General features: G+C 32.6%; 4 protein-coding genes and 1 long non-coding RNA gene across 8 annotated transcripts in view; 3 read left to right on the plus strand and 2 right to left on the minus strand.

The window, feature by feature from the left end:
* Positions 1 to 11,078: 11,078 nt before the first annotated feature.
* LOC124909715 (11S globulin seed storage protein 1-like) lies at positions 11,079 to 12,610 on the plus strand. The gene is made up of 3 exons (XM_047450365.1): positions 11,079 to 11,627; positions 11,705 to 12,145; positions 12,218 to 12,610. Exons 1-3 carry the CDS (start codon positions 11,079 to 11,081, stop codon positions 12,608 to 12,610), a joined length of 1,383 nt encoding a protein of 460 aa, XP_047306321.1.
* Positions 12,611 to 17,171: 4,561 nt separating this feature from the next.
* Positions 17,172 to 17,630, plus strand: LOC124909716 (oleosin L-like). The gene has a single exon (XM_047450366.1). The coding sequence runs from the start codon at positions 17,172 to 17,174 to the stop codon at positions 17,628 to 17,630; it is 459 nt and encodes a 152-aa protein (XP_047306322.1).
* Positions 17,631 to 40,275: 22,645 nt separating this feature from the next.
* LOC124945714 (polyadenylate-binding protein 2-like) lies at positions 40,276 to 47,846 on the plus strand. The gene is made up of 6 exons (XM_047486193.1): positions 40,276 to 40,508; positions 40,617 to 40,719; positions 45,519 to 45,586; positions 46,142 to 46,333; positions 46,416 to 46,543; positions 47,472 to 47,846. The coding sequence occupies exons 1-6, from the start codon at positions 40,398 to 40,400 to the stop codon at positions 47,515 to 47,517; spliced, it is 648 nt and encodes a 215-aa protein (XP_047342149.1). The 5' UTR covers positions 40,276 to 40,397; the 3' UTR covers positions 47,518 to 47,846.
* Positions 47,847 to 56,788: 8,942 nt separating this feature from the next.
* LOC124909717 (mavicyanin-like) lies at positions 56,789 to 57,813 on the minus strand. The gene is made up of 2 exons (XM_047450367.1): positions 57,645 to 57,813; positions 56,789 to 57,186 (listed from the first exon to the last, which is right to left on the minus strand). The coding sequence occupies exons 1-2, from the start codon at positions 57,811 to 57,813 to the stop codon at positions 56,789 to 56,791; spliced, it is 567 nt and encodes a 188-aa protein (XP_047306323.1).
* Positions 57,814 to 69,713: 11,900 nt separating this feature from the next.
* The window catches only part of LOC124910433, a 3,623-nt gene continuing 1,247 nt past the window's right edge, over positions 69,714 to 72,089 (minus strand). The window contains exons 2-6 of one of the 4 annotated variants that reach the window (XR_007096416.1): positions 71,954 to 72,030; positions 70,954 to 71,750; positions 70,728 to 70,809; positions 70,309 to 70,388; positions 69,714 to 69,920 (exon numbers count right to left, since the gene is read on the minus strand). This is a non-coding gene — a long non-coding RNA (uncharacterized LOC124910433). Of the gene's footprint in view, positions 69,921 to 70,308; positions 70,389 to 70,723; positions 70,810 to 70,953; positions 71,751 to 71,953; positions 72,031 to 72,089 lie in introns of all 4 variants that reach the window. The other 3 variants (XR_007096417.1, XR_007096419.1, XR_007096418.1) reach the window with 3 other exon arrangements.

Consider the following 72,089-nt stretch of genomic DNA (forward strand, 5'->3'; position numbering starts at 1 on the left):
AGACCCGCACGTCTAACTACGTATCACGTCTAATTAGCCTGCTTAGACCACGTCTAACTTAGCCAAATCTGACACACCTGCATAGAAACAATTAGACGGCTTAGCTTCATTCATATCTAAACATCATCAAAGCTTTATTGATTAACATTTAGTTTTTTCTGTTAATTAACTTTTTATTTAGTTTTTCAAACAATTTCTTCTAAATTAATTAACTTTTAATTTTTCCCAACAATATATATATATATAATGTGAATTTGTGATGAAATTTACTCATGCTTTTGGGTTGTAGTAATATTTTGACAATTTTGTCCACAAAATTAGAGACGAAATTAATAAACGTCACAAAAATCAATTATAGAATGAAAAAACATAGAAAAAATTAAAGAAATTTAGCACTTTTATATTTATCGCTATTATAGGAAGTAAACCCATGTTATAAAATTCGCATGAATTTTTCGACGATTATTCCCATAAAATTTGAGACTAAATTTATAAACTAAAAAATAATTAATAAAACAAGATAAAAACGTAAAAAAAAAGTGATTAAGAAAATTTAGCGACATTTTTTTATAGAAAGTAAAGATAGGTCAAAAAATCCGCAGATATTTTCCTACGGATTTTCCACGGATTTTATGATTTTCAAATTTCTGGAAATAAAAATTGACGAAATTTGAATTAATTTTGTGTTATTTCATACTGTCATTAATTTAATTGTATAAGCATATATATAATCGAGATGGTTCATCTACTATTACATCTCTATAACATTAAGATTTCGTATGCCAACCATTTCAAATTCAGCTTAAGGATTGTTAGTGTTTGACAAAACTAGGTATATCGTTGCTGAATTTGAGCATTGACCATTTGATCTGTTATGGATTCGAAGGACAGAAGGAGCGATGACGGCTATTCGACGGACGATGAAAAAGATTTATATTTAAGAGCGTCGTTAACTAATGATGTTATTTTGTCATTTCATTTAGGGAAATTCGCTGAATGTGTCGATGTGTTGAAGCAACTTTTGCTGAAGAAAGAAGAATTAACTTATTTGTTATTCATTTTTGCTGTTGTTTATAGTTTTTTTTGACATTGTTAAAAATATGTAATATATTAGTTATATTTATTAGTCGGTTCATAGATAAACTCAATAGTTAAGAAGCTGAAAGGTTTGTGTCTAACGGCTAATTATTAATTGCCTATTAATAGTCTCTTTTGTGTAAATACAAGAGAACATCTTTTGCTACAATAATAACAAGATCTCTTTATATTCTCTTTTTACATGGTATCAAAGCACAGTTGATCCGGCTCAATCTAATCTATTGAAAATCTGACCTTAGATCTTATTTTTTCACCAAGCTCAAGTGGCTCTCTAGATCTTTTGTTTTCCTCTTTCTTCATCCGATTGAAGAAGAACTAGATCTTCTATTTTCACCAAGCCCAAGTGGCTCTCTAAATCTTTTGTTTTTCTCTTTCTTCATCGGATTGTAGAGGAACAATAATATAATCTCGCCTGGCTCTGATTCTCTTCATAACTGTCTATTATTCTCATATTATTTTTTCTATTTTCTCTAAGCCCAAGTGGCTATCTGAATCTTTTTTTTCTCTTTTTCATCGATTTCGAGAGGACCAGCAATGGCCACCGGAAAAGGTCAGAGAGGATTTCTCGCCAAAGGAAACAGAAAAGACAGTATAATGAGAAACTGGAATCTGATTGGGTCAAATGAAGAAATGGCTTCTAACGTTTTTAAGGTGGAAGAGAGTTTCTCATATTGGGCTCTCCCTTCAAACAAGCAGACCCAAGCTGAAGGGAATACTTCAAACCCTAATCATAATAAAATACATGGTGTGGATCCAGACAACTTAAAACTCTTTCTCAAATTCTCTAAATTCATGAAAACCCGACAAGAAAAGTCCACTAATCAAGTGGACCCAGGTATTTCTGCGCATTCTTCTAATTTCAATTCCGTTTCAAACTATTGGATTGTTGATTCCGGCGCCACAGATCACATGACTAAAAATAAAGAATTTTTTGAAAATTTAAATTTGGAAAAACTCAATCAAAATGTTAAAGTATCTAATAATTCTAGTATTCCCATTCATGGAATTGGATCAATTAAACTTTTCTCAAAATAACTTGATAATGTCTTGTATGTTCCTGAATTATCACCAAATTTAATCTCGGTTAGTAAAATCACATAGGACCTTAATTATTTAGTTATTTTTTCTGACGTTGATGTTGTTTTCAAGAAAGGTCGACCAGGATCACGATTGGTAGAGGAAGACTTGAAAATAACATTTACATTATTAAACTTTCTAGTTATGCTTTACAATCCAAGAATAATTCTGATTTTCTATGGCATCGTCGTTTAGGACATCCATTAAAGCATGTGCTTAGAAAATTATTTCAATCGAAGTTTGATTTTTTAGATTGCGATGTATGTCATTTTGCTAAACAAGCCAGACTTCCGTTTCACAATTCAAATAGTATATCTAAAGCTCCTTTTGAGTTAATTCATTTTGATGTTTGGGGTCCAGCACCTACTACTTCTTATAATAATTTTAAATATTATGTTTCATTCATAGATAACTTTTCAAGAGCCACCTGAAATTTTTTGCTAATCGATAAATCAGAAGTATTTTCAAAATTTTTAGAGTTCGTTTCTTTTATTGAAAACCAATTTCAAGCTTCAATAAAATTATTTAGAACTGACAATGGTACTGAATATATCAATAAAAAATTTCATCTTTTCTCAAAACAAAAGGTATAATACATCAAACCTCTTATGTCCATACCCCGGCCCAGAATGGTACGACGGAAAGGAAAAATTGTCATCTTCTTGAAGTTACTCGCTCTCTATTATTTCAATTTAATGTTCCAAAAAGATTTTGGTCTGATGCTTTACTTACTGCTACTCATCTCATTAATCGTATTCCTAGCAGCATTCTTAATAATTTGAGTCATTTAGAAAAATTAAAAAACAAGAAAAGTGACATTAATCATCTCCGCGTCTTCGGTTGTGTATGTTATGTGCATATAAACCATATTGATAAATTAAATCCTCAATCAGTTAAAGCTATTTTTCTTGGTTATTCGACTGCCCAAAAGGAATATAAATGTTATGATCATATTTCTAAAAAACTCTATATTTCTCGTAATGTTATCATTAATGAAGATGAATTTTATTACAAAAATAAGGAGGATAATAATGATGTTCTCAATGAGTTTGGTTGGCAAGATCATGTATTGCCCATGGATATGAATTGTTCTTGCAGTAATATATTTTCTGATAGTGATTCAAATACTTCTCAAAATAAAGAAGCAGAAAAAGGGACACCATGTGATATCCCACAAGAAGAAAGTCACAATGATTTGGTCACAAATAATGACTATGAAACTCAAAGTGACATTCCAGACACTACTCATGAGACACTTAGTACACCTTCAAGGGGAGAAGGTAACAATGGATCTATATCCGGAGACATTTCATAAACAACTACAAGGGATGAGAATGTTCGAAAGTCCTCAAGGGTTGTTCAACCAACGGAAAAGCTTAAAGATTATCATCTTTATTCGGTAAAGTAACCTATTCAAAAATACTTATCATATGAAAATGTATCTAATGAATATCATGCTTTTATCACATCTGTTGATAAAATAGAGTCAAAAACATTTCAAGAAGCCAAGTCTAGCCCTACTTGGTGTGTTGCCATGCATAACGAATTAGAGGCTCTTGAAAAGAATAATACATGGACACTTGTCTCTCTTCCTAAAGGTAAGAAAGTGGTTGGTTGTAAATGGATATACAAAATCAAGTATGATAGCTTAGGAAAAATTGAAAGATATAAAGCCCGACTTGTTGCCAAAGGATACACCAAAACTTATGGATTAGACTATGAGGAAACCTTTGCACCTGTAGCAAAAATGAACAATGTAAGGATATTATTATTTGTTGCTGCAAATCAAAATTGGGATTTACATCAAATGAATGTAAAAAATGTTTTTCTTCAAATCGATCTGCAAAAAGAAGTATATATGTCTATCCCACAAGGATATAAGGAAAATCTTAACTCAAAATCTGTTTGTAAGTTGAATAAAGTTATTTATGGACTCAAGCAATCTCCAAGGGCATGGTATTCTAAACTTAGTAACGCTCTTGTTCATCATAACTTTCGAAAAAGCTCTGTTGATTCTTCTCTTTTTATTGAAACTACTGTCAATACTACTACTATTGTACTTGTGTATGTGGATGATATTATAGTAACAGGTAATAACTCAAGTGATATCCTCAAGGTTAAAAAGTATCTATAGGAGCAGTTTGATATTAAAGATCTTGGCACTCTCAAGTATTTCCTTGGGATAGAAATTGCTCATTCTAAGAAAGGTTTGTTTCTTTCTCAAAGAAAATATGTCTTGGACTTATTAAAAGAAACTGGTAAGCTTGCTGCAAAACCCGCAAAGACTCCCATTGAAACAACTGTTAAATTAAATACTGAAGAAGGTACACCTCTTTATGACATTAGTATGTATCAAAGACTTGTAGGTAAACTTATTTACCTAACAGTTACTCGTCCCGATATAACTTTTGCAGTTAGAAATGTAAGTCAATTCATGCATGCTCCAAAAACTTCACACCTTTCTGTTGTTTATAGGATTTTACATTATCTTAAAGCTACTCCTGGAGTAGGCATATGGATGAAGCGAAACAACCGCATTGACGCCATTGGTTATACTGATGCTGATTGGGCAGGCAGCTTTGATAGAAAGTCCACTACCGGCTTTTGTACATTTGTTGGAGGAAATCTAGTGACGTGGAGAAGTAAGAAGCAAAATACTGTTTCCCGTTCAAGCGCCGAAGCTGAATATCGTGCTATGGCGGCTACTACTGGAGAACTCATTTGGATTAAATATATTCTCAAAGACTTGGGAGTTGAGCTCAAGACCATAAAAATGTATTGCGACAATAATGCTGCTAGATATATTGCATCAAATCCAGTATTTCATGAGCGCACCAAGCACATTGAATTTGATTGTCACTTTGTTCGTGAGAAAGTTCAATCTGGTGAAATTGAAACCCCCTTTGTACCTAGCAAAGATCAACTTGCTAATATTTTCACGAAGGCTCTAGATAAAAGAAACTTTGATAGCATCATCGACAAGTTAGGAGTAATTAATCTCTTTACTCCTGACTTGAGGGGGGAGTGTTAAAAATATGTAATATATTAGTTATATTTATTAGTCAGTTCATAGATAAACTCAATAGTTAAGAAGCTGAAAGGTTTGTGTCTAACGGCTAATTATTAATTGTCTATTAATAGTCTCTTTTGTGTATATACAAGAGAACATATTTTTCTACAATAATAACAAGATCTCTTTGTATTCTCTTTCTACACACATCAAATTTTTAGGTCTAATCTTCTCTTCAACAAAGTAATTTCTTTTTTTTGTGTGTATTGTCCAATACTCCTTTTGAACTATAGGTAAATTTTAAGAAGGGTATTTTAGTTGATGATTTGGATAATATGAGATAACATTTCATCAAATAAGGCCCACTAGATGGTTATGCTATTGCTTAATATTTACTTTTGAAAACAATAGTATAAATTATATAACTATCTATCATGTATTTTATTATCTATATTGTGAATCTATTATAGGTCTAAATTATTGGGAAAATCATATCCTACACCAATTATGCTATGTTGGATATGTGGTGTACCTTATTTCTAATTCAGCTCTGATATTAAGTATTAGTAACTTAGATGTTTATTTGTTGCATACTAGAAAATAAGTGAGGAACTTGGATGCGTATGTAAAGAACAAGTATAGGTTGTTAGCAATTTTGGAACTAATGGAGTTATATGATCAAGGCCACTAATTTACAAGTTGGTTCAGTGATGAGGTTAAATATAGTATGTTACTTTGGGCTTGGAATTATTTTGTTAAATTTCTTTCTAGTGAAAGCTTGCTTAAATCACTTCCATTATATTGAGATTTTTGGTTTGGTGGTTCTTGAAAACTTGAAAGGTTGTTGTCTTGTTTCATCTCCATAAATATGCTAAGGAATGCACCATTCTAGATACTTTATATAATAAAATTGAACCAGTTGACGAGGTAAGGCAATCATTACTAGGACTGAATTTTGGTAAAAGAACACTATTGTTGATAATTGTAAGATGTTATTTTTCCATCTCACTTTGGGCCATACGGATATATATGTCTCAAGTTGTAAGAGTATTAAACTAAGAGATCAATGTCTTATGTTTAACTTCAATTAGGAACACTTTGATTGAATTGGGTCATAAGAGTGGGATGTTATGCTAGCCTTGCTAGGGAAAAAATACCTAGTCTAAAAAAAATTAAGTTATTGATTATGGTTGTGTAATTACGTGTTAGTTCACTTTCTTATACCCTAAATTTTTCATTGTAGTCAACTCTAATTGTTATTTTCCTTCTATTCCTGGATATCTTACTTGCTTTGTCGGATTTATCAAAATTCATTGTAAGTTGTTACTGTTGTTTTTGGCACAATTAGAATCCCACATCGGAAGATGATGGGAGAAAAAGAAGTTTCTTAGTATATAAAAGAAACTATATTCACAATTAGAATAAATCAAACATCGGAAGATGATGGGAGTTGGAGAAGTTTCTTAGTGTATAAAAGAAACTCTTCCCTCTTTGGTTTATTTCACTCAATACTTATATCTCTTCTTCTTATTAATTGATAGCTTTAGTGCTTGGAGACGTAGGCAAAATTTTGGCCGAACTCCGTTATCAAATTATGTTAGTGTGTTCTTTCGTTTGTTTCTTCTTTTGTTTTTGTCAGGGTTTTTCCCAACAAGTGGTATCAGAGCCGAATGTTCGTCCTTGGCATGGAGGTTGAGTCTTCCAAAGGGGCATCAACTCCTTTATCATCCTGGATGAGGACACCTATGTCGAATTTTAAGTTTGCGGTGGAAATCTTTGATAGAACTGGGATTTTCTGCATGTGGCAATGTGAGGTTTTTGATTGTCTTTTTCAGCAGGGTCTAGATGTTGCTATTGAGGTCGGAAAGCCATATGGTATAGAAGAAAAAGAATGGAGTATCATGAATTGGTTGGCATGTGGAACAATTCTATCATGCATGTCTAGAGAGGAAAAGTATGCCGTAAAAAATGAAACTTCTGCACAGAAACTATGGCAAGCATTGGAGGACAAATTTATGAAGAAAAGTGGTCAGAATAAGCTCCTAATGAAAAAACGGTTGTTTCGGTTTGATTATCAATCATGTACTAGTATGAATGAACATATTACTAAGTTTAATCAATTAGTAGCAGATCTGTTAAACTTTGATGTTAAGTTTGAGAATGAAGATCTGACTTTGATGTTACTTTCGTCCTTTCCTGATGAATTTGAACACTTAAAAACAACGTTACTTCATGGGAAGGGAAATGTTTCTCTTGATGATGTAAGTTCTTCTTTATATAGTCACGAATTAAGAAAACAAGACAAAAGGAAAAACAAATAGGTATAGCAGATTAAGCATTGATGGTCAGGGGTCGTCAGCAAAGCAAATCAAAAGGAAAAGGAGGAAGATCTGAAAGTAGAGTTGGCAAAGATGAATGTGCTTTCTGTCATGAGAAAAGACATTGGAAGATTAACTGCCCAAAGTTGAAAAAGAAAGAGAAAGATTCTGAAGATGCAAATGTTGCAGAAAACAAAGGTGACACAGTTTTAGAATACTCATTATCGATGTCACACGCAACATCACATCTTGACGCGTGGATATTGGACTCAGCCCGCACTTATCATATGACACCAGTTTGAAAGTGGTTCTTTGACTTTAAGAAACTAGATGGTGGAGTTATTTACATGGGAGATGTTAATACATGTAAAATAAAAGGGATAGGTTTAATCAAGTTGAGAAATGATGACGGATCCACTAGAATTATCAGAGATGTTCGGTACATACCGAATATGAAACAGAATCTAATTTCTTTGGGGGGCTTGGAGTCAAAAGGCCTACATGTAAAATTGGAAAATAGAATTATTAAGGTAATCTCTGGAGCACTAGTGATGTTGAAAGTTATCAGGAAAAGTAATAATTTATATTACTATCAAGGTAGTACAGTTAATGGGACAGCAGGTGTATCAACTTCCGGGAGCAGTAAGGAATTAGAGGCAACAAAGTTATGACATATGCGAGTGGGGCATGCTGGTAAAAAATTTATGCAAACTTTTGTCAAGCAAAGATTGCTGAAAGGTACAAAAGTTTGTAAATTAGATTTTTGTGAACATTGTATTATGGGAAAACAAAGACGAGTAAAATTTGGCACTACTATCCATAACACCAAGGTATTTTGGACTATGTGTACTCAGATGTCTGGGGATCTGCTAAGACCCCGTCTCTTGGAGGCATACATTATTTTGTTACTTTTGTTGATGATTTTTCCAGAAGAGTATGGGTGTTTACTATGAAGAATAAAGGTGAAGTGTTTGAGATTTTTATTAAATGGAAACTCAAGTTGAAGATGAGACAGGAAGGAAGATCAAAGTTCTTCGGACTAATAACGGTGGAGAATACAAGAATGATCCATTCCAGAAGTTATGCCAAGAGTGTGGCATAGTTTGACACTTCACAGTCAGAAAAACACCACAACATAATGGAGTATCGGAACGTATGAACATGACATTGATGGAGAAAGTTTGTTGTATGTTGTCTAATGTTGGATTAGACAAGAAATTTTGGGTAGAAATTGTGTCATACGCTCAACATTTAGTAATATCCCTACCATCATCTGTACTTGATGGCTAGACTCCATTAGAGTTATGGTGTGGAAAATTTGTATTTGATTGTGATTTTTTGTATATTTTTGGTTCTACAATATATTATCATCAAGTTGAATCAAATTTGGATCAACGAGGAAAGAAGCCTCTTTTTATGGGATTTACTACTAGAGTTAAAGGGTATCGCTTCTGGTGTTTGGATGCAAAGAAAAATATTATCATTAGAGATGTTACTTTTGACGATTATTCAATGTTGAATAAGGTAACATCACACAAGATTGATTATACTCCACAATAGGTGGAGTTTGAGTAGATAAAAATAAGTCCAACTATAAGTGACTCGCTAACGACAGACGAAGAGTTCAACGAGGAAGAGGTTCCGACCCAAGAACTTTCACAACAATGTGAATCAATTGTTGTGAAAAGATCAAGACGAGATATTCAAAAACCAGGTCGGTTTGTTGACATGACGGCCTTTGCACTTCTAGTTGTAGATGGTGTTCCATCCACTTTTTTAGATGTTAGTTGAAGTACTGAAAATGAAAAAAGGAAAGGTGTTATGGAAGATGAGATGCAATCTCTTCAGAAGAATGAGACACGCAAGTTGACGCATCTACCAAAAGGGAAGAAGGCTATTTGTTGTAAAATGGATCTTTTCTAAGAAAGAAAGATTTCCCGAAAAATTTGATGTTCGCTACAAGGCAAATTTGGTAGCTAAAAACTACGCTCAGAAGGAAGGAGTTGATTATAATGAGGTAATTTCTCATGTTGTTAACTACTCTTCCATTAGAATTTCGTTGGTCTTGGTAGCGTAGATGAATTTGGAGCTAGCTCAACTAGATGTGAAGACCGCAGACATACACGGTCATTTGAACAAGGAAATCTACATTTATCCACTAGAGAGATTCAAAGTTTCTGATAAAGAAAATTAGTTTGCAAGTTGAGAAAATCATTGTACGGGTCGAAGCAATCGTCGAGACAATGGTACAAGCGACTTGACAAATTTATGATGGAGCACAAGTACACAAGAAACTGATTCAATTCATGTGTGTATTTGCGCAAACTGCAAGATGAGTCTTATATCTATTTACTCTTGTACATTGATGATATGTTGATAGCATCAAAAATCCAATATGAAATTGATAAATTGAAGGCTCAATTGGGTAAAGAGTTGGAGATGAAAGACATGGGAAAAACCAAATCTAAACATTGTTTAGATTTGGTAAACATCTTCCGCGTTTGAGTCGGCGCTAAAAAGCGTCAATTGGAAGCACTTAAGAACTATTTTTTAATATTGAAGATTAAATAGGATATTGTGCCAAGATGGAGATTTGTTATTTTTGTCACAATTAAATCCCGCATCGGAAGATGGTGGGATTGAAAGAAGTTTCTTAGTATATAAAAGAAACTATATTCACAATTAGAATAATTCTCACATCGGAAGATGATGGGAGTTGGAGAAGTTTCTTAGTGTATAAAAGAAACTCTCCCCTCTTTGGTTTATTGCACCCAATACTTGTATCTCTTCTTCTTATTAATTGATAGCTTTAGTACTCGGAGACGTAGGCAATATTTTGGCCGAACTCCGTTATCAAATTTTGTTAGTGTGTTCTTTTGTTTGTTTCTTCTTTTGTTTCTGTGAGGATTTTTTCCAACAAAAATGTGAACTGAAAATGCATGATCTGTATGTAGCAAACGAATTATACAAATTTTTTCCCTGCTGTGTATGCTCATCAAATATATTCAACGCTAAAGTTGATATTAATTTCCTGTTGGATGAACATAATATTGATTTCTATATGGTTTAACTTAAATGCGGTTTCAATATAAAGAGCTAATTAAATTCTAATATCATTGATACATAAGACTACAATATTTGTTTTCGAGGGTACCACGATTCAAATTATCTAAATAAACATGAACCATGTCAATTCAATTGGAAAAGAGATTTGTTATTAAGAAAAAAATAAAGTATGAAAGGTTGTCTAAAAAAAAGAAAAGAAAAAGGGGTCTCACAAGAGAAGAGCTCCTTAGAAAAACAATACCATTAACATTTGCAATTGAAGCCCACAGTATAAGTAACTAGTATATATCCATTTCATGCAAAAAGAAACAAAAATGAAGAACGCGGCCACCTGCCGTTGCTCATCTCACTTAGCTGTAAGCCCACAAGCAATTCGAATATTCCATGTCCATGCAAACATGAAACGTGGCATTAAAACTGCATGCAATCATCTTCCAATACTCCCACCCTCCCCCTTATAAATTCCCCATCTCTCTTCCCTTAATTCTCATCCAATAATACTCAGAGCCATGAACACCTCCCTGCTCTCTGTCTCCTTCCTCCTCATCATCTTCTTGGGCACTGTCTCCGCCAGGAGCAGGGGTTTTAGCCAAGAAGACCAGGCACAATGCCAACTTCAGAGGCTCAATGCCCAAGAACCCAGCTTTAGAATTCAGGCTGAGGCCGGCGAGTCCGAGATCTGGGACTGGAAGGATGATCAGTTCCGCTGCGCCGGAGTTGTCGCCGCCAGGCATACTATTAACCCACGTGGACTCTTCTTGCCTTCTTACTCCAACGCCCCTCTCCTCATGTACATTCTCAAAGGTAACGGTATGTCTGGAGTTTTGATGCCTGGATGTCCTGAGACATTCCAATCATCTCAGGAATCCCAGGATGATGAGAAATCCACCAGGTTCCACGACCAGCACCAGAAGATCCGACGATTCCGACAAGGAGACGTCATTGCCATCGGCGCCGGCTGGACCCATTGGTGCTACAACGACGGTAACGAGGATGTCGTAGCCATAGTCGTTGAGGATACCGGCAATAACCTAAATCAGCTCGACCAAAACCCACGCGTAAGACAGACAACAGACAAAACATAATTTGTTCTAGATAAAACTGAAAATTAATTATCACGAATCAATGTATGCAGAAATTCTTCCTAGCTGGAAACCCACAACAAGGATTCCAAGGGGGGGCAGAACAACACCACCAGGCCCACCAGAAAGGCGAGAAGCAGAACGCCGGCAACGTCTTCCATGGAATCGAGGAGGAATTTCTGGTTCAGATTTTCGGAATCGACAGAGAGACAGCCAGGAAGCTTCGCGGAGAAGACGATAAGAGAGGTCACATTGTCCGCGTGGAACAGGGCTTTCAAGTCATCAGCCCACCCTCCAGGAAGGAGCAAGAAAGAAGATCCGAAAACGGCTTGGAAGAAACCCTTTGCTCTACCAAGTTGATCGAGAACATCAATTACCCTTCCCGCGCCGATATCTTCAACCCACAGGCCGGCAGGTTCAATACCCTAACCAGCTACGACCTACCCATTCTCAAATCCTTGAAATTAAGCGCAGAAAGAGGAGTTCTTTACAGGGTACGTAAGTATACTATTTATTTATTGAATAGTCAAAACTAAATGATAAATCTAACAATTTGACTACAACAGAACGCACTGGTGAGTCCTCACTATAAGCTAAACGCACACAGCATTCTATACTGTACGAGAGGAGACGCCAAGATTCAGATAAGTGACCAGAGCGGCAGCTGCGTGTTCGATGAGGTGGTTCGTGAAGGACAGATGGTGGTGGTCCCGCAGAACTTCGTGATTGTTAAAGAAGCCGGTGAACAGGGATTTGAATGGGTTGCCTTCAGGACCAATGACGTTGCCATGCAAGGAACCCTAGCTGGACGGACGTCGGCCCTTCGCGGCCTTCCCGCCGACGTGGTTGCGGCTTCTTACCGTGTTTCGAGGGAACAAGCCATGAGGTTGAAGACCAACCGGGAGCAGACTTTGATCTTTGAGTCTAGGTCCGGTTCGCCCAGAGTGGCTGCGGCTTAAATCCTACTTAAACTACCAAATAAATAATAATAAAAACAAATAGTAGTGGTTCAGTTTTTTCTTTTTTTTTTTGCACTAAGTTTGTTTGTGCTAAATTAAGAGATGTTATACACAATCAAGCTTATTTCGGTGCAATAAATAAATATTTCTCATGTCAAAGTGTTGTAGAGAATAAATATTGTATTATTGTATCCAAATCGTATCAAAATATTGATGATGTGAGTAGAAAACTCGAGACTAATCACAAAGAGATGTCCTTAATACCTCAAAAGTCAAAACCTTGGTTTTTAAATGGCCATCACATATGTTATGTACTTATGTCTTATATTACTACTTCAAATTATACTCGACTTTCTTTTTTATCTTTGTTAGAATAGAAGAGAAAAATCATATATTAGGATGTTATAATTGAGTTACCTAAGTTATGTATATTGTATGGACATTACAATATACTTATAAGAATTTTTTACTATTATATTATATGACAAAAATATAAAGTCCACTTTCCTTTTTTAATATGGAAAAGTTTTACCAGTGATGTACAATTTAATATATGATTTGGTGCATTGTCACCACTAGTCAATACTTCAATACTCTCTATTAATTAACTTATTTCTTATTCATTTATTGTTGTTGTTTATTCATTTATTGTTGTTGTTTATAGTTTTGATTTTGACATCAAACTTTTAAGCCCAAGCTTCTTTTCAACAAGGTAATTGTTTATTTTAGTGTTAGGATAAAAAAATTGAAGAATTTTAAGTGGTTAATGACTTAACTGTGTCTGGAAATTAATAGTTTGTACACAATGTGCTTCCTTCTATAAGTTTTTAAGGCATACTAGTCCAACTCTAAGTCTGAATATCATGTAAACAAGGCCTATATATATGTATTGATCATATACATTAAGTCTATAAATCATTTATGATGTTGACATTGTACTTTAAAGTTGCACACATTCCAACTTTTTTCCCTTTTAGTCTTGTATATTCTTAAGATTCTGATTTTTACAATCTCCACTCTCTCCGGGTTCTTCATAATCTTGCTATTGCAAAATACTTTCAAGAAGGTTGTTCAGATCCAAAGAAGTTACTAGTATGGCAACAATCTCTTGTATTATGTTGCCATACTAGAAGGTTGTTCCAAAGCAAGACTTTCTGTAGCCGATCTAGAAAAACAGTGATTGTATGGTATTTACAACCAGTTATTGGATGAAAAAAGATTTGTCTCATCACAGGTTATCTTTCTCTTGTGAATAATTTTTTCATGCATTTATTTTATAAACTAACAAACAAATAATTTGGTTGTTGTTAAAATCTTGAAGAAGGAGAAGTGGAAATGTAACCTGTATTATCGAAAGTTGTTTTCAAACAATTACATATCTCCCTTATATAGGAGTTCAATACTAACTACTTAACCAAACTAACTAATCAGTTACTAACTAATTAACGGTTTAATAAATCATTAGTTATTATTTTTACATCCTCCCCTCAAGGAGAAACGTAGTAAAAACAAAGTTTCACCTTCACGAAACAAGTCGATGAAACATCAAGCTACGATCATGCAACCATCGTCTTCAGTAAGCCCAATTCAGCAAATTTCAATTTTTTTTTAGCTATCCAATTTAGACAGCCGAGCAAACCCAATTCAGTAAGTTCCATTTTTTTTAGCTACCCAACATAGACAACCGAGCAAGCCTACTTTAGCAAGCTCCATTTTTTTCAGCTACCCAACATAGACAGCCGAGCAAGCCCAATTCAGCAAGCTCCAAATTTTCTTTCGAACTACCCGATTAGATAGCTCAATCTTTGTTAGTCCAATCCACAACAATCATCATGAATGGTCTTTTCTTCATTAGCCGCCAGCTTTTAACCTTTGCAGCTTTAGTTTTTTTTTTCTTCAAAGAAGCCAAGCCAATTTAGCATTTTCTTGGTTTTGTCGCTTTTTTTTCATTGCAGTTATCATCTTTGAGCAGTTAACCCTTATCTGGCCCATTAATGTAGTTAATACCCTGAGATTTGATAGCTTCATCATTGCTTGAACAAAGTCCCTCCTGAATAGGGATACATCAGAGTTAAGGCATATGCTCTTACTCAAGTCTCAGTTTAGTTTCTTCTCCTGCTGTTAGCTGCTTCCTTGCAAGAGCCTATGCTAATATTGTGTCCCAAATCTCATTTTATGGCTTTCGTATTCCATTGACATCATATGGATTATGCCTCCTGAGAGCTTTGGTTTAGATTTTTTTCTTTGGCGCTTTGCATCAACAGGTGTTGGAGTTAATTTTTTCGCCAGTTTCCTGAATTGGATATTGTAGAACATTTCAATGTATCTCATCTTTGCTAGTTTCTGTTCTTTATTTAATTGTCTCAAGAAGCCATAAATTGATCCCATTTTCAGCACCTTCCATGTATAGCATTCTTCAATTCTTAGTAATCCAACATTAGAAATCTTGCTCCAGTAACCCAAGTCGTCATTGCATTTCTGGAAGAAATCAGCGATCTTGTCTCCAGCTTGATCTTTTGTATCGGCGATGCATCGGTAAAGCTCTCCATTCCGGTGCCTTCCCGTCTGTGTCGCGATCCATCTTATCTTTCTCCATAGTTTGTATTTCTCGATCAATACATGCATTTTCTTGATCTCCACCGCTTCTTCTCTGTCCTTGGATTTCTCCGGATCAAAGAATCCGGCGACAACCACAAGATTGGTCGAGCTATTCAATCGTTTGGTCAACCCGGATACGTTCCTCACTATGTCCAATCTGGCCATGGAGAACAAAATAGGCTTTTCCCTTTCTTTCAAATAACCTATGTGTTGATCGTTCTCCACATTACCAAAGAGTAGTACAAGGGAAGTAGATGGATTGATTAGCTCCGAGAGAGACAATATTGAACTTTGGATCGAACACGTTTATGCCCGACAATACTCGATTAAGCCCACATTCATTTGTACAACCTTACAAACATACATTCCGCAACTAACATCGTTAGAGTAGACATTGATTATTCTTTCATCAAGATTTTGATCTTCAAATCGATTATGATCTTCACATTGAACTTGATTCGTTTCCTCGTCATCATTGTTCTTGATCTTTTTCGCTAATCTTGCGAACTTCTTTCTCCTCTATCTTTTTGTCACCATTCTTGATTGTATCATGACCCATATCTTCAACAATGAAAAATCTCCCAATTATGTGCATTCAACTAATTCATCTTTCATTTATTTCACTTCATCAATAGTAATAATAAAATAAAGCCCTCCGTCAATGGCTCCTTCGGCCACCGATAGAGGTAGCGGAAAACTCTCCAAGATCGTTAACCTTGAAGCTCTGATACCATGTTAAAATCTTGAAGAAGAAGTGGAAATATAATTTGTATTATCGAAAGTTGTTTTCAAACAATCACATATCTCCCTTATATAGGAGTTCAATACTAACTACTTAACTAAACTAACTAATCAATTACTAACTAATTAACGGTTTAATAAACCATTAGTTATTATTTTTACAGAGATTAGGGATGACAAGGTCAAAAGGCTACACCTGTTTGAGTTTAAAAAGATTAAAAGAGTGAAATCTCTTTGTTTATAAGTAATTTTTTTTCTTAGTAAATTTGAACAGAATACTTTTAAGAAACAATTAGTTGTTTGTTTTAATTCTTATTATTAAAATTTTAATTCATAAAATATAATCTTTTATTGATATTTGATTAGTTTGTTTCTAAATAATGCATTAGGAAAAATAATTAGGAAAAATACAATTTAAATATAAAATAAAATTTAAAAGAAATATATTAGTTTCTACGGATATTTTTATATAAAAACATTCAACGAATATTTCTACGGAAAATTTTCAATGAAATAATTTGTCGAAAATTTCACAACCGAATTAATACCGACGTAATACCGACGTTTATAATACAAATAAAAAATATTTCACTAATTCTATATTCAGTAGGGAATATATATTCTCTATATATATATATTAGATTAGTTTGGGTTGAATTCATTTTATATATATAATACAGGTATTTATTTTATATATATTATAAGAATAATGAGTACTTTCAAACCTTTAAAAATAATATCAATTAAATATAGTTTTTATGAATTATTTGTGTATATATTTATAAAGATAATTAGTTGTACGTTTTAAAATATTAGTATAAAGAAAAAAAAAAGTATAAGGTGTGTTAAATAGTTTTAATATTTTATTATTATGATTATTAAATATTTAATATATAGGTTCATTATTAAAAAAATATATTATATTGATTTAAAATATTAGTGTAATTATTGATTGTTTTATCATAAAATATAATATTTTTTTAAGTCAAACACTAATTTTTATTATAAAAAAAACAAACGTGTCACATTTGTAAGCCAAATAAATGAACAAAAAAAAGTTAAAGGAGGAATTCAACACAAACGGTGGCCCCTTTTTCTCTCTAATCTATAAGAAAGTTCCATTTAGATCGCATCATCGCCTGTCCTAAGTCCAACCCTAACCCCGCTTGGATCGCATCATAAAAAAAATCCCATCCATCATTCTTCTTCTTCGTCCTCAATAATGTCGCAACAGCAAAGGCAACAAGGTCAACAACAACAAGGAGGAGGAGGAGGCCAAATGATGAACAGGGATCGTCCAAGGTCCCAACAGATGATTCAGGTCGCTGCCGCCGTCGCAGCCGGCGGATCCCTTCTTGTACTCTCCGCCCTCATGTTAGCCGGAACCGTCGTCGCCCTAACACTTGCCACGCCACTGGTTGTAATATTCAGCCCTGTTCTTGTTCCTGCAACGATAACTGCCTTTTTAATCATGCTGGGATTCGTTGCATCTTGTGGATTCGGCATGGCGGCTTTGGCTGTTCTATCGTGGATGTATAAATACATCAATGGACAACATCCTCCAGGTGCGGATCAACTTGATAATGCTAGAATGAAGTTGGCTGGAAAGGCTAGGGAGATGAAGGAACGGGCGGAGCAGTTCAGGCAACAACATATTACCGGATCTCAACAGGTTTCGTAAAACTAATTCATTGATCATTTACCGGGAATTTAAGTAAGAAGAAAAATAATAAATCGATCATGTCGGAAAGAAACCTACCACCCATGTCGACGTGGTTTTTAGATTAACAATATCTTGTCTTTATTAGTAGAATAACGTTTCAAAAAACGTGTTTTTAATTTGTTTTTGTTTTTTTATTTTAATTTAATTTCTATTTCTATTTCTACATGCAATTTTTGCATGACAATACGTTACGTACATTGAGGAGATTGATCAATTTTGGTATAACTTGAAGCGGTTAAGTTGTTTCTTGTTGTTTATATATATATGTATATATATAATGCACAAAACTTCAAACTTTTGTATTTTTCAATTTTTTAAGAGGAAGAAGAATACTTCTTTTATTGGCTATGGGGCTGCTTTTACAAAAGACCAATTAATGGGGAAGGAGGAGGGAGCAACATCAAGTAGAGATTGAAGTTTTTTTTTTTAATTTAATTAAAAAAAATCTCACATTAAAAAATCATATATGAATATTCCATTTTCATTTGAGTTTCTTATTTTATCCATTTTCTTGGTTCACTATAATATTTTACTTTCCATATATATGAAAAACCCTAATGGGCTTGCAACATCTATGGAAAACTAACATTTTTGTTTGTGAAAAATGTTTTAAAACTTTTGAAAAATGAGATTATACTTCTAATACTAGATCCACTTTGATTATATTTTTATAAATGGGGTATATGTAAGAGAAATGATATATACAAATATTTCTTAAAAAAAATACAAGAAAGAGAAAAATATTTTCTTTTTTTTATCAAATGAGATAGGTATTGTATGAAGGTACCGTATAAGGGTGCTGGATATATTATTTCTCTATATGTAAATAATTACAAAAACAATAGAATATGTAATTTTTTTTTCTAAATTTATCACCTACTTATCTATTTCCTAGATTAACGTCAAAAAATAAATTAAAGAATTAGACGTTCATACACATGTTTTTGTATTTGTTAATTTGTATCGTCTATAATTATTGTCTTTAGAAATCATGATGTGATTAAGATGGTCTTTTATATGATTGATATTGGTCTGATTTGGACTTTAAGCTATTTTTTAGTTTAACTTTTTTAAAGGACTTTTGATATTGTTGCATAGCATATAGCTCTATTTGGATGTGAAATCTTCCATTTGAATATAAATATTTGATATTTTTTGGTTTAGAAAAGTTATTTTCATGTCCATTTGTTGGATATTTTGTAAGTTAAGTCAAATCTCATAACTAACAATGCTTTATATGTACAACCTTACATTTCATCTTATTTTTAGACTTCTTTATTGTATAGAATTGAATTTTGATTTATTTTGGGTTAGAACCATAAATTATTAATTAATTATAAACTTTTCAAAACATCTGCAACAAAAAGTCAATTTTGCAACTTAAAATTTTAGCTAATAACTATATAATACAAAATTTGAAAAAATAAACTTAAACTACAATATAAATATCAAATATTAGAAACATGGTACAATTTTTTTAATCAATAATTATTGACCGGAAATTCAAACCCTTTATACAAATCAATGATAACTGAAGTTTGAAAATTATTTTATTGCTTAATTTGGTGTAACATTTTATAAGAAATTAAATATTATAATTTATAAAACAACACTAATAAGAAGAAAATACAATGTCATTAATATTTTAAAATTGTATATAAAACTAAAATTGTATATATAATTTTGTAGTATATATATATTTAGCACAAATTACAAAAACAAATAAATAAAACTCTATTGTAAAACAAGTTATAAATACACTCGTACTAAACTAATTTTATTTTGATTTGTGAAAGTTAATTTTCAACTACATTAGAAAAAGTTAGTGCAAGATTCACTACAATAAAAAATAACTTTTACGGATACTGAAAATATTACTGACACTTAAAGTAAAGTAGAGTCGACAAAAGTATACACCGACACATAAATGCCAGTAAGAGAGGTGAATATGTTCCAAGACATTTACTGACACATAAACTTGTGCGCGCCGGTAATGACAACTATGTGACAATAAATATATTAACGACAGATAAATTTACGCTAGTAAAAACATAATTATGGGATGAGATACTGTATCATTCCTGTCCCATTTTGTGTACCACATATACAACATTTTTGTTTTGATTTAGTAAAAAAAAATTATGCATACTGTAAATCTAACTTCCATCATCACTCCATATCTTTCCTTCAGTAATCCTCACTCCATCCCTTCATTTATAATCCTTTCTTTTAAAAAATCAATCATATCTCACCGTCTGGATATTCTGCTACCCAATATCCTTACATCTCTGTTCCGGACCAATTAGAAAACATTATTATTAATATTTTATTATTATATTACATTCGGGTTAAAAAAAATAAAATACGAAAAGATAACTACTTTATTTCGGGTTTAAAATACAGGTGAAATGCGTTTTCAAGTGAAGTTCGTTTCACCTCCTATGTTTCTTGATTGTTAATCTTGAATTCTAATTGAAATCTTAGTTTTGTTCAGTACCTTGTTCTCTGAATATAAGACTTCTTCTATTATTTTATCCTTCTTGCAATGAGATTACATTCCCTGAACTAGGCATATAAAATATATTCTTTCCTTCTTCGCATAGAAAATCCTTTAGGCTGATAACCATCTAGATTGATATTTCTCATAAATGGATAATTAGAGTGCGAGAGGATATGAATTGTTTATGATAAAGTTGACAATTGTGTTACATTTTTTAATTGTTTATGGTCCTATAATTAAGTTTAATGAAAGGATTAGTACGCGCACAAAAAATATTTCATCGACTCTACTATATTGTGATTGGTATACTCAGAATTCATCTACAATGTTACCAATTCAGATCCTCTGCTAATGAATATGGTGTTCCCCTGTTGCAGACCAATCAAAATTCAGAAACATTATTATATTAATAAATCAAAGTTGGGTTGAAAGGAAGAAAGAGAGAACCCGGAACCCGGATTCCATTCCGGGTTCAGCACAAATGCCGTTAAACAGAATGTAGAGATACAGTATTGAGTGAAGCATACTTCTCTCCAGGCGCCATGTAAAAAGTGAAGCATATTTCGCTTCAATTAGTTTATATGTCTAGAGGTTCATGTAAAACCTCCAACACATCAATGTAAAGACATTTTAGCGTTCATGTAAAAACATTTATTCATTCATGTATGTAAACCCATTGGAGAATGTGGAGATGTTATTTTCAGTGAATCATACTTCACTCCAAGCGTCATGTAAAATGGAAGTGAAGCACACTTCACTTTAAGCGCCATGTAAAACAGAAATGAAGCATACTTCGCTCCAAGCGCCATGTAAAACGGAAGTGAAACATACTTCACTTCAAGCACCATGTAAAACAGAAGTGAAGCATACTTCGCTCTAAGCGCCATATAAAACGGAAGTGAAGCATACTTCACTTTAAGCATCATGTAAAACGGAAGTGAAACATACTTCACTTAAGCGACATGTAAAACAAAAGCGAAGCATACTTCGCTTCAAGCGCCATGTAAAACAGAAGTGAAACATACTTCACTTTAAGCGCCATGTAAAACGGAAGTAAATCATACTTCACTTTAAGCGCCATGTAAAACAGAAGTGAAACATACTTCGCTCCAAGCGCCATGTAAAACGGAAGTGAAACATACTTCACTTCAAGCGTCATGTAAAACGGAAGTGAAACATACTTCACTTCAAGCTCCATGTAAAACAGAAGTGAAACATGCTTCGCTCCAAGCGCCATTTAAAATAGACTGAAGAGATGCGCTTTTTAGTGAAGCTTACTTCACTTCAATTAGTTTATATGCCTAAAAGTTCATGTAAAATCTCCAACACATCCATGTAAAGAGATTTTAGCATTCTTGTAAAAATATTTATTCATTCATGTATTTAAACCCATTGGAGAATGTGGAGAGACTGTTTTCAGTGAAGCATACTTCACTCCAAGCGCTATGTAAAACGGAAGTGAAGCATACTTCGCTCCAAGCGCCATGTAACACAACGTCCTCGCTAGTTATTGTTGTAACATACCACCCCCACTAGAGGAACACAACGTCCTCGTTGGGGCCTGCACCAAACTCGTCTCGCCCAAGTACTTAAAAAATACTTCATCGGTCTTCCTAGCCAAAACCACTTTCAGCCTTGCCATCAGGACCGTGTACTTGGATAATCTATCCACTCCATGGATAGAGGTATTCTCTCTTGTATTTGGGAATTTCGCCATAGCCAAGTATTTGGAAAACACTTCCTCGGTCTTCTCTACTGAACCCACCTTTAGCACCCCCCATTAGGACCGTATCCTTGGCTGATTTATCCACTCCCGGGATAGAGTCTTCCCGCTTGCATTTGGGAATCTAAGAACGAAGCCATTTGAGAGATATCTCCTCGATCTCCCAGGAATATGTGACGGCTTCTGCAGCAAACCCACTTCCATCTTCTTCTCGGTTTTGTCCAGTTTACACCCTAGACAAGTCATCAACTTCGCCAGCAGCTAATGTTTGAGGTCCTACTTGGTTACCTTTCGAGCATCTTTCGAAAATCTGGACCCAATAAGCATCGGGACCTTAACATAGGCCGACTCTTATCCCTCTCTAGCATTCATCTCCACCGAAGTCGACGCATCCGCCTCTTCTTCCCACGCTCGGCTTTCAACTAGCTGAATGGATGCGAGGCGTCTCAATTTTCCCTTATTTGGAGAATCATAAGTTCTTGCTATGAATGAGGGTTTATTAGGATCACCAATGAAAATCCCTCCCAAGTGAGGCATCACCACCACTTTCGCTTGGACTAGAAACTCAATCCCTAGAATCACATCATACTCCTCTAAAGGTACAACCATCAACTCAACCTGAACCTACCAACTTCCCACCTGGAGGTCAGCATTAGCCATTCCTTTGTTTGGCTTGGCTTCAGAATTCACGGCCTTAAACCAGTCATTATGTTGGGACATCTCCAATCCCAGCTTCTGAATCATATAGTCTGCAGCAAAATTGTGTGAGACCCCCTGAATCGATCAATGCCATCACTTCTATTTAATTGATGCAGGTTTTGACAAACATCAATCTCTTTCCTGGAATTGATTTATTCGCATGCACAGCATTCAAGAGCTACATCAGATTCACTCTTGCAAGAGCTTCTTCGTTAGGCTCCTCTTCTTTTTCGGCCAATAGTGCCGCTACCCTTGAATGCATAGGGCAGTCTTTCATTTGGTGGTCTCCATCACAAATGAAGCACCCCTGGAGGGCAGGGTCACGGTAAACAAAGCTCAGTTTTTTTCTTTATGTTGTTGGATCCCTTAGACTTACTACCTCTATCTCATAAGATTTAGTCTTCCCCTTGTCCCTTTGAGTGTACTTCTTGGCATCGGGATTTTCACCCCGATTGCTTTAAAGTCCACTAAGCGATCAGCCACAGCAATAGCCGAGTGCAAGTTCTTCACATCTTGCCTTCTTAGTTCAGTTTGCGCCCACAATTGCAAACTAGATAAAAAAAGTTAAATAGTTTATCTTCTTCGGACGTGTCCTTCACATCCAACATTAAGGAGCTAAAATCCCTCACATAATCCCTGGTCGATCCAGAATGTTTCAAATTCCGAAGGTATTCTCTTGCCCTCCATGATGAGTTTCGAGGCAAAAATTGTTCCTTTAGTTCACGTTTTATGATCTCCCATGAATCGATCTTAGCTCGATTCACACTCGCATCATCTGATAAGCGCGCTCTATACCATAGTTTAGCATCCCCGCAAGATACATGCTTGTAATCGAGACACTTTCCTCTTTAGGGATCTTCGCTACTGTGAAATAAGTTTTCATATCCCATAGAAAATACTCTAACTCGTTGGCACTTCACGCCACCAAAGGGTTTCAGTTCAGGCACCTTGAACCGATTTGAAGAAATAGGTGTTGTTACCGTTCCCGAGACAAAAGCTTTCTTCAGAAGCTTGATCTCAATATCAAGTTGCTCCAGTCTTGACTTCAGGTCTTCCTCCATTGTAAGAACCTTTCGTCCAACAGTTTCTGACATATTAGCAACATTATCCCGCATGGACAACCATTCTGTATTCAGACTATCTATCTGAACGAATATAGAGTCACTCCAACGGAGTTTGGGGCACCAACCAAGTCTTCAAGGCGTCGCACCCTTACGTCCATCTCATGGACCAGACTTTTTGTTGTCTTAGCTTTAGCCATCTTTGGAAAATCTCCAGCAGTGTGTGGCTCTGATACCACTTGTTACAAGGGATAATAATTCAGAGGATTTTTCTTAACTCTTTCACCCCTTGCACGACTTGTTTTGCACACCAAAAAATCAGTCAACTCCCAAGGCTTATTTTTTGCACAGAAATAACCAACTAACTCACAATAATCAATAAGTATGTAGGAAAGAGAACACACACAATTACGGGTCGTGCCCAATTTTATACTTGTATTAAATCTCACTCAAGACAATAAAAAGGGCTCTAAATGCTCAAGGTTGCACACAAAATAGACACTCACTAGCTGGGTGGTATTTATCTACCAAAGTCCCTCCTAAACGTCTTGTGCAGCTCAAGAGTTATATTTATATCCAAAGAATAACAATCTACCTAAGAAAATAATGAAGTCATGGTGTAGGGAAAAACTACCAGGCAATTGTTGTTGAATCGTGGGTCTTAACTACCAGTACTAGTGGATCTTTAACTGCCCACTATTCCAGTCCCACATTCTTCCTCGGTCTAGCTACGCCTTAAGCTACTAGATGTGGGTATAACTGCAAGTAGTGGGCTGTAACCGTCCACTATACCCACGTTTTCCATCGGACCCAACTGTTGTTGACTTTTTTCGCCACATCTGCCCATTATGCCGACTTTTCTTGGTCCTCAACTCATCATGTCGACATTTCTGGGTCCCTCATCCGGTCGCCACTAGTCCTCATCTAACCGTCACTAGCCGGCTCCGTCTTTTCCCCACTCCACGTACGCATTCTCTCAATGCGCTAGACATTATCACTCTTATGCCCATGTCTCACGCATACGACTCCTCCTAGGCATTCCACTCGGTCCTGGAATTCTGCAATCATGCCACGACAAATGCTTGGCTCCAACCTTGTGTTTATGTCGCACGCACACGACCACTCTTTGGCACCCTTCTCTCGGTCCTGGCACTTTACAATCATGCCATGACAAAAGGCTGGTTGTTTCCGCACTTCTCATTTTCGGTGCCATGTCGCACACCCGCGACTGTTTTTAGGCACCTCTCAGTCCTGGACCTCCGCAATCAAGCCAAGACCAAGGCCAGTTAGTTATAGTTGTAACAATAGCCATGTATTTGGATTTTATATTTTAGTTTTTTCTTGGTTCTATTATATATTTTTTTCAAGAAATAACATATGTGACTATTGTTATAAGGAATTTTCTTTTTAGAGCATATTGATCTTTGTGGGACAACTATGGTCTCCAAAAAATGGTGGGCATTTAATGCTCATGAATATGTTATGTTTTAATTGTTTGCAATATATCTACATTCTTCAGAAATTTGGATAGATTAACTTTGGGCAAAGGACAACTAGGTGAAATATTTTTCCAAGCACTATTATTTATTATAGCCTTTTGTTTTTATGTAATAAATCGTTGCATCTCTTTGCGTAGAAATTTATTCTCTAGAAGCAAGAGAGCTTAACCACTTTAACACTTCAATGTCAGTGTTTGCAAGAAGTGGACCTTATCGATTGTGAATACCTAACAAACTCTATAACTCTATAAGTACAATTTTCAATAGTTGTTTATCTATTGGTTGAGTTGTTATATAAAGGCCAATGATATAGATTCAATAGTTCTAGTAGATACACTATTTTCTCAAGAAGTAAAGAAGTTTCAAACAGATTAGTTTAAATCGATAGAGTAGGTGACTATTGAACTATTTGAGCGTAATCATGCTTGTGTTGTTGGTAATTATCGTGTCCCAAAGAAGGTCAAAGTGGCTAATGCTGTGTAGCTTATCAACTATTTTTTAATAACTTTTTATGTTTAATGGAATCGATATTTGACCTTCTTTGATACTAATACTTTTTATTATTAGTTTTATTAATCTGAAGGAATACTATATTATGATTGATCCAAACTATTCTTATTTTATATTGATTATAACATAAGATTCATGTTTTGTTTAGAAACCAAACAAGTAGAAAACGCTAGTGGAATTGAGAACCCAAATAAAAAACGAAAGTATAAATGGTTTTACAAAAAAGTATAAATAATTTTACACTAATGTTAAATGGTTTTATATGAAAATTACATTCATATATTTCAATTTTCAAGGATTTCAAGTAGTATTTCGTGTATTTATTTCAGTTTTAAAACATTAAAAATCTTATTTGAACATTAAACCAAGTATTATGAATAATTTTAACAAGTTTTGTAATCACTTTTTATTTTTTAAAATCTTTAGTAAATCGCATTGTAAGTCTTTACTAAGGTTTACATGACGATATAAATGGTTTTACATTAATGTGTAAATAGTTTTATATGAAAATTACATGCATATATTTCAATGTTTAAGGATTTCAAGTAGTATTTTGTGTATTTATTTCAGTTTTACAGCATTAAAAGTCGTATTTGAACATTAATCTAAGAATTGTGAATGATTTTAACAAGTATTGTAATTATCTTTTATTTTGTAAGAGCTTCATTAATCGCATTTCAGGTCTTTACGAAGGTTTACGTGAATGAATAAATAGTTTTACATGAAGGATTACATGTTTTTACATGAATGTGTAAATAATTTAAATGAAAATTATATTTATATATTTATGTTTTCAAAAAGTTCAAGTAGTATTTAGTGTATTTATTTCAATTCTAAAACATTAAAAGTCATATTTGAACATTAAACCAAGTATTATGAATGGTTTTAACAAGTTTTGTAATTATCTTTTATTTTATAAGAAATTCAGTAAATCGAATTGTAAATCTTTACTAAGGTTTACATGAAAGTATAAATAGTTTTACATGAAATTATAAATGATTTTACATGAATGTGTAAATGGTTTTATATGAAAATTACACGCATATATTTTAGTTTTCAAGGATTTCAAATAGTAGTTTGTGTATTTATTTCGGTTTTCAAGCATTAAAAATTGCATTTGAACATTAAGCCAAACATTATAAATGATTTTAACAAGTTTTGTAATCATCTTTTATTTTTTATAATGATTAAGTCGTCACCTAAATCATTTTCCATTTAAAAAATAATCATTCATAAAAAAATCACCAAATTAAGTTATAAGTTCAAGATTGAAAGTTTTTAATATTGTTAACATGAAGTATAAACAAGGAGAAACAAAATTTCAGTAATAAAAGGATGCAACTGACAAGAAACAATAGATTACAACAACCAAGTGTAAGTAACAAAACTTACACTTGAGAACCCATTTCTGTAGCCAAGTCTTCAACCATAATTGCTCATTCACAACAAGAAATTATTTTCGTAGTGATATTGTTGTTGCAGTAAACTATTATATTTTTTTCTATACTTGGGACCACCACCAACAAATATTCTTTTTTTCTTTAATACTATTGCCTCCAGCAATTTCCAACTTTATAAGATACTGTTTATAAGATGGAATAAGATGGAATGAATTTCCTAATAAAATAAACTCTGTAACCGTTGAATAGATTCGGGAGCTAAAAAATACAAAAATTTTAGTTTTCAACTCATAATCTAGGTCCACATGGAAGAGGAATTTAATGAAATGAAACTTACATTATTCAAAGACCAAAGTCTGCCAGCTTTAGGGCCACCATAACACCCATGATTATCTTGATTAACCTTATACAATTCCTCATCAACAATACTTTTTTATTGCATTGATGTTCTTATCATTACACAAAAATTATTTTTATTTTGTTTTCAAAAGTTTCTATATTTGAAAATAAAATAAAACGAATTGTGTTAAGAGACTCACAATCAATTGTAAGGACCCATCTCCCGTTCAATATTGCCTTGAGTACTTTGAGAGTTCTACTGCATGCACCTTTAACATCAGTCGAAACTATAATATGAGTAACATTTTCTCTCCCCAACTTAGACACATTTGCACCACAAGTGCCAATAAATTTTACCATCAACAACTATGTCAAACAATTACAAGATTACTTCAAAGCATGGTCATCTCATTCATAGTTATATAATATGAACATGGCCAATAGAGAGAACATTATCTTCACTAGATAATACAGAACAAAATAAAACATTATTTGGCACGGTAGGGTGAGGTCCCCAATATACTGACTGGGATGATTTCATTTATTATTTCTGCATATTAAAAAAACAGGACTTTGTTAGTTACAAAAAGATTTTTTTTAAAATCTAAGTAGGGTTTCTTAGAAATAATATCAAATCAAGTGAAGTAAAATTCACTCGATAACGCTTGCTTTACTTCTATTAGCATCATTAATAGAAGTGAAGAAAACTTCACTCAATAGCGATTTCTTTACTTTTATTAGCAACGTTAATAGAAGTGAAACTAGCTTCACTCAAGTGCGCTTGCTTTACTTATATTAGAAGCGTTAATAGAAGTAAAACAAACTTCACTCGATAGCACTTTCCTCACTTTTATTAGCAATGTTAATATAAGTGAAGTAAGTTTCACTCGATAACTTTTGATTCACTTTTATCGAGTGCAGCTTGCTTCACTTCTATTGACGCTTTAAATAAAAGTGAAGTATACTTCACTCGATAGAGATTTCTTCACTTCTATCGAGTGAAGATTATTTCCATTCTTTTAATGTCGTTGTACAATAAGTGAAACAATCTTTACTTGATAGCTTCGCTAGTAATTTATAATATACTTATATATTATTAATAATTAAAATTTCATTTATCGATAACACACTTTACCTTAGATGTTAAGGTAATTAAGTTTAGTTTAATAGTTTAAACAAATAGAAAATTTTCATGATGTACTCTCATTATTCACTTTTTCTCTAATCAATTTTTCAAACCCCATCATGAATCTTCTACGCTACAATATTCTCGTGAAAATGATACGAAACAACAACAACCACATCCTCGTGGCGGTATCCAAAACCAAGAAATTGTCTTAGCGGTATCCAACAACAATAAAATCGTCCTAATATCCGACCACATCAACACAATCGTCCATGTATCCAACAACAACAACAATAACAACGATATATCTAAGAGGTAGTGTATTTGATTAATATAGTATTTCAGTATTTTTCATTAGTGTATTTCCAGTATATTTCATTTCATTTGTAAATGATAGTTGTAAACTGCTCAATTGAAATGTCATTCACTTGGCTGATGTATTAAGTCTTTATTGATAAGTTTATCAAAGTGTTTCAAGTATTTGAAGTTGACAACTACTTTTTTGTTTCTGTAAACTGATTATGTTTGTTGTGTATTTCATTAGTAAATGGTTGTTTACCTAACTAATTCTATTGCTAGTATATTTCATTTCATTTGTAAATGACTACTTTTTTTTTCTGATTTGGTACAATCAATCTTCTTCTTTTACTAATAATTTTTTTTAGTATTTTAAAGAAGAAATATCAAAGAAAGAGGAAGATGAAGTCATCGAAAAATATTGAAGGATTGTCTCTTCAAGCTTCTACAACTTAATCCAAAGTAAGTAATGTTTTCCTCAAAATATGTATCAATAAAATTGAGTACAATCTATTAGAATATCAAGTAATGTATGTTCTTAATATGATTTGTAGGGAAAAACTTTTCGTTTCCCCAACTAACAGTTTTTCACGTCAAATTTTTACCACAATGAAAGAAGACATGTGTATTTTCAGTGAAATAGTGGGCGTTTGGGCCCATCTCTTGAACCTTAATTTTACAAGGCAAGCAAGGCATGAAAAACGAAGAATTTACTTGACTACATTATCGTATGCAAGTACTTTACTTAGTCGTGTTCTATGTATTATGCTCAATTTTAATGTGATTGATATTTAGAATTTATTTATTGATGATGAAGAACTATGATTCTATTATATTTGTTGGTGCACTTAATGAGAAGATGTAGTTGTTTCGAATATTAAAAGAAGACATCAACACTACTAACTTTGTAAGTAAATCTTTCAAATAATAAAATGTGTTTATGTTATGTGCAATGATAACTAATAACTCTGCCTTTTCAGATATTTCTACCGGTAAATTGCGTTGAATTTTTTCTATGTTGTATGTATAAATGTGACTATAGAGAAAATAGAAATATTAGACAATATGTCACTTCCGCATCGTAATAGGTTTCTAAGTAAATATATTGATATAAAACAACATATAAGTTTATTTGTTGATTTTTTAGTTAAATAGAATCTCCCTTAACTGTTAGAGTTAAGAAAATAAAATTTAAGTTGGTAAAACACTGTGGCAAAATGATGAAAACATTTGTTGTGGTGTCTACTGTGTGAGGCATTTGGAGACTTACAAAGGAGATGAGAAAAACTGAAATTATGATATAACACTTGAAAATGTAAGTGTTAAATATATATTCTTCATTCACACTTCTTTATTGATATCCTTATATACTTTTTTTTTATCTTGAAGGTCTCAGAAGCATTGAACACATTGAGGATAAAATATATCTACATAATTATAATGTTAGAGCTAAATTCGAATAGGAAAAATCTATTGAAATTAATTAGATAAGAGTTAAATACATTTGTATTAGATCAGAGCTGTAAACATTGAAATTATTATATTTCACATTGAATTAATATTATTAACATATTTTATTGTTGTTGTTTGTTTTGTTACGAGTCTCTTATTTGTAATTAGAAGTGAAGCAAGTGTTATCAAGTAAAACCTAATTCACTTCTATTTATGATGTTTATAGAAGTGGAGCAATCATTATCGAGTGAAAAGTGGAGCAATCATTATCGAGTGAAACTTGTTTCACTTCTATTTACAGCATCAACACAATTGAATCAAACGTTGTCTAGCGAAATCTGCTACAGTTATATTTATGTTACTTATAGAAGTGAAGCAAGCACTATCAAGTGAAGCTTGCTTTACTTCTAAGCAACGTAAATAGAAGTGAAACAATCTTAACTAAATATAAATTAATAAAACATAAGAAAAATTATATTATATACTAAAAATTTAATATGGTGAATGATAATTTAATTAATAATAAAATAAAAAATATATATATATTAGAGAAGTGAAGCTTGCTCTCGAGTGAAGCTTCACTTGTATTGAAGATATAAATAGAAATGAAGCAAACTTGACTCGATAACTCTTGCATCACTTCTATTTACAACGTCAACACAAGTGAAGTAAGCACTATCGAGTGTATTTTGTTTCACTTCTAATTACGCTTCTTATAAAAGTGAAGAAAGTGTTATTGAGTGAAGTTTGCTTCACTTCTATTTACACTGCTTATAGAAGTGAATCAAGCGCTATCGAGTGAGCTTGCTTTGCTTCACTTATATTTATGATGCTTATAGAATTGAAGCAAGTACTATTATTAAGTGAAGCTCTATTAATATTTTAATAGAAGTGAAGAAAGTTTCACTAAATATAAATTAATAAAATATTTTGTTATAATAAATATAAATTAATAAAACTTTCTTGCTCATTATCTCTCTCTGCCCTTTCGCGTCTGTTCGTTTGCCTTACTCTTTCATGTCTCTTCTTCTTTAAATCGTAAATTCTCATATTTTATCTGCTGGATTCTCTTCATTTGCACGTATTTGAAGTAGCTTCTCTTTCGATTGCTCTTCTGTTTGCTGCATATCAAAAATTTCAGTAAAAGGTTTTTTAAGCTCTTTGGTCTTGTACAACCAAAATAGTAAGAACATAGTTTCTTATTTCAAATTTTCTAGTTTTACATTTTACTTCTTATTTGTTTTGAAGCTCTCCGTTTATCTCTCATTTTATAATTAGGATTCTGATAAAAAAAAATATTTCCATTTACTGAATCGATGAAGAAATCTGAAATGGAAGAGAAAACTAGGAGATAACATATTTGCTTGCATTTAATATTGTAGTTGCTTTTAATATTAAAATTGGTTTATATGAACAAGTTTATAATTCATGTAAACCATTTATACCTTCATATTATAAATGAGTGATAATTTTACATGATCAATTCTTCTATTTATGCATATACTAATGAATAAATGATAGTTTTACATGTTAATTTACTGTATATATGCCTATAATTTCTTCTATATATTTCTTCTATAGTTTTTCATGTATATAATTTCTTCTATATATGTCTATACATTCTCTTATTTGTTTGATATCATTTGTAGAGTTAAACTAAAACAATACATGAGGAGAAGTAAATTAAGAAAACTATCAACATCAAGCAAATCGTGAATTACAATAAAAATGAAGATGACAAGTCAATTTCTTTATACAAATCGAGAATTGTGTCAAAGATCTTAGTTAATGTTTACCACCACCAGATAGCTACATGATACAAAATTTATCTAAAATTTGAAGCACTCGTGATCAATAATAAGAACTCATGATTCTAAGAATCACTAGTGTAAAAGAGGTTAATAGCGGCGGAAAATACAATTACTATTGTACACTTTATTGTCGCTAAAGGTCAATAGCCATGGTAAATGACCATGTCACCAACCAACACTATTAGTTCCGTAGCTAAAATATGGCTATAGGAATAAGTATTGTCGCTAAAAGAGTGGCTACTGGAGTAAAATATTGTTTACTAATGGGGTGGCTACTTGAATAAATTACTATCGCTAAAATGGTGAATACAAAAAATTTAAACTGTAGACAAATGTATATTATATTTATCATTAACTAAAAATAATGTTAAAATAATCTTGAAATATAATTTTTTAATACTAAAATTAAATATTTATATTACCCAAACAAACATATTTTATCAAGTACAAATTTTGTTTAAAATTTAAATTTGAACTTTTGTAGCATGTTGCATTCAATCTGTTTCTTAACAATCTCTTTTTATTATTATAATTCAAAATCATCAAAATAATTTCAGCCTAAAATCAATAAAATTAATATGATTATCACCCAATAAAAAATTAAACCAATCTAAAATAATAAGTCTTTTTTAATCTAATGACCAAATAGTTTAATTTGTCTCAATATACTCAATAAGAATTTAACATTCTCCTAGAATATACCAATACAAATTTAACAATCTAGTCATCATGATGCTCCATAAATATGCATTAAGTAATTGTCCATCAATCAAACATTTTTTATTAATTAGGTAAAAAAAACTTAAATTGTTCCATTTTTTATGGTAACATTTATTCATAATAATTATCATAATTATCAAAATTAACTTAATTGATTAAGAATGTCATTATATATTATATAACAATAGACAAAAAAATAGATTGATATCCCCTCTTCTAGCCTAGCTACAACACAAGTTAAATATCTTTAACCTACTTGAGAGATCCTGAGTTCGAGCCCGTCAGGCAATAAGTTTTGCGCCTGGTTAAATGATTAAGTGTGTTTGCGGGCTATATGATTAACCCCTTGTGACCACATTATTTTTCCAAAAAAAGTAGATCGATCAAACATGATTAGATATCATTGTTCAACCTATAGGACGAAAGACAGAACAAAGTTAATTGAATTATTGATTTCTTGTAGTGATCCCTTTTAGTTTTTAGTTGTTGTACATGTCTCTCTAGTGCATATAAATGAATGTTCTTTTTTTAGTAGATATCTAGCGTAAATGAATCGACAACCTTTTAACGTAAATTTGTTTTTCTCAAATATATCACTTTTATACTTAAATGAAAATGTATCTATTTCTTCAGTCTTAATTGAAATATAATAATGTGATTAACAAAACAACAAGTTGTTCTTCATAGACCTAATTTATAACATTATATAATCATGTAATTAAAATATGATTTCGTCCATAATCAAATCAAAAAGATCTTTCACATATATTGTGATCAAGATGAGAAACATAGACAATTCACGTGATATTGTCTTCTCTTTAAGCTTAGAAAATCTAAAGATTATAATCACCTCATGAACCCAAATGTTATAGAATACAACAAAATGATAGATAACTTTCATTTTAGGTAATATGATAACTTATTCTATCATATTCAATTACTAAATCATATTTAAGACAAAGAAAAATATAATATATATATATATATATATATCCAATTTTGATCCCAAACTTCATATTCGAATTGTTTTCAATAATTTTGAAATATTTTGACCCGTGGACTATTTGTTCACATCCAATTTGACCCCCGAACTTTATATATGTCCAATTTTGGCTTTAAAGTGCCAATTTCAACATTTTTTAAATTATTTAAGGCTTGTTTGGTTCTTTTTTCACACCAAAAAACATCGTTTCATCAAATGGGGCTTCTAAATCATTTTTGAAAGATTTCAAAAATTCATGGATGGTCAAAAATATTATTTTCTACAAAAGTAATATTTTTCCATAATATTTAGGGCCCGTTTGGAAAATAGACTAATTTAAAACACTCATATCTTGAGCTCTACAACTCGTTAAATTATAAAATTTCTACGTGTGTCGATAAAATTATTTTTGACCTCCACAAATTTTTTCAGAATTTTCGGAGCACCTTTGGAAAATTATTCATTTTAGCGGTGTTATATTCGGAGTCTCATAGATCTAAAAATTCCAAACTCAAGTGTATAGTGCTCCTAAAAATATGGTCGACATGCACAAAGACTTTCAAAATATTTCAACATATTTGGAAAAATTCTTGATTTCGGTTAATTTTAAACCAAAAATCAATTGGCGAGTCTTAATCAAAAATAGTCTTTTAAATTAATTATTTTTGATTAATTTAAATACAGATTTCTTCAATAAAATTTTAATTTGATTATTTCAAATCCAAAATATTATTTGAAATTTGATCAAAAATTAATTATTGTTGTAATTAATTTCAAAATATTAGGACATAGTTTTATATATCTTTTAAAATAATGTTCTATTACAAAAAGATTCTTAACACGCAAATTGAGGTTGAAATTTCTCAAACCTCAAGCCTTTTTCAGGACAATGATTTTTCACGAGTTACAATAATAGTTATGTAATGATTTAATGACGAGGTTTGTTGCTTGTAAAGGTCAAACATGGTTAATGTAACCATGATTTTGGTACTATGATAAATTATAAGAGAGTATTATTCACCGATAGTGGAGGGGGTTAACTCCGCCATAAATTGGGAGGTATCAACTCAATCGGGAATTTTTCCTCATTTCAACAATGCTTATGTCATATCGGACGGTCATTGCCAAATAGAAGGATCGATCCCATGTTTTTTAGTTCAAACTCCCGCATCATCGCTCGGTTTGTAACAAGTTGTTGTTCCTCGGCGACAATCTTTTCATTTAATTTTATCTTTTAGTTAAAATAATGTAATAACACATGTTATTTTAATTGCCAAAATTTTATATTTCGAGTTAAACAATTTAATCACAATTGAGTCGTTAAGAGAGCTATAACACCCGGAAGATTTAATCACAATAGAGTCGTCAAGAGAGCTATAACACCGGAAGATTTATCTAGATTTGTGTGTTTGAAAATCTTTTATTTAAAAAATTTATACAAAAATGTATTTTGATGTTAAAAATTAATTATAACAATAATTAATTTTCTTAATCAATTTTAGATTAAATCAAACCAAAATTTGATTAAAGAAACTCTTTAATTTAATTAAAAATAATTAATTGTCGAAATATTTTATTATTTGATTATAGATTCGCCATTTAATGTTTTAAATCAATAAAATATTTGTATATGTGTATACACGTCATTTTTTAGAGATTTTATTGGGTTCGATGTTTTGTTACATTGGAGAAAGTGCTTTTAAATTATATCATATGTACCCGTTGAAGAACGATCTCTACCTCATTAAATATTCTATTTCTTTGAAAATCTAGTTTATTACATTTATTTAAACCAATTATTTTCAAGTTCTAGACACATATAGATTTTTCTTAAATTTAAAATTATAAAACAATATTTAAATGCTAGTATATGTGTCAAGAATTATCGAGGGAAGCACTTGAAAATTTTAGGTTAAGATGTTAGAATTTAAATATGCCTTTATTTAAATATTATTTTGTGAAAATATTTTTAAAATATTTTAATATTGTTTTAATTTTTTTTAGATGTAAAAAAACATAATTTAGGGCTTTTAATTTTTAAATAATAATTAAAATAAAAAAACAAATAAAATGGTCATTAGACAGGTGTCCGAGTCGCGAAACGAGTCGAACGCGTAGGTTTGGGCTTGATTTGTTCTAAGGTCAACGGGTTTGGGTGTTAAATCAATGCGGGGTTTGAATTATCGATCGCACGCGAGGATTCTCGATCAGAAGACATGTCTGACTAGTTTTCTCAGTCGAAAACTGGGTCAAACTGAATTTCCTAGTCGAAAGCTAAGATTTCTTGATCGGGTGTAGGATTTCTCAGTTATAAGCCAAGGTTTCTCGGTCGTCTTTAATCTTCGATAAAAGACTTTATGCAAGTTTTAGATTTCTTCATGGACCTCCCTTTTTTGATCCAAGGGCAATGAGAGCTTTATCTCCTCATGCAGTACACGTTTAATATCATCCTGAAGTATCATTCAATCAAGAAAATATCAAATCTAAATTTTCACCATTTTGGGGAAAAATTTGAATTTGGGTTTTTATGATTTGATTCCACGTTAAAATCTTATCAATAGATTCTTTATACTTATTAGAATAAATTTAAACCATAAAACCATTACTAGCTAGGAGTTTGAACTAATTCAAGAATTGATTTTTTTTAGTTTCTTTGAAAATTTTGAGTATTTGGCAAACATTCCTTGAATTGGTCAAAATTGATTTAAAACTTCTCCTAACACATTTAGAAATGTATTATGAAACTCCTTGAATCGTTGTTCTTGAGCTAAATCTCAATAACAGAAACCCGATTTTAAAAATTTTAAAAATTAAATTTGAGTATTCTTGATTTAACTTAATTTGTTCAGATTGATTCCAACAGAAAGCTTTGAAATGATCTTAATAACGAATACAAATCAAAGAAACGAATAATTAAGTAGTATTGAAGATTGATCGAACCGAAATATAAAAATTTCGATTTGATTCCATAACTTGAATTACAACATACATTGAAGTTTATAGTGAGTTGGAAAACACTCCTAAACTCTTTAAAAAAACTTTATTATGATCCAGAACTGAGCTTTAAAGCTTTACACAAAATTTTCAAAATTCTCAAAAGCTTAAAAAAAATTATATGAAAGATTTTGTAGAGATTGGATTTGAGGCTTAGAATTCTGATCACTACATTTGCCGGTTGAGGATGCAAATAGATTGAATTTAAGACAAAGGTCATTAATGTCTTTTGTTTGTTTTTTATCATCCTTATCCATTTAGGTTATGATTAAACCTATGATCATAGGTGAAATGATCATCAAGCTATAATGATCATTTCAGCCTTTAAAATATGTTGTTTATGGAGTATTGATCGAGTTCTACTTTTTGAAAAATCAAAAGTTTTTACCAATGTTTATTTGTTCGTCACGACTCACGAGGAAGAAGATGATCCGAGTTTGGAAAGTCGTCGTTTGATCCCACTACATTTGAGCGTTTTGAGAGTTTTGAAATAGTGTCATTTGGGTCAAGGCGTAGACACTTAGGCATTCCGGATGACAGTCGTTTCTCTTGGGCGTTAATTGATCCGTTGATGTGCAGAAGCACTTGACTTTCGTTGTAGCGGGCAACACGTTAAGTCTTCATCCGTTGGATGGAGGTTAGTGTTGCATCGGATGGTCGTGTGGTATGTTGCAACTGTTTCTTCTAGTTTCTGATGTACTTGATCATTATCCTTTTCAGCCTTGGATTTGTTTGAAATTGAATTTTTCTTCATTCTTTTGGATTTTATTTTATCCTACAAAATATACAAAATTATTTTAATAGACATAAATATTTATTTTGTCAATTTATTTTATTTTGTATATTGTGGGACTTCTATAAATAATTAATTTAGAATTTAAATAGCTACAACATTTATCCAAATTATTTATTTAATTTATTTGAGCCATTTTAAAATTATTTTGAGATAAATTAATACAACATATATCTCAAATTATTTAATTTTGACTTTATTTTATTTATTTTTGAATTTATTTATTCATAAGTAATTATGGTAAGTTTGGATGAGTGAAATTGAAATTAGAATTAGAATTGGCATTGAAATTCTAATTTTATGAGAATTTGCATTGAATTGCATTTCAATTCTTATGTTCGAAAAACTATAGAATTGTAATTAATATCAATTTCAATGTTAGACAAAAAGAATATACTAAAAATAATTTTAATATATATTAATTATTTTATCAAAATATTAGTTTCACACGACCAATTAGGATAGCCCAAGTATCAAGAATTTTTTTATGTTTCGATTTTCATTAAAAAAATATCGGTTCAACATGTTAACTTCATAGATTAAAAAAACTATCGGTTCAAAATTTTAACTTTCTAAATTCAAAAACAAAATATAGATTTAACATGTTAACTTATTAAATTAATATATATATATATATATATATATTAACAAGTTCAAAATGTTAACTTGTTAATTTTTTTTAAAAAAAGATATTTGTTCTATATTTTAACATCATAAATTAAAAAAAAAAAGTAATTATCGAATGAAAATTTTAATTGTGTTGTAAATGATAAAATAATAAGTTATTTTATTTGAAAATAATAAAATGAAAACATTGGAATTATAATTCCGACCTAAAATGAGTGGAAATGAGAACTATAAAATTATACTAGATTGAATTTTATTTGAATTCTAATTCTAATTCCAATTCTAATTTTTAATATTAGAGGGTTTACCAAACTTAAGAATTGGAATTAGACCTCCAAATTCTAATTTTAATGTCAATATTCTAGATTACCAAACACAATATTTTAAAATTTATTAATTGGTGTAGTAAATTTTACTACTTACAATAGTTAATTTACTTTGTTAAATTAGTGACATGTATTGTTTTTTTTATTTATATAAATAATGTCACATAGATAATAAGTTAAGGTGTTAGAAAATCGTTAAAAAAAAGTTTATTTTGTATAATTTTAACAATAAAAAGCTCAAAATTGTGAGATTTGAAAGAAGAAATCTGAAATCCAAATTGACCCAATGGGGTCTCAAATTTAGGGGTGGAAAAATTACTGATATTATCGGTATATCGAAAATACCATACCGTAATATATCGAAAATATTTATTTTTAAAGTATATATCCAAAAAAGGCAAGATATATAGTACCGATACTGAAATTATTTGTACGGTAAAAGTATGTGATTTTTAAAATCTTGATGTATCGAGATATACCGAAATACCGAAATAGTATTTATAAATTAAAATATATATAATACTTATAAGGAAATAATTAAATAGATTTGATATTAATTTAATTATAGAAATATAATTTTTAAATAATATCAAAATATAATTATACTGAAATATTATTCAATATATGCAATCTCTATTATACCGATAAGATTGAAAAAAGATCCAACCAAACTTTCAATCTTTTCGAGTGGTAGAAAAGAAGTGAAATTTGATATTCAATCATTTCAATTATTGATATTGTTAAAGATACTTTTACAATCTCATCATTAACGATTGTTAATGAGTCTGTTTTCAGTTTGGGTAAAAGGATAGTGAATACATTTAGCATCAGTTTGAGTCCTAAAATGGTAGAAACATTGGTTTGCACAAATTATTGACTAAAAGAAAAAAAAATTGAACTTATGAAAATATCCTACCGATGATGATGAACTTGAATTTAAAAAAACGAAAAAAGTGATTTTTTATTATTAATTAGGTCTAAATTAAATAATATTTATTATTAATATTATTATCTAACCTGAATTGTATTATCAATTTTATAAAACAAATTTACATATACAGATATGATTAAAGACCGTTCTGAATTTCATTCTTGAATTAAAGTGAAGACTATACTTATATGTTTATTTTTGTTAACTCAATTTTTTTTTAACTAACTTTAATTTTTAACATTTGTTAGTTTTTATAAATGTTGGATTTTAAAACGAATATTTTAATTTATGATAAATATCTTTTTTTTTAATTTTGTGTATTGTTTATGTAATAACTATATTAAATTAATTTTTTTTAAGTTAATATGTTTCTTGGGTATCAAAGGTATAATATTGATACCGTACCGAAATTAAGGTATACCGAAATCAAGGTATGATAAATGTATGAATTTTTTGTATACCGAAATTAAGGTAAGATAAATGTATGAATTTTTTGTATACCGAAAATTTTGATAATGTATAAAGTATGAATAAAACATTAAGGTATATCATACTGACCCACCACTACTAAATTTGACCATTTTGTTTTTTATATTATTTTTTTTTAGTTAAAGTTAATTTGAGCTTTTTTTTATATTGTCTTTGTTAGTTTCATATATTCAGATAATTTGGGTTCTGTATTGGGCCTGTCCAATAAGAGGCCTTGTTTTCATTGGACCATTTCCTGGTCTGAATTGGTTGGCTAAGATGACCAGATGAGATGACCACGCCACTCATGCCTTTATTTTATTTTCCATATTGATGACCGACTTGTTCCTTATCTCCCAATTCCTGCCCTTGATCAGTTTTAGTGAGCGAAAACCTAACCAAGCTCTCTTGTGCATCTGGTGAATTCATCTACATTATTCAAGAACAGAGTCGATAAACAGCGTAATATGGACCAAGACCAGGAGCATGAAGTGTACGGAGGTGAGATACCCGATGTAGGAGATATGGATACTGATTTGGAGATGGCTAGGACTGAAGAAGAGGACCCCAGTTCCAAGGTCTGATTTTTTTCTCTATTTCGTACTCTGATCTTGTCCCTCTACTGTGTGCAAGTTGCTCTACTTCTTTCTTCTTCTTTTTACCCTTTTTGATTTGGTGATTATTAGGAATTGGAGGATATGAAGAAGAGACTTAAGGAAATTGAAGAAGAAGCTGGTGCTCTTCGTGAAATGCAGGCCAAAGTCGAGAAGGAAATGGGAGCTGGTCAAGGTTACTCTCTTGTTTACTCTGCCTTTAACTATCGTGTGTCTGTTTAATTGAGTTATATTACTGTCTATTATATGCTTTGGTTAGTCTACTTGAACTAATGAGTTATATCTACGTCTGGAAGAAACCTTTGTTCATTTTCTTAACTTATCGAAAATTTGCCCAAGACCAAGGTAAGGGCCATGGAAGAAGACAATTGCATATTAGGCGTGGTTTTAAATGAAATTGGTGCCTCTTATGAACACTTGTGGGGAAAAAAAATGGAATATTATCTTCAAGAAAAAAAAGGGTCATGGAATAAGCCATTGTATATCTTACATTTAAATTTATCAATAATGGTTTTACATGAAATATATCTTTTGGAGAGATCACCTTCACTGCTGAACTTGAGATGGACATAAATTACTAGAACTTCATATGTTACACAGTTCTTGGACTCCTTTGTGAACGTTTAAGTAATTGAGTTGGAGATTGCATGATGGTGGAGTCTTTATGTGATAGAGATGTATGTACTATATTTTAGCTGCTGACTAATATTGTTGTTCCATTTAATTTGAAGCCTTGCTGTACTCTAAAGTTCCTTATAAGGAGGTATTTCATTGTCAATAGAATAGTTGTTCGAGATCTCAATGTGAACTTCTATTATCATTAAGCAGAAACACTAAATGTTTGTAAGCAAACATAAAAATGAAATCTTAAACCAGAAATTGGTGAGAAATCACAACCAATTATGTTATGCTTATTATGATGTGCTATTTTTGGTCCACAATGTTTGATAATTGAGATTATGTGCAAATCATTAGATTAACTAACACTAATTTATTTTGACCATGATATTATTATATATATGTGTACATTTATATATATATATTTAAATTTATATATGTATGCATATTTCCTTGATAATTTCAATTTTTTTTGCACAATGATTCATGCCAATAGGAAATGCATTAATAAAAATAAATGCATAGACTTAAAGGACAAACAATTAGATGGTGGCATGGTGCCATGTGAATAGTTTTAGAGATAAAATATAGTTTCTCAAGGGACCAATGCCTCTTAAGCCTATAAATAGTATATCATTGGAATAGTTGATATGTATTAAAACGAGTCCTTTAATTGGATGGTCTTTCCCCTTTCACCTAATTCTGTTTGACAACTTATGTCCTTTATTTCCCTAATAATAGCAGTTGTATCTGAACCACCATTATTACACCTATGAAGATAAAACTATGTTAGTAGCTGTATTAGAACCACCATTCTTGCACCTATGATGATAAGACTGTTAGCAGCTGCATCATTTGTGTAGCACAAGTTTTATCATTATCTTGTGTTCATTCTTTTGAAAGGAGTGAATGTGATTAATTGAACCCTTGAAGAGAACGAGCCAAATAAATTAATAGAAAAAGAAAAAAAAATTATTTCAATTTTAGTTTCATACTTGTTTTGAAGACGGTTCATATTTTGCATTAAGCACACACCAATTCTTTTTTCTTTCTAACCTTTATCGTCACAGTTCCGTAAGAGGAGAATATAGCTGCATCTTGCGGATGGAAGCTTAAGACAACTGCGAGCACTGGGGTCACTATCATCTGTTGTCGTTGGATTTGTTGATTTCTTCGAAGACACTCTATGTTGGGGGACATTTTCTCTCTTCAACATTTTAGTTCAAAGGAGACAATGAGTTAGTTCGAGTTCCACCCACAAGAAAAAAGATGTTTCTATTAAGATTTCCAATATTTACTGCAAGAGAATAAAAAATAAAAAATTAAAGCCAAAAAAAAAGAAAAAGGCAGAATATAGCTGCATTCTAGTTGTTCCGAGATGAGCCTTGTATTATTCTTTTGAAATGAGGCAGTAAACAAATGAAATGCATGAAAGTCTTGATAAATTGTGAGATGAAGACCAACTGTGTTCAATAGGTTGGTGACGAATATGTGGATTTTGAAGTCCAGTGACATTTTTCTCCACATGAATCAAATTCAGTCAATGTTAGCATGAGGAACTTAGCCCAGCGTATAAGACATTGACTCTACTCTGATCATTTAAAAGTGTACGTATCCTCTATTTCTCTTCTGGTTGATTCTTAAAAAATTCTATGACCCATTTCGTACTCATATACAAGATTGCAATAGGGAAGCCCGTAACCTTAGGTTCGAGGACCCCTTTTTGAATACATTAGACCATATTTAACTCTTAGGGAGTTCCTTTGTTCTTCATGGAAAAATACCTAGACAATTTTCATATTAGACATTTATTGAGAATGTTATTTACTTACAAAGTAGTGATTGTATGTTGTAATAATATCTTAATTAAATCTAATTATTATAATCATATTAATATTATATTATGTGATACTATTGTCATTCATAATATAATATAAAAATAAATATTTGAAAGCCTATAAATAGTCTAACAATATAATAGTTAGTGTGTTGTATATTGAAAGAATTGAATTCTTTAATGAAAATCTCCTTGTCTCTTAACTCCTAATTCTATTTGGCATCCCATCTTCTTCTTTCTTACCCTAATCCTAACTTGTGTTAGGTAGGCATAACATCTAGCTTTTACAATAATCTTGCCTTTTAGAACTTAAAAAAGAAAACTGAATTATCCAAATTTGTGTTTGTAGATGAATGACTTCTTCAAACATGTCTCCATGAGTGATCCCTTAAAATCTAGGAGGCAATGAGTTGTTTTGAACTAGATATATAATAATAATAATAATGATGTTTGATATCAATATAGTTATGAATGAACAACTCCTTCCTATCTAGATAGACTATAGGATGACACTTCTCAGTTTGCTTTCTCCTTGTCTTCTATTTCCATATGAATCCATGCCATTCGATACCACTGGTTTCAACACTTAAAATTCTATTGGACAAAGAAGTATTTGAAGACTATTTTGACTGACTTAAGAAGGAACCAACAATGTCTTAGGCTGATTAGACAATGTGGTTTAATATGTTAGTAGCTTATAAATAGTTGAGTAATTAGATTAGTGAGAGTGTGAGACTAACTATCTGTGGAGCACTGATACAGAATTTTTTTTTGGAGCAAAACAGGTATCAGATATGGCAAAACAGGTATCGTTGACTTTCGTAAATTTGACCAATCCGATACGGTTTGGATACGTTTTAGGGAAAATTTATAAAAAAAAATTTAAGCATCAAAATGAAAAAACGAAAAAATATTTGAAGGACTTCAATTATTTTGACCTTATCTTTCGTTTCTTCCCTTCCCTGTCCGTAGCCCATTTCTTCTGTTCTCTCTCGTTCAACCATCACCAGTTATCAGAGTTCGCCGCCGTCCTCGATCAACAGCCGCCTCTGTCGCCGCCCTCGATCGTCAGCCGCCGCCGCCGCCCGCGATCGATAGCCTCGTCCGTCTCAGTACAGACTTCTCTTTCTGGTTTACATGATATTTCTTTATCATGATATAGTTTATTCCTATTTGAAACTATTTAACTAAGGCCTATTTCTTTCTGGTATTGATTGATCTATGGTTTGGCCTAGTTTTGTTCCTATTTATTTGCTTCTACTGGACTATATATATATATATATATATATATATATATATCTATTTAATAAACAGTATTAGTATTATATGTATGTATATGAACTGAGAGAATCCACAGTTTTAAGTTTTAATGGGCGGGAACAGTTTAGATAATAAACATTTAATAATATGAATTTCTATTTTTATTTATTTCAAATATATATATATATATACATATATATAAAATTTGCGTATCCTAAACGTATCGTATCCTATATTTTTAAACTTTGCTGTATCGCCGTATCCGTATCTGAAATGATACCCGTATCCGTGCAACATAGCTAACTATGAGTTCTTGATCAAGTGAACAATTGAAGATATGTAGCTAATAGGGGTATAAGTGTTGATATTAGGATTGTATTAAGGCTAGAACTAATTCTTATAGCCTATACAAGGCATATTAGGGTTCCTAAGAACCTATACAAGGCCTCTTAGACTTTTACATTCTAACATAATAGCATAACCCAAATTTGGGATTGAATCTTGCCTCTTATTTTGAGTTATCACTATCTATCATTGTGTTTTGACCCAATTCGTTAAGGTCACATGACTTCAATTCTGCATTAAAAGTATGAGTTTTGTATTGAGTTTAATCATCATTGAGCTCTCTAACTTTAGCAACTAGTTTTGTAAGAGTTGTTACAAGAACTAGTACACTGCATCTTGTGGATGGAATTCACCGAGGGTTGGAGGGCTGGCACCCAAACCACTTTATTGGACTATGGCTGCAAATTGTAGTGTAATTTTTTGACCCAGTTGAGACATGGATCACATGTTAGAAGTAAGGGATTTTGGTGTGGGATTTAATAGCCTGTAGAATCTCCAACTTCAGCAACTAACTTTTGTGGTGTGATTCCTGTAAGAGTTGTTAAACATTGTAGTAACTATTTTCCCACATGCACATGGGAATTGCAAAGAAGGGCATGCTAACTAGATTTCATTGTTACCAATACAAATTAATTTGAGTTGATACTGAGCTTTATGTGAGGGTAAGCAATGTTACCCTTATTTTTGTGCTGAAAAGCATTGTTACCTGAAAGAAGCTATATATGTAGTTATGTTTAAAAGTCTCTTTATGTGGAATACATTAAATGTTATTTTCAGTCCTCGTCATTTTTTATAACCTATACAAGGCATATTGGAGTCTATATAATTGGTGGTCAGGCTTTTGCTATTTATTATTATGAATATTGTGTTCAAAACATTTTGATTGTTCTAATCATTTGGCCTGTATGCAGCAGACTCCAGTGCTTCTGCAACCCAAGCAGAAAAGGAGGAAGTTGATTCACGGTCAATCTATGTTGGCAATGTGAGTCTCTGCACCTTCTCGTTCCATTTATTTATTCTTTTTTTGCTTTGTGAACTCAAGGATGACTAGGAAGTAGACTTAACACTCCTTATTCAAGCTACAATATGTAAAATCCTCTTGCACTTCCAGATCCTTTCCACTGTATTCTCCTTCCGAGTCATCTGTAATGAAGTGGAATGGAGTATCCCTTAATTTGTATATCCTAAATGAAAGAAAGATGAAAAGTTCACAGAATCCTTTTTCTTATCTGACATAGGTGGTTTCGTTTATGAGTTGTCAACATGTTAGAAAATGACAAAAACCCTTCTATTTCTGTAATTCTTTCAATAAGTTTTAACAGGCTATTTTAGACATTTCAGGCCTCATTTGGAAAGGGATTGGAAAGGATATGATTATTATTTGAAAGTGCTATAGATCTTTACTTGCCTGAAAAATGAGCCCTTAAAAGTTTTTGCAATCCCGTTCCAAATTGTAGAGACGTCCAACTTGTCTAAATAGTATTTTTTTTTTCTCGGGAACAATTATTTCTTATAGTACTATTGATTTGTCATTTAGGTAGACTATGGTTGTACACCCGAGGAAGTTCAACAACATTTCCAGTCCTGTGGCACCGTAAACAGGGTCACAATTTTAACAGATAAGTTTGGTCAACCTAAAGGATTTGCTTATGTTGAGTTTGTGGAACAAGAGGCTATCCCAAATGCTATCCTACTAAATGAGTCTGAATTGCATGGCCGCCAGTTGAAGGTATCTGTTTCTTGATATGGATGATGAAAAATTCCGAGGATACTTAGTTAAGTTCACAATATAAAAAATGTTGTTTGTGCAGGTGTCGGCTAAACGGACCAATGTCCCTGGGCTGAAACAATTTCGTGGAAGACGGGCTAACCCTTATTTTGGTTTCAGAGGCAGGACGCCTTTCATGCCCCCTCCTTTCTATGCTCCTTATGGATATGGGTAAGTAGTATAGTTATGCACTTTAAATTCTTCACAGACCAGCGAGAATGGGATTAGTGGATCTCTTTTGGACAGAAGCACAAAACTTTGGTTGATAAGTAGCTAAACTCCTTAAGCCATAAAATCATCCATGCTGCATAGAGTCTTCCCCTTTTAATTAGTAGTGCCCCCCTTTCTATGCTCCATATGGATATGGGTAAGTAGTATAGTTATTCACTTTCATTTCTTCACAAACCAACGAGAATGGATTAGTGAATCTCTTTTGGATCGATGCACAAAACTTTGGTTGATAAGTAGCTCAAATTCTCTAACCATAAAATTATCCATGCTGAACAGAGTCTGCCCCTTTTAATTGATAATGCCTCTCTTTGAATAAAAGTCCATTGTCAAATTTGATTTTGTTTTCCCTCTTTTATTGTATAATTTATGGGCTCCCCACTGAGATCAAATGTTAATATTATTGATCTTAAAGGCTGACGTCTCAAGTTGGATTTCCTGGGATGACGCTCTACCCTTCTCTGGGCAAAAGATTTTTGGTCTCAATAAAAAAAGTTCAATGTTTCAATTTTGTGAGTGTTAGGTTCACATTATGCTAACAATTTAATTGAATCAAATAATTAGGCTAAGATTCATCAGCGTGCATTGTTAACTTCTACCCTTTTAGTGGATTTTAGCATGGTTACATAATTGGAGAATATAGACCCCATTTGGAATCCAGATCAAGAGGAGAAAAACCAATAAATTTATCAATGTCTTTTAACTATTTCATTTTTCAAACACATTTCAAATGGGTAGATTTCTTGGAGCTTCGGGATTACAATCATATTAGAAAAGAAAACACTGTAGCTTATCTGTAATAATATCCTAGGATTCTTATTCGAAACTAAGCTCCGTCATTTAGACTATTTATTTTGGTTGTTGGATGCAGGAGGGTCCCTAGGTACAGGAGACCGATGCGATTCAGGCCATATTGATCATTCGCTATTAGATGGATCCTCTCTCCCGACTTCATTGTTTTATTCCCCTTTCCCCCATGCATCCAGCAATTGAAATGCCTTATATTATTGTTATGGTCTTAAACATCTTGTGCAAAACATGAAGAAGAAGCGCTGGTTTATAATGCTATGTCGTACCCACCCATCCCTTCAATTGCATGCCGAAGAAGCAGACTTGGTGTTCATTTTCATTAACTCTTTTTTAGCCATACTGTAGGATTTATTTGGATAAGCAAATACTGTTTGGTTCTTTACTGAAAAAAATGGTAATGAGCTACTAACTTTCTTAAGGTTTTATTTTCCTTCTATTTTGGTTGATTGGAGTCTTTTCAAAAGTCTTAATGAAATGTTAGAATTTCATGCAAGTTTAGATGTTTAAATGCACTTCTATTCTGTATAATTAATTTTTTAAACAACTAAACTTTATTAATCTTTTTTTTCAAACTTATATTTCATTGATATCCTAACATTTACAATTCTTAAATGTTAGGTGTGGTTAGAAATTAAGTTTGAGTTATGTACTTTTTGAAAATTTATTTGAAATAATAAGATATATAATTATTTATATATATGTAATTAAGTATTTTTATACATCTAAAAATATGTATAATTAAGGATAAAATTATTTAAAAATAATAATAATAAAATAACATAAAACAATTATATTTATAAAATTATTTGTATTAATTAATTTATTTAATAAATAATAATTAAATTTTATAAATATAAATTAACATTTTTTTCTAAACTAATTTTTTTTTATATAAAATTAGAATTATTTATAAATCATAAAATTTTATTATCAAAATTATTACTTTGTCTCTATCCAACCAATTCTTAAACGATATAAAACGATTGAATCAATTTTGAAACTATATTTTATTTTATTCACATGTATATATATAATAATAATTAATATTTTAATATAAATAAGTTTTATTAGATTCTACCGTGTTAGGGTGTGTTTTGTTAATCTTAGAATTGAAGGGTTTAATTCAAATTATTAAATTTGGTATATTTTTAATATTAAGAAATATAATTCAAATTAGAATTTCAATATAATTAAATCTAGTATAATTTTAGAGTTCTTAACTCCACATTTTTAAGGTCGGAATTGTAATTCCTTTATTTTTTTTTATAATTTGTAAGTAAAATAACTTATTATTTTATCATTTAAACACGGTTAAAATTTTCAATCGATAATTTTTTTTAAAAAAAAATTAAGATGTTAAAACATTGAATCGATATATATATTTTTTAATTTAGTAAGTTAGTATGCTGAACCTAATATATATATATATATATATATATATATATATATATATATATATATATATATTAATTTAAGAAGTTAAATATTGAATCGATATTTTGTTTTTGAATTTATAAAATTAAAATGTTGAACAAATTATTTTTTAATATATGAAGTTAACACATGTTCAACCAATAAAATTTTAATGAAAATCGAAATTTAAAAAATATTTCTTAGCCCTTGAGATATCTTAATTGGTTGTGTCAAACCAATATTTTAATAAAATATATAATATATTAAAAAAAATTATTATATTCTTTTTTACAAATGTAGAAATTAATATTGAATTACAATTTTATAGTTTCCTATGAATTGAATTGTAATTCAATGTCAATTTCTATGGAATTGAAATTTCAATGTCAATTTCAATTCCAATTCCACTCATCCAAACGTACCCTTAAGGTTAATTTTTCTTTCATTGTGAATTAAAGTTCAAAAGATTTAAATTTAAGGTGTTAGATCAAGTGAATTGTCTTCATTTATGTTCGTCATTGTCATATAATCACTTTCTATAATGTTGATATTCGTGGAAGAAACTAGTCTAATTAGAAGAGTGGATGATGGGGGCAAGGATGTCTCCATTGTCATTTATCATATATGTTTTACTGATGATACAAGGTCCAAATAAAAATGTCAAACATCTATGTGATATTTTATGGTTGTCCGAAGAATATTTTAGACTACTAATAAGTATTGGTAAATCTAATATTTTATTCTCAGACTCTATTTTCACTATGAGGAAAACATCTATCACAAGTATTCTGAGTTTTTTTTTTTATTTATCTTGGTATGTCTCTCGGTGCTAAAGCACGCTCCAAAATCTATTGAGACCCGATTATCTCTAAAATGGAGATAAGTTACCTATCTAGAAGAACAAGATGATTACGAAAGAGGGTCGTTTGATATTCATCAAGAGTACATTGACATGTATTCCCACTTTTATGATGTATTTGTTTCTTAATCCTAAGAGTGTGATCGTGAAGATGAAGAATTATGTTCAAATTTTTTTGGGAATCCTTCAAGTCATCCTTTGATCATTTGGTGAGTTTGGCTAAAGTGAAAAGATTTAAGGATCCAAGGGGCTTGAGAATTAGGGATTTGGATTCATTTAACAAAGTTCTTTTTTGTTAAAATGGTGTAGTAGATTCTCTTCAGAGCCTAATTGTTTATATGGGCTGATATGATTAGATCTAATTATTGACATGATTGGTCTAGATGGTTCACCAAAGCTAACCCTCAGTCAACTAATTGCAGTGTATTGTGACTCATCTCTATTATGTGGAAGACTTTTTGTGGGTTATACAGATTTCGGTAGGAAATGACTCATCGATCAACTTTTGGGATAATATTTAGTGTATATTAGTATATTGTATATATCTTGTTACCTTGTTTAGATTCCTAGATTAGTGGGTTACCTTGTTTAGATTCCTAGATTAGTGGTTTACCTTATTAAGAGTCTTTTGACTAGTATATATCGTAACATTGTTTATCAATAATAACTATGGGATTAATCTCTATCATGGTATCAGAGTAAAGATCCTCTCAAGATCATCAATCGAATTTTTTTTTTTTCTCTTCCTCCCACCTTGCTGCCTCACGCACAAACTTCTAATGTCTGTCCCACCTACTAATTCAGACTCCTCCTCCAATCAAAGTCAGACGCCCACCACCATGTCTGTTTCTCAATACCACTCTGCTTTCTCTGTTAACAATCTCCGCTCCATAATTCCTATCACCCTAGAGATGGGTAGCGAGGAATATCTCTCTTGGGCAGACCTTCTCGAAAACCACTGCTTGATTCACAATGTTTACGAACATCTCAAACCAAAAACTCCCAACGCCTCCGAAACACCTTCAACATCTTCCGAGACCGACTCTCTTCTGTGGAAACGCCTTGACGCCCTTGTCAAGCAATGGATATTTGGAACAATATCCAAGGATCTACTAAACACGATCCAAAAACCTGGTATGACGGCTGCTCAGGCTTGGGAACGTTTAGCGAATATATTTCAAGATAACACAGGTTCTCGCGCTATGTATCTTGAAAATAGGTTTTCTCAAATTCGTCTCAATGATTTCCCAAACATGAGTGCTTATTGCACTGAATTGAAGATGATTGCGGATCAACTTGCTAATGTTGATTGCCCCGTTTCTGAAAATCGACTGGTGTTGCGTCTACTTGGGGGTTTGAATGAAAACTACGAAACAATCGCCACCATAATAGGTCAAAAGAAGCCTCTCCCATCTTTCTACGATGCTAGATCTGATTTGCTCCTTGTTGAAACAAGGAAGGATGAATTCGTCCACACAAACACCTCTTTTATTGCCTCGGACGATCGTAGCCAAGGCCGCGGAAACAACTCTAGCCAATCAGCCCGTGCTACCGGCCAGCAGCAGCAGCAGGGCACCTCTAGCGCGCAGGAACAGGCCGGCCAGGGCCGAGGACGCAGCCAGCGCGGCAGAGGACGCGGTCGCAACACCAGCCGCACATACCACCAGCAGCAGCAATTCTGGGCACCTCCTGGCCAACAGCAATGGGCACAGTGGGCGCCTGCGGGCTGGACAGCACCCCCTTGTCCCTACCCGACACAACAGATCTGGCCGCAGCAGCAAAGCGCCCCCTGGCACGCATCTGGTCAACAGCAACAAGGCGCCTCCTGGCGCGGTTCTGGCTATCAGCAGCAACACACTCGGACAGCAGGAGCAGGCGTACTCGGTTCTCGGCCACAGCAGGCCTACATGGCTGAGACGAGCCAGCACCAGCCCCAAAGTTACGTTGCAACCGATATCAATCAGGCGATGCACACTTTATCCCTTACTCCGCCTGACGATACTTGGTACATGGATTCGGGAGCAACTTCACACATGACACCCAACTCAGGTAGTCTCTCGCCTTATTCTAATTTAAATTGTGTTAAAAATATCATTGTTGGGAGTGGACAGGAAATCCCGATTCGCGGTATTGGTAAAACTAACTTAAAACCACCCTTACCACCCTTACTTCTGAACAATGTTCTACATGCTCCCAAACTCATTAAAAATCTTATATCTATTCGTCGGTTTACTCGTGATAACAACGTCTCTGTAGAATTTGACTCACTTGGTTTTTCTGTAAAGGATTTCCAGACGGGGAAGGTTATCATGAGGAACAATAGCTCGGGGGATCTCTACCCACTCTCTCTGTCGAGCCAAAGCCAAAAACCCCCAACTAATTCTTCGTTTACTGCAATTTCGTCAAATTTATGGCATAATAGATTAGGACACCCCGGTGTCGATATTTTGCATTCTCTCAATAAATCAAATTCTATTTCTTGTAAGCCCGTTTTAGGGTCTAAACTCTGTGAGTCTTGCATCTTTGGTAAACAAGTTAAGTTACCATTTACCAATTCTGTCTCTTATACTACTTCCCCATTCGATATTATTCATAGTGATTTGTGGACGTCGCCTGTGCTAAGTACAAATGGACATAAATACTATATTCTGTTTCTTGATGATTACACAAATTTCCTTTGGACTTTTCCAATTGGAAACAAATCCCAAGTATTCTCCGTCTTCTCTACACTTCAAAATCAAATTCAAACACAATTTCAAAAGCCCATTAAAACAATCCAATGTGACAACGGAACTGAATATAACAACAGTCAATTTCGTACATTTTGTGACAAAAATGGTCTACAATTTCGCCTCTCTTGCCCCTATACTTCTCCTCAAAATGGTAAAGCAGAAAGAAAAATACGCACCATAAATAACATGATTCGAACATTGCTTACTCATGCTTCTCTCCCGTTAAATTTTTGGCATCACGCCCTCGAAATGACCACTTATCTCCTAAATATTCTTCCAAATAAACAAATTCGAAATTTCTCACCCACTCAACTTCTATATAACCGAACTCCTTCTTACTCTCACCTAAAAATTTTCGGTTGTCTTTGCTATCCTCTTCTTCCTCCAACCACTATTCACAAACTTCATAAACGCTCTACCCCTTGTGTCTTTTAGGATACCCCTCTAATCATCGCGGCTACAAATGCTACGACCCAGCCTCAAAAAGATTTATCATCTCTCGTCACGTCATTTTTGACGAAACAAAATTTCCCTTTTCTCTTGTCCAAAACCCAAACTCAACTCACCCATCTCAATCCGAACCAATAACCATCCCAATACACATCCAAACCCCGCCCATCACCGAGTCCATTTCCCCACCAAACAACACTCCATTACCGAGCCCATTATCAACTCAACACACTCCACCAAACCCACCATCACCCATCACCACTTCACCAGGCCCAAACCCAAACACGACCAGCCCGTCCACAAGACCAAACCGTCCAAATCATTCACCAACCATCATCAATCCAACACGGACAATACGAACCCGCGCAATGGATGGGATTGTCTGTCCAAAACGCATTTTCAATCTAAACACACTCACATCTCCATCGCCTATTCCCAAAAACCCAAAGTTAGCTTTATCAGACCCGAATTGGAAAGCCGCCATGGACGATGAGTTTAACGCTTTAATTAGTAATAAGACTTGGGACTTGGTTCCGCGTCCTCAGGGTGTTGATATTATACGATGCATGTGGATTTTTAAGCATAAAACTAACTCTGACGGCTCTTTTGAGAGGCATAAAGCCCGTCTTGTTGGTGATGGCAGGTCTCAGCAGATTGGAATCAATTGTGAAGAAACCTTTAGTCCTGTTGTCAAACCAGCCACCATACGAACTGTTCTGAGCATTGCTTTATCGAAGTCTTGGTCCATTCACCAAATGGACGTCAAGAATGCATTTTTACATGGTAATCTCAACGAAACAGTTTACATGCATCAGCCTTTCGGTTTTAGAGACAAAATCTTTCCCGACCATGTTTGTTTATTGCGCAAATCTTTATACGGCTTAAAACAAGCTCCTCGTGCTTGGTATCAAAGGTTTGCAGATTTTGTCTCTACAATCGGTTTTACACACAGCACGACTGATCATTCGCTTTTTATCTATCAACATGGGTCCGAAATTGCCTATCTACTCTTGTATGTTGATGACATTATCATTACGGCTTCGTCTGATCAGTTACGTCAGACTCTCATGAAAAGCTTAGGCGCAGAATTTGCTATGAAGGATTTAGGTAAATTAAGCTATTTCTTGGGAGTTGCTGTATCGTATACTAAGGATGGACTTTGTCTTAGTCAGAAGAAATATGCTGAAGAAATTATTGATCGTGCTGGAATGTCTACTTGCAAATCAACACAAACGCCGGTCGATACAAATGGCAAACTTGGAAAATCAACTAGTCCACCAGTCTCTGACCCCACTCATTACAGAAGTTTAGCCGGAGCACTACAGTATCTTACTTTCACACGTCCTGATATTTCATATGCAGTCCAGCAAATTTGCCTCCACATGCATGATCCGAAAGAGGCTCACTTGGCTGCCTTACACAGAATCATTCGATACTTACAGGGTACAAAGCACTATGGCCTTCATCTTTACAAATCCTCACTGTCTACACTCGTTTCATATACTGATGCAGACTGGGGAGGATGTCCAGATACCCGTCGCTCTACATCTGGCTATTGCGTCTTCCTAGGCGATAATCTTCTGTCTTGGTCGTCAAAACGGCAATCCACACTTTCTCGTTCTAGTGCTGAAGCTGAATATAGAGGAGTTGCCAATGTTGTCTCCGAATCCTGTTGGCTTCGCAATTTATTGTTAGAACTTCGTATCTCATTGGACAAAGCCACACTGGTCTACTGCGACAACATAAGTGCGATTTATCTCTCCCAAAATCCGGTCCAACATCAACGTACCAAACACATCGAAATGGACATACACTTTGTAAGGGAAAAAGTAGATAGAGGTAAAGTTCGCATTCTTCATATGCCTTCTCGTTTTCAAATCGCTGACATATTCACCAAAGGACTTCCGCGCATACTATTTGAAGATTTCAGAGACAGTCTCAGCGTCCGAGAATCTCCCGTTTCGACTGCGGGGGTGTATTAGTATATTGTATATATCTTGTTACCTTGTTTAGATTCCTAGATTAGTGGGTTACCTTGTTTAGATTCCTAGATTAGTGGTTTACCTTATTAAGAGTCTTTTGACTAGTATATATTGTAACATTGTTTATCAATAATAACTATGGGATTAATCTCTATCAGTGTAGTCTCAGAATTATTGTCTTGTCATTCCAAACCCTCACTTCGATCGCGATTTGTAAAAATTATTCGGTCAAGGACATGTTCGATTAACGTTTAAATAGTTTCGCGAGTAAAGTTAGATACATGAGAAGACTTAATGATAAAGAGATAACCTTAAATGAAATGATGATGCTATTAGTGGTGCAAGGAAGTGATTCATTGTTTACGTGATATCTTACGTAGGCAAGATATGTAACGTTGATCATTGTTACACATTATTTGCGGAGAATTCCCCATATGACTTCCTATAGTAGAAATGATGAGATTTTGAATTCTCTTAAATGATCTCATTTTTTGGATGGAGTGTCATTAATGAAAAAAATTTAATGGATGATAAATAAATAAAAAAAATGGTGCATTATGGTTAGTCACTACAGAATGTGTTGCGAAGAGATGAAGACGACATCTCACATGTTTTTGCATTGTAAATGAGTGGTTGCAATTTGGAGTCTACTGGAACATAATTCACATTGAGTGGATGATGTTTAAGTCAATCGTCGGTTAATAGAATGTTTAGATAAAAATCTCGAACTCGGTTGGATTGAGTCAATGGTATTTTATCTTGATTATTTTCTAGTATAACTATTTAGCTCGAAAAGAACCGTATGACGTTCAGTGATCGCGGTCCACCGATACGTTTACTCTACAACGCTATTATTATGACGATAAAGGAGATTTTTGTTGGGTTATTTATTTGGGCTCCCAACTATGTAATAAAAAACTCAACCTATTTAAAAGTCTATTTGTGTTAAATATGGGTATGATTGTCTTATTGGAAAAAGACTTTTAAGATGTCTTCATTTTGCTACAAAAGCTGGAGGAAGCGGCCTTATTAAAACACATCGGAGATAAATTTAGTATACACTTATAGAGAGATAGTGCGATCTCTTATTTTTTTAGCTCTTATCTTCATTTGTTTCGTGTTTAACATTTGATTATAGTGAAGCTTCTTTTGGACGAAAGTCCTGTGATTTTTACTCATTGATTTGATGAGATTTTCCACGTTAAAATCCAATCAAGTGAGAATAGTTAATTATCACAATTGTGATTATTCCGCTTTATTCCCAACAATTTATTCTAGAAATTTTGTGGAGGCAGTCGGTGTTCATTTATCTTCTTGAGAATTTTCGAACTCGTTAACGTTGAATTTTGTGTTATGTTATGATTATTGATGAGAAATTGTGACTTATATTTTGACTATTGTTCTCAAATGGTTAATCTCGTTGTAGGGTTTAGTGTTAAAATAACCTTCATGTTTTTTTTAACTTTTTATCATTATACTTAATTAACTCTCATTTATTAGATGGACTTTAAAAAAATGTATCAACAACTAACCAATAAAAACAACTATGTTTTGATATTATTTACCATTTTGATAAATGAGAGCTCTAGACAGTTTTTTATTATATAGGACATTTTGTTTTGTGTGCTACTTATGTTTAATCACAAGTTAAAATTATAAGAAATAATTTAAAGAGTAATATTTAATTAAATGTCATTATCTTATTAATTTTTTTTAATAATCTTATTAGTTTTTTCACCACGTCAAAGTTTTATAGAAAGGGTAAGTTATAAAAATAAATAAATCGCGTAAAAAATAGTTGGGACTCATAATTTAGTAATGAAGTGCATAAACTCATAATTTAGTGATAAATTGCATAAATTTATATTCTCAAGTACCATAACATTTACAAAAATAATCATTTAAAAAACGAAAATAATTTCTCTCCATTTGAATCTTACAATCAACCATTGTAAAGGAAAGAAGTCAAGAAACTCACTAGTCCCACCACTAGATGGCCCATCCCTCTAGTTACCAACAAGCCTGAAACAGTGATCGTGGCCGAGTTAGAGACCACAAATGGTGGATTGTTACTCTTGGAAGATGGGGATGTTGGCCCTGTTGGAGAGCTAGTTGGCGATATGGAAGACTGAGTGTTGTTGGCCTCAATATGAACTTGAACCTTCATGCCTCCAAAGCAATGGAGGCGGTTACCGCACACGAAGTAGCGGTCACCCGGTTCAGACAGTGGAATTGTTGTGTTCCCATCACTATTCGATTGTAATATATCTGTCGTGTTGCACCCATCATAACTGTCTTTGTCTACTTCACAAACACTGTGGGTGGATGAATATTGAAAATCTTCAACAACAATAACAAAAAATTAGATGATTGACTAGAAGTCATTTGTCATAAGCATATTGTTGGATCCATCAACTCAACTTCAATGGTACATAATGATTAGAGGATAAAACAATTTAATTTGTTTATAAGTTTCATATGTCATAAATAATAATGAAAAATCAATGGATTATAAATCATAAGTTATCATAATTAAACAAAAAAAAACCCATCAAAATATCATAAAAAGAACACTTGAGAGTTGAGGCCATTCATGATCATAAGAAAGATCTTATTAAATAACAAATACTTAATAATTGAACATTATCCTACAAACTTGTAAGCTCTGATTTAGATACATTATAAAACATATATATCCCTAATGTTTTTATAGATGAATTTATCGAAACAGTTATTGACAATGAATATTGAATTATTTGAAATTAAACTTAAATAACTCAAATCGAACAAGATCTTACTTAAGTAATCACCGACAACAAATTGTTTGCCCTCAGACCACGTGTCGAGATCGGTGCTAATGTCCCATCCAGAGTTGTCGCCCACGGTGTATGTGGTTGCGTGACATGTGCTAGTAAGCCCTAGAAACAATGCAAAAGCTACATGAATGAGGAGGATTTGGTTCACCATAATTGAAGCACGACAAGAATGGAATAAGCTAGTCTCTTTTTATAAGATAATTATAGGATTTGGCTAATTTAGATGACCTAACATACAATTGCTTAGGAAAGAAGTATATAGACAAAAGCAATATCATATGCCGGGTTTTATTTAGATGCTATTTTAGAGCTTGTTTGATCTTGCATTAATTAATAGAAAGACTATTTAAATATTTTTATTTTTATGTTTGACTTCAAAAAGTAAGATTATTTAGTTTTATTTATCATTTATATATTTATCTTAAATTTGTAATAAGTAGATTTTAAATTTTAACATTAATAAATGTATTTAATATTCATAAAGTGGTTACGGTGGTTGAGAGTAAATGACCCGTTTGGAATGCAGTTAAACAGCTCTGCCAACATTCCTAAGTGTTTGGAATATTGTACTCTTTTTTTTTTGAGGGATGAAGTCTTTTTCTTCTTTTTTTTTTCTTTAATTTTTTTAATAATATTTGACACATTAAAAATAATTTAATTTGAGTAAATTTCCATTTATTTAAATAAAAGAGTTACAAATGAGATCACACTCATTTGTAAACTAATCAAGAGTAAAATCTTAAAACAAAAACTACATAATCCAACAAAAATTCAAGCTAAATGATAAGAATAATTTGTAAAAAATAATTCAATGATATGCAAATGTTTGAATAACTACAAAAACTAACTCATTTGTGATGATTCATAATAATACAAAAGTCAGTAAAGCAAGACATATTAACAAAAAATTTCCTATAAATTTCTACCGAACATGCATTCAAATAACCCTAGCTAAAACAATGCATAAAAAGTTCATGCCAAGAGACTAATATTTTTATATATTATTAAAATAATAATAATAAAAGAGATATAAATATTAAGAATTTACGAATAAAAAATCACTGAGAGTTATTTTTTTTAAAATGTAGAACTTTTTATTAAACACCAGATGATAAAATATTGACTTTTTAAATGAGTTAAATAGGAGAGTAACTCCTCAACCATACAAAAACAACACAGCACAACAACAAACAATGAATTACAATAAGCTGTCTAATTACGAAAGTGGTTCAGTTGCGCATGCTAACCAAAAGGATGAAGTCAGGTATAACGCCTCAAACCTGAGTATCGTTACCGGTGAGGAAATAGACTATAAATATTCGGGAAATTTAACGAAATGGCCCTAAAGATTGACTTATTTGCATCTGTGGTCACTCGATAATTTTTATTGCTCTGGTGACCATTTTATTTTTTTGGACGAAAATACCCTCATCGCGTAACGCGAATACCTTCGCATTTCGCGAAGTGAAAAAGTTCTTTATATAAATACTCAAATTTTTTCATTTCGTTATTTTTCTTTCTCTCTTCTCTCTCTACTCCTTGTTCTCAATTAGACGGCGACAGAACCCTAAATGAACACATCATACAGATCGATACAAAAACCCTCGTTCTAATATCATGTGTTCATCATACAGATCGATTTATGTTCTTATTTCCATTATCTTCATCTTCAAACCCTAAACTTGCTCTTATTGTTCATATTGATTCATATTTTATTCATCTTATTGTTCATATTGGTTGTTCATATTGTCGATGATGGTATTTGCAGATAATTTTGTCGATGATTGAGTTCCGTTTCAGGGAAGATTCACTTTACGCTTCACGTTTCGCTAAGTACTTCGCGTTTCGCTAAGGATTTCACGTTTTGTTAAAGACTTTGCGTTTCGCTAAGTACTTCGTGTTTCGCTAAGGGTCAAGATTTTTTTATTATTTATAGTTAATCATGATTTCATTTGACAAGGTATCAACATCACTCATGATTTTGAAGAGAATCTGTCTTAGCAAAATAAACCTTAATAATCTTTACATTAAACATTTAGATTCTTCACAAAAGGCCTTTGAAGAAGCGATCATTGAGCTTCAGTTAAGAGAAGATGGATTGAAATCGATTTCAAACCATCTTCTCTTACCTGAAGCTCAATGATCGTTTCTTTAAAGGCTTTTTCTGAAGAATCTAAATGTTTCCATGTAAGATTAACAAGATTTATTTTGTTAACACAGATTCTCTTCAAAACCATGACTTTGTTGTTTATACCTTGTCAAACGAGAGAGATTACCTCTAAATAAATAAATAAAATTTTACTTGATGTTTCTCTAAGGACTTCACGTTTCGCTAAGGACTTCATGTTTCGTTAAGGACTTCACGTTTCGCTAAGGACTTCACGTTTCTCTAAGGACTTCGTGTTTCACTAAGATAGTCTAAGAGGCGAGCGTATTCTGCACGCGCTATACCTTATTTATAATTCTTTTCTGCGCGCGATGAACATTTTATTTCTTCTCTCTCGCGAAGGCCTCGTCTCTCTCTATCCTCTATTAACTTAACTATTCCCTGCCTTGACGATTCTTTCTGTTCGTCTTCTCGTCCGTCATTAATCAGGTTTGTTTAGTTTTTGGTTGAAACCGTCTTATGTTAAGGTTTTTGGTTTTTGCTCGTCTTATATTTCTGGTTTTTGGTTTTGGTTTAAACCTTCTTATGTTAAGGTTTTTGGTTTTTGCTCGTCTTATGTTAAGTTTTTATGTTCATAGTTTCTCAATGGGCCTTCCCTTGCTATGGGTTTAGGGTTTCTCTAAGGACTTCGCATTTCGTTAAGGACTTCGCATTTCGCTAAGGACTTCGCATTTCGCTAAGTACTTCGCGTTTCGCTTAGGGTTTCACATATCTGACCACAATGTTATTCTATTTTGCAGGAGATGAAGACGAATGAAGGTGAGGAGATGGAGATGAAGGTGAAGGATGAGGAGAAGGATGTGAAGGTGGATGAGGAGAAGGATGAGGAGAAGGATGTGAAAGTGGATGAAGAGGAGAAGAAGGTGGTGGATAGTGTGGAGGATCAGCAGGAGAAGATTGTGGATGATCAACATGAGAAGAGTGTGGACGATAGGCAAGAGAAGAGTGTGGAGGATCAGCAGGAGAAGAGTGTGGAGGGTGTGGAGGATAGGAGAAGAGTGTGGAGGATCAGTAGGAGAAGAGTGTGGAGGGTGTGAAGGAGAAGGATAAAGAGAGTGTGGATGTGAAGGATAAGGAGAGTGTGGTGGAGGATGAAATGAAGCTCAACGAAACGATGCGACAGGGGATTGAGAAGAAGAAGAAGACAAAGATTGAAGATGACGATGATGATTTTAAATTATACAACACTCCTCCTAAAGCAACATATGTGCGAAATAGGAAGATGAGGAAGCCGAAGACAGATGTCTCGTACACCAACCCTTTGGGAAAACTGGCAAAGACAAATGATCCATTAACAGTCAATCCCCTTAAAAAATTTGAAGATGAGCTGCTGGATGAAGTAAAAAAATTGAATGAATGATCCAAAACCATAAAAGAGAAAAAAGAATGTGTTTACTTGCGAAGCAGGAAAGGAGATGTTTCATAGAATTCTAACAAGGTTCACATGGCTTCAAGATACTGTAAGTCGTGCAATTCATCATTCATTAATGTTATTCTAACAAAGTTCTTTGATATATACTGAATGTTTTTCGATTGTGCAAGAAATCGACGCATGCTGCCACTTATTAAGAAAAATGATTGCAGAATATCCCAAGACTTATAAGAATTCTAAAGTAACAATAGGGGATTGCTTATTCGTAGATAATCTAAGGCGAGTACAAAACTTTTCGTAAAGATCCTGAAAATTATAAACACACAAAATTTCACGAATATTAATGGGGTGTTGAACATAGATATATGTATGATTGGGCATCAATAGATGATATATATGTGCCTATGAACATTATTAACAAGCACTGGATATTGTGCGTAGCTCGTCTACAAAAGAATCACATTGACGTTTATGACTGCGATTCTTATCTTTTTAAGAATTTGGAACCATACATGAGACAGTTTTATGACATGATTCCACATTTATTTGCAAAGGGAGTCTCTTATGCTGAGCTAAGAAGGTTTCCTAACTTCAACTTCATGCCCATGACATTCAAAAGGCTTCCACACCCCAAAACCAAAAATACATCTAAGATAGGGAAGTCCCTAAAGCAACCGAGAGCGGGGACTGTGGTATCTTCATGCTAATGTATATGGAATACTTGACTGCTAACCAAGGTGTACAAGATGTGACCTCAAATGAAATGGAGTTTTAGAGACAGAAGTTGACTGTTAGGTAATTCCATCAAATTATAGAACTATAGTATTGTAATCTTGAAGTGAATTTTGGAGAGAACTTGAAGTGAATATTTTATACTTGTAATGTAATCCTAAAGTTCATGTAATGTTAAAATATTTGTACTTGAATTTTGTATATTTTCTATTCATTACATTGGATAATTTGAAAGACTTCACGTTTCGCTAAGGATTTCGCGTTTCTCTAAGAACTTCACGTTTCGCTAAGAAAGACTTCGCGTTTCACTAAGGACTTCGCATTTCGCTAAGCACTTCAGACTTGAAGATAACCTTCAATGTAAAACTATTAACATAAAAAGAAACATAATGCATGAAACATACTACAATTTATCCCAAACCATCACAATTCAATTCAATTAACAACATAAGGAACACTACAACTTATCACAAACCACCACAATCTTAAAAATATAGTACACTAGATGAGTTACAATAAATGGTTCAAGCTAAAGGCTAATACTGTTGATATGATGACTCATACTATTGAGATGATTATGCTCTTACAATAGATGGTGCATGTGTCACTACTTTGCGTGTTTCCCTATTATTTCCTAGTCCCACATGAGTTGCATCGTCTCGGTACATTACACTTTGTTTGTTGTCGCCCTTTCTTAACATTAATAGGTGGTTTTATACACACACGTTGTTTGATAATTTTGGGAACATCTCAATTGTCTTCATCACCAACAGGATAACATGTCTTCGCATATGCATTGATCCAAGATTCAGTTGTGTAATACCTATGAGCATGGAAAATATAACGATTAAACAATTGGTTAAATAGATTGAACATGTGAGTTGAATAATACCTTTAATAGAAGTCATAAGAAACCAAATTCCGGTGACGGGCAGCAGCCATTGCATGCGTACAAGGAAGACCGAAAACTTCAAATACCCTACAAGTGCAGTTCATTTCTTTCAAACTAACTTTAAAATGGGACTCATTATCATGCACATAAAACTCGAATCGGTTAAGCAATGATACTATATAGAATCTGGCCTTCTCAAGTCCCTCACGTAATAACTTTTCATAAGTTGGAGATAAAAGTTCCTTGGTGTTTGGACACTTTTTTTTTCTATCATTAAACCAATGTTGTATTGTGAATTTTAAATACTCAGCCATTCTTGAAATGAGATACTTTCTAGCTTCTTTACTCTGACTATTAAAACTCTCAGCATAATTGCTTGTGAGTTGATTGTATCGCTTACCGGGGAAAATACTCTAATCCATCTTTGGAACTCAATTTCTTCCAAATAGGCAATAATCCTTTGATCTTTAACTTTGATCTTGTCAAAAAAACCGATTAAAGTTAGAGACAGTGTACGCACGAGAAGACAAATCAAACTTCATATGACATTTATCAGTTTTGAATTTAGCCATAATATTCATTTTTATGTGATATGTGCACGCACCGTGGTCTGCTTCTGGAAAAATAGCACACAAAGAATTGGCGATGCTTGGGTGTCTATTGGATACGAAGACGAGATCATCAACTAATCCAATTGATTCTCTCAATTTTTGCATGAAATAAGTCCAAAAATTATTATTTTATGAATCATCAACGCCCAATGCGACAGGATATAGTTGCTCATTCGCATCCACTACAATAGCCACCAATAGTTGACCTCCCACATTGTTCTTAAGTAAACTGGCATCAACGCACAATTCAGGATGATAAAAGGCTTTGAAACCCCTAATTAAGAGGCCTAAGGACATGAACATATACCTGAAGTGACTGATCTCATCTGTCTGGATGTCTGTTATGGTACCCGAATTATTCTTCTCCAACATGTAAAAGTATGATGGTAATTTTCCATAATAATCCTCTACCATTCCTCGCACCGCCATTAAAGCCATTTCTTTTGCCCTCCAAGCCTTATTATAAGTCAAATATATCCCATAAGTTCTTCTTGCAGTATATGGTGTATGTATTGATGTTGTTGCACTAGATGGTGTATGTATTACACTAGTAATAGCATGTATGCCATAATGAGGCAAAGAGTTTTCTCCTGGTTCATTTTGACTTTCAAAGACATCCGAGGGTACAACTTCTGGTAGAATTTTTTGAGTAATTGATGGTGGTAGTATACTTTCTTGAGTTGGGTATGTAAGTAGTGGTATCTTTTCTTGAGTAAGTGGCGACTTCTCTACTACAAAGACACACAATGGTGACACAGTTCGACCCAAAATTACCCGTGATAAATTTGTGCTCACATCCTCATCTTGATCAATAACAACATGTAGGGAGGATTTGTGATACGCGGAATATCATACTTGACTTGCAGCACTAAATCATATGTAGATTTTTGCACGTTAAGTCTATCATAGAGGATATCAACTAATTCGGCAAACGTAGTATGTTGGGGTAAATCCAATGTTTTGATTGAAGCGGCATGAAAATACATTATACCATCAACACCAAATTTTCACTCTCCATTATAGAAAATGAATACTTCAGCTGCAATAGAAAACATGAATGAATGGATAAATAATACTATTTAAGTGAAGTGAAAAGGGAAGTCCTTCGCGTAACGGGAAGGCCTTCGCGTAACGGGATGGCCTTCGCGAAACGGGATGGCCTTCGCGAAACATGAAGTCTCATCGGGAAATAGAACCGAATAAACAATAAACAACAACAGTGCATGTGATTCAGAATTGAATACAGGATGTCCATTTCATTTAAATAAACAATAAACAACAAATGTACCAGTTGCCACAGTGCTCGTGCTCGTCGTGCTCATTGTCCTTCGTCGAATATCGCTGTCGCCGTCATCGAAGATCGTCGCCGCCGTTTAGGGTTAGAGAGAAGGAGGAGAAGAGCGGGAAGAGAGAGAAGGAGAAGAAGAAAAATGAAAAAAATATGCCGAAGTTATATTAAATAGTAAGGGTATTCTGGATTTTTCACACTTTTCCACTTCGCGAAACGCAAAGGGCCTTCTCGTTATGCGATGAGGGTATTTTCGTCAAAAAAAAACTAAAATAGTCACTAGAGAAATAAAAATTATGGGGTGACCACAGATGCAAATAAGTCATTCTTTAGGGTCATTTCGTCAAATATCCCAAATATTTCTGAGTAAACTTTTAAACCATCATAACTCAAACTCAAAAGGTACTCATTAATGTATTTATAGTCTATTAGCCACACTCTTATAAGAAATTCATATTTATTGTGATTTCTTTATATGGAATATCACAATCTCCCCAACTTAGTCACGCGATGTCCTCGTCGCAATCCCATTCGTAGTCTCAAACTCCCCTAGTTAGGAAGTCACCCACGTGACATTGGTTTCATAGGATTCAAGAGGTGCTCCCTTGTGACACTTTGTTCCTACCATCAGGTCAACTCTGATACCACATGTAATTCCCCAAACTCGGGTACCGTTACCCGTGAGAAAATATACTATAAATACCCTATAACAAATTAACGGGTCACCACACCCCAAACTCAAATGTACCTACTAAAATATTTATAACATATTAACCTAACTTTTATAAGGAGTTCATATTTTACTGTGATTTATCGATGTGGGAAATCACAATTTCCCCAACTTAGTCACGCGACGTCGTCCTCGTAGCGATCTCATTCTTAATCCCAAAATTCTTTGGTTAGGACTCTAGAATTGACTCATGTGACACTTTGTTTCCATAGGATTCAAGAGGTGCTCCCTCGTGACACTTTGTTCCTACCATCGAGTCAACTATGATACCACATGTAATGCTTTAAACCTAGGTACCGTTACCTGTGAGAAAATATACTATAAATACCTCGAACAAACCACTAGATGACAACAACCTAAGCTCAAAAGGTACTCATTAAGATATGTATAGTCTATTAATCTCATTCTTATAAGGAGTTTATATTTTACTATGATTTCTCTATGTGTGACACCACAATCTTCCCAACTTAGTCATGCGACTTCGTCCTCGTAGTGAATACATTCGATGTCCTAGACTTACTTGGTTAGGACTTAGAGGTGACACACATGACACTTTGTTCCCATATGATTCAAGAGGTGCTCCTCTACGACACTTTATTCTTACCACTATGGCAGCTCTAATACCACATGTAAAGCCTTGAACCCAATTATTGTTACTTGTAAGGAAATAAATTATAAATATCCCGAACAAACCACTAAGTGACCATATCCAATCTCAAAAGGTACCCATGAAGGTATCTATAATCTATTAACCTCACTCTTATAAGGAGTTTATATTTACTGTGATTATCTGATATAGAACATAACAATCTCCCCAACTTAGTCACACATCGTCCTTATTGCGATCTCATTTGTCTAACAACCTCCTCAACTTAGTCACACATCATCCTCATTGCGATCTCATTCGTGCACCAGGTCTGCTCTAATATCACATGTAATGTCTCGAACTTGGGTATCGTTACTAGTGAATAAATAAACAACAAATACCCTTGAGCAAGTCACTAAACCACCACAACCCAAACTTAAAAAGTATATGTACCCAAAATATCTATAGTCTATTAAATTAGTCTCATTCTTATAAGAAGTTCATATTTTTTTGTAATTGCTCAATGTGGGACATCACTCCCAATTTAGTCACGCGACATCATCCTCATCTCATTCTTAATCTTTAATCTATATCTATCTATATATATATATATATAATGATGCTTAATTTTCAAAGTGTTCGGATTGTCGGGTCATGAGTTGTGGTTAATTTGAATATATATGTAAGAGTAAATGAATATTTGGGTCGGATTGTGGGTTGATCCGCCCATAAACTTAAAACGGTTAAAAATAAAATTAAAAAAATTATAAGTATGTTTTAAACTTACAACCTAGCAAAACAAGTACAACCCTTTAACCAACTAGGTTAATATGACTTTATATTTTAAATTCAACACCAAATTTGATGAACGATGAACGTTTTAACAATATAAATTCAACTTTTTAACTAATTAATCTATATATATATATAATTATGCTTAATTTTCAAAGTGTCCGGATTGTCGGGTTGAGAGATGTGGTTAATTTGGATATATATGTGAGAGTAAATTAAAAATACTATCACATTTTAACCGTAATTATTTTTTCGATTTTTATATCATTACAAATGCACGGGCTACATGCTAGTATACTATAAAACCCTCAAGCAAACCACTAAGCCAATATAGTCAAAGCTCAAAAGGTGCTCATGAAGTTATTTATAGTCTATTAGCCTCACTCAACGGCGGAGCGACATGGCGGGCTGTGGTGGGCTTTAGCCCAGGGTAGAATTTTAAAACAAAATAGATGTATATGAATATGAATAACAAATGTGATGTGATGTGTAGTCCAGTTGGAATTGAATTGAAACTATAATGGTGATCAAACCCTGGCCTCTCCCTTAGTTTTTTATTAATTATTACAATTTTAATTTTTTTTATTATATTTTAAAACTTAATATAATTCATAATTATACATTTAAAAAATTATATAAATTAATATATTATTTAGTTTTCTAAAATGATTTATATGCATTAATGATCTATAAATAATATATTTTTATCATGATTTTTAATTTTATTATTATTTTCATATTTTATTTACTTTTTCATAATATATTTTTATTATGATTTTGTAATTTTATTATTATTTTCATATTTTATTTACTTTCTCATATATTCTCATTTAATTAGCTTCACTTATTATACTTTCATATTTTCTATATAGTTAGTTTTTTATTTAAAATTTAATTAATATTACGGATAACATTTTTAATTTTATTTTTAACTATTTTAAGTTTATTGGTGGGTCAACCCACAATCCGACTCAAGTATTCATTTACTCAGCATCATATTATATATATATATATATATATTAATTAGTTAAAAAGTTGAACTTATATTAATGTTAAAACGTCCATTTAATTTAAAAAATAAAGTCTTAGTAACCTAGTTGGTTAAAAGGTTGTACTTGTTTTTGTTAGATTGCAAATTCGAAACATACCTCTAACATTTTTAATTTTATTTTTAACCGTTTTAAGTTTATGGGTGGGTCAACCCACACTCCGACCCAAGTATCCAAATTAACCACAACTCTCGACCCGACAATTCGGAAACTTATAGATATTAATAATATTTTCAGCCCAGTGAAAAAAAAAATCCTGGATTCGCCCTTGGCCTCACTCTTATAAAGAGTTCATATTTACTATGATTTCCGATGTGGGACATCAAAATCTCCCAAATTAGTCACGCAACGTCTTTGTCACAATTCCATTCGTAGTCTTAGACACCCCTGATTAGGACTCTAGAAGTGACCAACATGACACTTTGTTTCTACCATCGGGTCGATTCTGATACCACTTGTAATGCCCTAAACCCGGGTACCGTTACCCATGATGAAATAAATATAAATACTCTTGAGAAAATTATTGGGCTACCACAATTCAAGCTCAAAAGGTATTCACGAATGTATTTATACTCTATTAGTTTGACTTTTATAAAGAGTTCATGTTTACTATGATTTAGTATAATAAATATGGCTCATGACTAATACATTATGAACGGGGAATAAATGCAGTAAAAGAATTTTACCAATTTACGGTCATAGATTGTTGACATCGATTATGCGATAAATAAAATGAATATAGTCGATGGAGTTTGCAACAACTACGACAATATATTTAAAGAACGATTACCTATAAAAAATATTGGCATTTCAATAAAAGTGTGAGGATGACGTTGAATGCCATATTTGATATAACAACTGAAATAAATTTCCAACTAACCAAGAAGTAAATGAGATCCTCTGCTCCCACCTTCCACTGCTCCCTCTCAAAGGAAGGGGAGAAAAAAAATCTTCTTACAAAAAAAATAAGAAAAAAAATGTAAAAATTATTCAATTTTACCCTTCCCCCTTTAAGAGGGAATAGGAAGAGCAGGGAAAAGTGAAAGCATGGGATCCCATTTGACCAAGAAGACTAACGAATAATGAAGAGACTTGTACGGTAGATCCAACTACTAAAGATAACATTAACATCAACCTCAACAAAGAAAATTAATTACTAAAAAATGTTAATAAATAATAACTAAAGTAATAATTATGAAAGTAATAAAATCCTATAATTTAGCGTTTGGGATCCTCTGCTCCGATTTTTCCTGCTCCCTCTTACCGGGACAAAGTAGTAAAAAATTATTTTTTTTTAAAGACGATTTTACTCCTCCACTGTGAGAGGGAACAAGGAGAATAATAAAAAAACAAGAAAAGTCTCTAATTTAACGTATTAAAAAAATAAAAAGGTGATATTAATAGTCATCAAATTTAAAAAAAAAAAAATGAGAAAATGTTGTATTAAATAATATAGAAAATGATATATTATATTATTTTAATTTATAAATATTATTAAAGTTATATATATATATCACTACAACAAAAAGGACTTTCGGCGACGCTTAAAAAGACTTCTGCCAACCCTTAAAAGCGTCGCCAAAAAGATCACCGACCCTTATTCTTGCGTCGCCAAAAGCAGGGTGGGCGTAAGTTTTAACAACGCTTATTTAAGCGTCGGTAAAATCATTTAAGCGTCGCCAAAAGTCTTTTTATTTTTTAACAATTTTATTTTATATTTTTATATTTTTATTATTTTAAATTAAAAATAACATTTAAAATATCATTTTTTTACTCATTATTAACATTTGAAATAATACAAAATAAATATAATTCATCTCCATAATATTATCTCTTAAAATCATATTAATAGTTAAATAAATTTTTTTTAAATAAAAGACAAATTTCGTATACTAAAATAATCATATAAAAATATAAAAACAACCATTACTCCATTAAAATTTTAATAAATCCCACTTTTAGGGCACCAACTCCACCACACAATTAGACCTGATATTTGATCAACAACTTGTAATTAGATTTTGCCATGTGGTCTATTTCTGCAATGAGATTCAAAGAAGAAACATTTCATTGCTCTTGACAAGATAAACAAACAATAAATACAAAGTAAATTTTCTTTAACTAAATGAGAAAAACAAAGTAAATTTACTTTAACTTGAGAAAAAAAGATGTCAAACACGTCACTCCTTTTCTTAAATACTCTCAAAAAAGTGTTTGAAGAATTTTTCACACCAATGTAGTCCAAAAGAGAATCCAGCAATTGAGATAAGTAAATCTCTATAACTTACTCAATCTTCACACATATAAAGCAATAAATCTTAATTAGGATAATTAAATCTGCAACTCAACATATGATATAACCTTTTGGCAGCATTAATAATTGGTAAGGAAAGAGATTTACTCAATTAAAGATAATGTAATGCTAACCTGCATAAGTAGCTCTAACACCAATCCAAGTAAAGCCCGTCTTTCATGTTCCAATGGAAGTTGTATGTTGTTATATTTTTCTATTGAAATTGAAAGCAGAGGAAATAAAACTCAGTAGTTCCACTTATAAGTATCAACATCTATAATTGGTATCAAGAACTCTCTTGGGACCATACTTTATTAGAAGACCTTTTAATAGTGAATACATAAACTTTCTTTCATTGAAATCAATAAGAAAAAAATTATAAGAATTATAAATTTAATAGATAAGTTCACATAAAGCTAGTTATAGACCTATATGAACAACAACATTTTTAATCATTGATTATTCTACTGCAGATCTGAGCTCATTTAAGCATCCTAAATGACTGAAAACAGTATCAAATGGACAAGAAATACAAATGCATTAGATTACCAACTTTGATGATTTAGAAGTTTTGAAAACTTAATCTCAGGAAGAAGGGATCCCTTGCTAAGAGTTGGACGCTCATAAGGAGCAACCTGAAAGCCAGAAAAGGTCCATCATCACAAGTACCAATAGTGATGACCAAAATGAAAGAAACTAAAATCAAATCATCATCACTCCAATAACAAATTAACAATATACATGAAAAAGACAACAGATGCAAGGAAAGTCATACATACCGCTTCTTTAAAAATAATTGCAAGTTCACCTTGCTTAACACCCTGCTTTTAGAACTCTATAACAGTATAACCCTACAATAATAATACAATATTGCATCAATTCATTTTGGTGGGTTAGCAAAAAAATATGGTGGAAATAAGAAAGTTTTCAGTCATATGAAGCCAAAATGTGCAATATGTTTGACATCAGTTGGAAGCCCAATTTCAGTCTCTCGTTCCTCCTTCATAACTACAACACAAATATTGATATATGATATCACCTGAGCATAACATAATTAAGGTATACAATGGATTCGATATCTTCGTCCTATATCAAACTTAATTAGAGTACGATAATATCGAAATTGTGCAACTTAAACCAGTGTTGCCGCCTAGGATGACATATTTGAAGCTTTTCTCCGCCATTGATTCACTGCTCGTTGGTTGATTTATCGATTCAGATAAGAAAACAAACTGAAAATGCAGCTCAACATAGCTTTTCAATTTTATTGTAATTCTGTTATAAATGGAATGCATAATAAACATGAAAATCACCATAGCGTGGATTTGCAAAGGCTTGTTCGATCTTGGGTTATTTAAATAACCAACGATTATTTCAAAATAACCTTGTTGGGAGTATATATGTTATTGTAAATTAGGATATATTTATATTAGATAATCTGACATTAATTATTGACTAAATTTAGTACCTGATATTAGCCAAGATGTATGAGTTTTGCATCAAAAAACTCTTCTGACATGTATGCACTATGTTCTTTTTCTCCTGCTACATTATGAAACCCTTGGGCATGCCTTACCTGTTGTATACAATATATAATAATTAACCAACCAAATGGCATGTTTTTAGATTGCAAAAAACATAATAAACTGGATATAATTTATACTTATTATTTCAGGTCCTGAAGACATGTCCTAATGTCTCACACTGCTTGAAGAGTAAGATGATTTTATATCTCTTATGACAGGCTTAGCAAAATAACTCATAAATTGAACATCTTACAAGTTATTAACTCTGCACTCTTTGTTGGATAGCTCTTGTCAGCTTCGGAGAGGTAACAGCCGAACAAAAATTGAAAGCTGCAGAGTTTGGTTTGTCAGTACACTCTTGGGATGATTTTCTGCAGTTGGTGAGTTTC

The sequence above is a fragment of the Impatiens glandulifera genome, chromosome 7 (assembly GCF_907164915.1).
Source record: "Impatiens glandulifera chromosome 7, dImpGla2.1, whole genome shotgun sequence".
NCBI lineage: Eukaryota > Viridiplantae > Streptophyta > Magnoliopsida > Ericales > Balsaminaceae > Impatiens > Impatiens glandulifera.

What these genes read in the sequence shown, in the direction of transcription:
- LOC124909716 (XM_047450366.1), top strand. Translation starts at nt 17,172, where the DNA reads ATGTCGCAACAGCAAAGGCAACAAGGTCAACAACAACAAGGAGGAGGA.
- LOC124909715 (XM_047450365.1), top strand. Translation starts at nt 11,079, where the DNA reads ATGAACACCTCCCTGCTCTCTGTCTCCTTCCTCCTCATCATCTTCTTG. An exon ending in AGCTCGACCAAAACCCACGC is followed by an intron (nt 11,628 to 11,704) that starts GTAAGACAGACA and finishes CAATGTATGCAG; the next exon opens with AAATTCTTCCTAGCTGGAAA. An exon ending in AAAGAGGAGTTCTTTACAGG is followed by an intron (nt 12,146 to 12,217) that starts GTACGTAAGTAT and finishes TGACTACAACAG; the next exon opens with AACGCACTGGTGAGTCCTCA.
- LOC124909717 (XM_047450367.1), bottom strand. Translation starts at nt 57,813, where the DNA reads ATGGTGAACCAAATCCTCCTCATTCATGTAGCTTTTGCATTGTTTCTA. An exon ending in TGTTGTCGGTGATTACTTAA is followed by an intron (nt 57,187 to 57,644) that starts GTAAGATCTTGT and finishes TTGTTGTTGAAG; the next exon opens with ATTTTCAATATTCATCCACC.
- LOC124945714 (XM_047486193.1), top strand. Translation starts at nt 40,398, where the DNA reads ATGGACCAAGACCAGGAGCATGAAGTGTACGGAGGTGAGATACCCGAT. An exon ending in AAGAGGACCCCAGTTCCAAG is followed by an intron (nt 40,509 to 40,616) that starts GTCTGATTTTTT and finishes GGTGATTATTAG; the next exon opens with GAATTGGAGGATATGAAGAA. An exon ending in GGTCAATCTATGTTGGCAAT is followed by an intron (nt 45,587 to 46,141) that starts GTGAGTCTCTGC and finishes TTTGTCATTTAG; the next exon opens with GTAGACTATGGTTGTACACC.